Source organism: Oryza glaberrima, chromosome 1, assembly GCF_000147395.1.
Source record: "Oryza glaberrima chromosome 1, OglaRS2, whole genome shotgun sequence".
In the NCBI taxonomy this organism is placed as follows: domain Eukaryota; kingdom Viridiplantae; phylum Streptophyta; class Magnoliopsida; order Poales; family Poaceae; genus Oryza; species Oryza glaberrima.
In genome coordinates this window covers 22,770,743-22,841,661 of record NC_068326.1, presented here as the reverse complement: position 1 = coordinate 22,841,661, position 70,919 = coordinate 22,770,743, and the positions used below count along the sequence as shown (strand labels likewise).

General features: G+C 43.6%; 6 protein-coding genes, 1 long non-coding RNA gene and 1 pseudogene across 8 annotated transcripts; 4 read left to right on the top strand and 4 right to left on the bottom strand.

Moving 5' to 3' along the window:
• Positions 1 to 12,377: 12,377 nt before the first annotated feature.
• On the top strand, positions 12,378 to 15,198 carry LOC127760178 (uncharacterized). Its single transcript, XR_008015054.1, has 2 exons — positions 12,378 to 13,075; positions 14,904 to 15,198. It is a non-coding gene; the product is annotated as an uncharacterized LOC127760178 (long non-coding RNA).
• Positions 15,199 to 22,506: 7,308 nt separating this feature from the next.
• Positions 22,507 to 25,112, bottom strand: LOC127767734 (WRKY transcription factor 28-like). The gene is made up of 3 exons (XM_052293174.1): positions 24,415 to 25,112; positions 23,352 to 23,495; positions 22,507 to 23,188 (listed from the first exon to the last, which is right to left on the bottom strand). Exons 1-3 carry the CDS (start codon positions 24,939 to 24,941, stop codon positions 22,717 to 22,719), a joined length of 1,143 nt encoding a protein of 380 aa, XP_052149134.1. The 5' UTR covers positions 24,942 to 25,112; the 3' UTR covers positions 22,507 to 22,716.
• A 4,654-nt stretch (positions 25,113 to 29,766) lies between these two features.
• On the top strand, positions 29,767 to 30,368 carry LOC127760588 (mitochondrial import receptor subunit TOM7-1-like). Its single transcript, XM_052284871.1, has one exon. It carries the CDS (start codon positions 29,865 to 29,867, stop codon positions 30,105 to 30,107), a length of 243 nt encoding a protein of 80 aa, XP_052140831.1. The 5' UTR covers positions 29,767 to 29,864; the 3' UTR covers positions 30,108 to 30,368.
• Positions 30,369 to 31,175: 807 nt separating this feature from the next.
• On the bottom strand, positions 31,176 to 39,763 carry LOC127760586 (beta-adaptin-like protein A). 2 transcript variants are annotated; one of them, XM_052284869.1, is made up of 11 exons: positions 39,632 to 39,763; positions 39,010 to 39,526; positions 35,659 to 35,783; positions 34,989 to 35,187; positions 34,464 to 34,692; positions 34,176 to 34,342; positions 33,863 to 34,075; positions 33,246 to 33,356; positions 32,988 to 33,164; positions 32,314 to 32,772; positions 31,176 to 31,922 (listed from the first exon to the last, which is right to left on the bottom strand). In XM_052284869.1, exons 1-11 carry the CDS (start codon positions 39,685 to 39,687, stop codon positions 31,632 to 31,634), a joined length of 2,544 nt encoding a protein of 847 aa, XP_052140829.1. In that variant the 5' UTR covers positions 39,688 to 39,763; the 3' UTR covers positions 31,176 to 31,631. The 2 variants fall into 2 exon arrangements, with proteins under 2 accessions (XP_052140829.1, XP_052140830.1); XM_052284870.1 differs by having other exon boundaries at positions 31,179 to 31,922; positions 33,866 to 34,075.
• Positions 39,764 to 39,780: 17 nt separating this feature from the next.
• LOC127760587 (uncharacterized) lies at positions 39,781 to 45,022 on the top strand (annotated as a pseudogene).
• A 6,720-nt stretch (positions 45,023 to 51,742) lies between these two features.
• On the top strand, positions 51,743 to 53,310 carry LOC127767581 (transcription repressor OFP3-like). Its single transcript, XM_052292964.1, has one exon. It carries the CDS (start codon positions 51,743 to 51,745, stop codon positions 53,057 to 53,059), a length of 1,317 nt encoding a protein of 438 aa, XP_052148924.1. The 3' UTR covers positions 53,060 to 53,310.
• Positions 53,311 to 54,863: 1,553 nt separating this feature from the next.
• On the bottom strand, positions 54,864 to 55,970 carry LOC127760032 (uncharacterized). The gene is made up of 2 exons (XM_052284240.1): positions 55,639 to 55,970; positions 54,864 to 55,566 (listed from the first exon to the last, which is right to left on the bottom strand). The coding sequence occupies exons 1-2, from the start codon at positions 55,735 to 55,737 to the stop codon at positions 55,102 to 55,104; spliced, it is 564 nt and encodes a 187-aa protein (XP_052140200.1). The 5' UTR covers positions 55,738 to 55,970; the 3' UTR covers positions 54,864 to 55,101.
• Positions 55,971 to 65,598: 9,628 nt separating this feature from the next.
• On the bottom strand, positions 65,599 to 67,205 carry LOC127767963 (heat stress transcription factor C-1a). Its single transcript, XM_052293459.1, has 2 exons — positions 66,765 to 67,205; positions 65,599 to 66,685 (listed from the first exon to the last, which is right to left on the bottom strand). The coding sequence occupies exons 1-2, from the start codon at positions 67,017 to 67,019 to the stop codon at positions 65,927 to 65,929; spliced, it is 1,014 nt and encodes a 337-aa protein (XP_052149419.1). The 5' UTR covers positions 67,020 to 67,205; the 3' UTR covers positions 65,599 to 65,926.
• Positions 67,206 to 70,919: the final 3,714 nt, after the last annotated feature.

Genomic DNA, 70,919 nt, shown 5'->3' with positions numbered 1-70,919 from the left:
GAGCCCGAGGAGGAGTCGGTGCAGGATCCTGAGGAGGAGTCGGTGCTGGAGCCTGAGGTGGAGACGGTGCTGGCGGAGCATGAGGAGGAGACGGTGCAGGATCCTGAGGAGGAGATGGCGGAGCCGGAGGAGATGGTGCACGAGACGCCGCTTGTCACCCAGGGAGGATGATGTACCGCCTGCGCCATAGAATAATGGCATGGCTTGTGTCTCGTAGATGCGTCTCACCGTCTCCTTCAGGGTAATCCAGCTCGAGGTCCTCGTACGCGCCTTCGACCAACTCAACTTCGACCTTTGAGTACCCTGCTGGAATCGGCCTGCAGTGATAAGTACCTGAAGGGTCCGTTGGGATGGCCATGCCCGACGCCACCTTCATGTTGTGAGAGATTATTTATTAGTAATCAACATATATAAGCAGCAACTAGCGGAATGGCTAAATCTAAAATATATAAACTACGAGCTTACCTTTATTGATAAGTTCTTGTAAGGAATATGCAGCTCACATGGTGTCCGCTGAGTGATGTCATCAACGGGACAGGTCGATTCGTCCTGTGTTTGCATGGCGTCCATGCTCTGTGATCCTACCTGCCCCGTTGAGGCGCAGCTGCTACGGTTTCCTGACGGGCTCACCATTGCAGGAGGAATGGTCGGCTGGGGATCATGGGACCGATGTGCGGCCATGCGTTCATCAACCTTCCTTGCCACCCCCTCTTGCATGCTGAGTTCGTAGCTCGATACCCGGAACTCTAGATCTGCAATCTTCGCCTCGGTATCTCTCTTGCTCCTCATCCGACTCCTGTACGTGTGGATGTCCTCCTTGAAACCAATCTTCCAAGGAATCACCCCTTTCCCTCGTGTTCGTCCTGGATGCTCTAGAGTCTGCAGGGTGAGTGTCAGCTCGTCCCTATCTCTGTCCGGTCAGAACGTGCCCTGAGAGGAGGCTTCCACTGCATCTGTTAGTCGTCGCGCAGCCTCTCGTATCTGATCGCCGAAGACCAGTGAGCCATCAGCTGGGTTGAGCGTTCCACCGTGAGCATAGTACCAGAACTTCGATCGTTCCGGCTAATTGGCGGTTGCCGGTTCGATACCCCTCTCAATCAAGCTAGCCTCCATCTCCTCCCACTTCGGAATCGCGACGCTATAGCCTCCTGACCCCAAGTGGTGATGGTACTTCTTCTTGGCGGCATTTTCTTTATTTCTTTCCATCATCGACTGCCCTTGTTCACCTGTCTTATATGCAACAACTCGTCCCAGTGATCCCTTAGCTTTGGGAATGTGTCGAAGTTCGGTGTCTGCCCCTTCAGGATATACTTCTGTTACAGATCTCCCTTGAAGCTCTGAAACTGTTCTGCCATTTTCTTCAGAGTCCACCTTTTCACTTTGTCCTCTGTACCCGCAGGAAGGCTGAATGTCTCGAGCATTGTGGTCCACAGCATCTCTTTCTCCGAATCTGGGACAAAGCTCTCATGATCTCCGCGTGCCCTTGTTCTTCGCCAGTACACCGTACTGATAGGCACGTTATCCCGCACAACCCAACCGCTGTGACGTACATAGTTCTTGGCGGCTTCGGCCGGGGCACTAGGACGTCCATCTTCTTCCACTTCCGTTATGATGTGCCGACCCTCAAGCTTCTTCGCTGCACCTTGTTGCCCGCGTGCCCTCTTCTGTCCAACGGAGGGTTGACTACCACTAGCCTCCTCCTCCTGGTTCCCCTCCACATCCCTTTCCACGTGCCCCTGCTGGTTCCCCTCCGCATCCCTCTCCACGTTCCCTTCCTCGTTCAAGTACTGGTTTGGATCCTCGTTCCCCTCTTCTTCATTCCAGTACTGGCTGCTTCCCTCCGCGATTGTATCGTACAATATCTGTTCCTCATCGCGGTCAGCCATCTGTTGATACAAGAAACATCTGCTAAGTCACGAGACATTTATGTTTTAACAATCTAAGTCATGTATGCTAAGTGTAAATGTCGTACATTAGAACCCTACACAACCTTACATGCTAAGTCTAATTACAAATCGTGATATAAGCTAAGTCTAGGTGACGTATATTATACAACCCTAGCTAGTAAATAATTATATAGTAAGTCTAATTACAAATAAAATAATCTTATATTAAAACTCAAATAATATTACATGCTAAGACTAAAATAGTCATGTATATGCTAAGTGTTTCGTGCGTATATGCTAAGTCTAATTAAGACTACAATAGTCAATTGCTAGGAGTCGCACCAATTCCGTAGTCAATAATTACATACTAAATCTAATTACAAATAAAGTAATCTTATATTAAAACTCAAATAATATTACATGCTAAGACTGAAAGAGTCATGTATGCTAAGTGTAACTGTCGTATATGCTAAGTCTAATTAAGACTAAAATTGTCAATTGCTAGGAGTCGCACCAATTCCGTAGTCAATAATTATATAGTAAGTCTAATTACAAATAAAATAATCTTATATTAAAACTCAAATAATATTACATGCTAAGACTAAAATAGTCATGTATGCTAAGTGTTTCGTGCGTATATGCTAAGTCTAATTAAGACTACAATAGTCAATTGCTAGGAGTCGCACCAATTCCGTAGTCAATAATTACATACTAAGTCTAATTTGCAATAAAATAATCTTATATTAAAACTCAAATAATATTAGAACACTACACAATCTTATATGCTAAGTCTAATTACAAGTCTAATATTCTTAATTGCATTACAAATATAACAATCATTTATATTATTACATCACTTGCCTGCACGAATTCCTTCTAGGGCTAGCTCTTCCACTCCGGCTTGAGGGACGACTCCGACAACACGTCTTTTCTACAAGATACAAAAAATATGTATTAGGATAAATGCGAAGTAACATATATATATTGCATTTCACGTTCACGTTCGTTCGCTCGTTCACGTTCGTTCGATCGTTCTCGTTCTTGTTCACGTTCTCGCGGCAACGTACGTTGACGTGTTCGTTCTCGTTCACGTGTTCGTTAATGGCGGTGTGGCGGCATCGGGCAGGCGCTTGGCGCGGTGGCGTGGCGGCGGCGGCAGTGGCGGCGTGGCGTTGCATGCGGCGTTGCGCGTGCGGCGGCGAAGGCGGCGGCGTGGCGCGGCGTCGTCGTGGCGCGGCGTCTCGTGGCGGGCGGCGCGACGGAGAGATAGATCGAGATCGGAGATCGATGAAGGGAGAGGCGGCGGCGGCTCTCACCCCAGAGATGCGGCGGTAGCGGAGGAGGCGGAGGCGGCGGCAAGGACGACGAGCTCGAGACGACGGCGAGATACGGCGGCGTCGGCGCGGGGATTTGCCCTAGGCAGTGGCGGCGAAGGAGAGAGGCCGAGAGAGATCGATCGGCCGAAAACGTTAAGTGTTGGTGGAGAAGACGAGGGCGCACCGGGATAATATATACCCCCGGATCTTTACTCCCGGTTGATGAGTACAACCGGGAGTAAAGATATCGTTAGTCCCGGTTGTTGAGAGCAACCGGGAGTAAAGAAATCTTTACTCCCGGTTGCTCTCAACAACCGGGACTAACGATATCTTTAGTCCCGGTTGTTCTCATCAACCGGGAGTAAAGATCTTTTCCCGCTATTTCCAAATTCTTTTTAAACCCGGTTAGGGTTAAGAACCGGGACTAAAGATTATAGCACTGCATATTATTTTCGCTTACATATGTGTTTCTAAAATAGAAGTTAATGCATTAACATTATTTAAAGAACAAATATTAATGACAATTACTTTGAAAAATTATTTTTGTCTATAATAAATTAAGTGGATAAATCGTAATAAGCAAATATATGAGTTAAAATTAATAAAAATTCCAATAATCATATATACTTAGCATATGAATGATATTATTAAATTGGTAAAAACTCTAATTAAGATATGTATGTACATACTGCATGATTTAAAATTAATAAAAATTGTAATCATCATATATACTTAGCGTAGGAATTATATTAAATTAAATGTTAAAAACTCTAATTAACATATGTAAATGCCACATGCATGATTTAAACCTATTAAAAATTCGAATAGTCATATATAAGTAGCATATGAAAGATAGTAAATTAAATTGTGAAAAACTCTAATTAACATGTAAATGCCACATGAATGATTTAATACTTTTAAAAATTCTCTAGTCAATTATAATTAGCATATGAATGATAGTCAATTAAATGTAGCATATGAATGATAGTAAATTATGTCATACATCAATTGATTTATATGGATAATCAATACATCCAAAATAGTTTACATCGTGTATACAATAATTACGGCATTACATCGGCGGTGACGGTTGATCGCACGTACTTTCTCCTCACTATTGTTCCCTCCTTGTGATCGCTGCGTGAGTAAGGGGTGTCTTCATTTGATAGGAGGATGCTAGGGTCAATCGTCACCGTGAAAGGGGGTTGCCCATCCAACTGATCGTAATCCTCGTCAGTCTTGTCCTCAACTCCGACGATTTTTCTTTTGCCTGGGAGAACCACTTGACGCTTAGGCTCGTCAGGCCCTCTGCCCTTCTTTCCTTTGCTAGACATGTCCTTCACGAAAAAGACTTGCGTTACATCATTGGCAAGGACAAAAGGTTCGTCCGAGTATCCAACCTTGTTAAGGTCAACAGTTGTCATACCACTACCATCAATCATTACGCCTCCACCAGTCAACCTAACCCATTGGCACCGGAACAGAGGAACCTTGAGAGGACCATAGTCAAGTTCCCATATATCCTCGATGGCACCGTAATACGTGGCAGTTGTTCCATCATGTCCCATGGCATCGACACGAACAACGCTATTTTGGTTCGTGCTCTTCATGTCTTGGGCTCTCGTGTAGAATGTGTACCCATTGATCTCATATCCCTGGAATGTCGCGATCGACCTAGACGGTCCCCTCGCCAGGAAGGCAAGTTGTTGGTTGATCGACTCGTTACCCATGAGATGTTGTCGTAGCCACGTGGGGAAAGTATCAATGTGATACCGTGTAATCCATGCATCGGACTTACCGATGTTCCTGGCGCGAACTAGAGCCAAGTGCTCCTCGATGTAAGGAGCTACCAATGAAGAGTGTTGCAGAACAGTGAAATGGGCTTTACGGAATAAATTGTTGTCTACCGTCATTATTGCTTTCCTTCCGAGAGTTCCCTTTCCCCGTAGTCTCCCTTCATGGCGTGATTTAGGTACCCCGATTGGGCGAAGGTCTTCGATAAATTCTACACAAAATTCGATGACCTCCTATGTTCCATAACCCTTGGCGATGCTTGCCTCTGGACGAGCACGGTTACGAACATACTTCTTCAGAACGCCCATGTACCTCTCGAAAGGAAACATGTTGTGTAGGTACACAGGCCCGAGAATATGGATCTCTTTCACAAGGTGACAAAGCAGATGCGTCATTATATTGAAAAATGAAGGTGGAAATATCAACTCAAAACTGACAAGACATTGCACCACTTCATTCTGAAGGGCTTCTAATCTATCCGGATCGATGACCTTCTGCGAAATTGCGTTCATGAATGCACATAGCTTTGTTATTATTGCCCGGACATTGTCTGGAAGGATACCCCTTATTACAACTGGTAGCAGTTGTGTCATCAACACGTGACAGTCATGAGGCTTTAGGTTTGTGAACTTCTTCTCCTTCGTGCTTATTATTCGCTTGATATTCGTGGAGTATCTAGACGGTACCTTTATGCTCTCCAAGCATTCAAACATACTTTCCTTCTCTGCCTTGCTAAGAGTGTAGCTGGCTGGACTCAAGTAATGGCTTCCTTTCTCCTTTGGTTCCGGGTGAAGGTCGCTGCGTTGTTCCATATGCTTCAGATCATTACGTGCTTCTAGTGTATCTTTCGACTTTCCGTATACACCTAGGAAGCCAAGAAGGTTTACGCAAAGGTTCTTAGTGAGGTGCATCATGTTGATTGCGTGGCGTACGTCCAAGAATTCCCAATATGGTAACTCCCAAAATATAGAGTTCTTTTTCCACATCGCCGCGTGACCATCTTCGCTCTCTATAGGCTGGCTTCCAGGCCCCTTTCCGAACACTACTTTAAGATCTTTAACCATAGCAAACACTGTTTTCCCGCTACGATGTTTAGGCTTCGTACGGTGGTCGGCCTTATGTTCGAAGTGCTTGCCTTTCTTCCGTACCGGGTGGTTTGCTGCAAGGAATCGACGATGACCCATGTATACAACCTTCCTATAGTGCTTAAGATATGTACTTTCTGTTTCATCCATACAGTGAGTGCAAGCTTTGTACCCCTTATTGGACTGTCCGGATAGGTTGCTAAGTGCAGGTCAATCGTTGATGGTTACGAACAGCAGCGCTCGTAGGTTAAACTCCTCCTGTTTGTCCTTGTCCCACACGGGGACACCTTCCTTCTTCCACAACTGTTTAAGATCTTCGACCAGTGGTTTTAGGTACACATCGATGTCGTTACCAGGTTGCTTGGGGCCTTGAATAATAATCGGCATCATTATGTACTTCCTCTTCATGCATAGCCAGAGGGGAGGTTGTAGATACACATCGTAACGGGCCAAGTGCTATGGCCGCTGCTCATCTCTCCAAAAGGATTCATGCCATCCGTACTCAAATCAAACCGTATGTTTCGTGCGTCCTTTCCAAATTCTTTAAATTTTCTGTCGATGTTTCGCCACTGCGAACCATCGGTGGGGTGTCTCAGCATCCCGTCCTGTTGACGCTCTTCAGCGTGCCATCGCAACATTCTAGCATTCCCCTTGTTCCTGAACAAACGCCTTAGCCATGGTATTATAGGGAAATACCACATCACCTTAGCAGGAATTCTCTTCTTTGTTAGTTGCCCGTCAACTTCTCCTGGATCGTCTCGTCTAATCTTGTATCGTAGTGCTTTGCAAACAGGGCATGCTTCTAGGTTCTCATACTCCTCACCGCGATATAGGATACAATCGTTCGGACATGCGTGAATCTTATGAACTTCCAGTCCTAACGGGCAGACTATCTTCTTAGCCTCGTACGTTGTCTCGGGCAATTTGTTTCCCCCCGGAAGAATGTTCTTGACGAGTTTCAATAAATCGCCAAATGCCTTGTCACTAACCCCATTTTTTGCTTTCCATTGCAAGAACTCCAGAGTGGTATCCAACTTTTTGTGCCCCTGCTCGCAACCTGGGTACAACGAAGTTCTGTGGTCCTCCAACATCTTGTCCAATTTATGGGCCTCCTTTTCACTTTCACAGTCCTCCCTGGCGTCCTGCAACATCTGACCAAGATCATCCGCAACGTCGTTACCATCAGCAGCTATTTCCTCCTCGCCCGTTTGATTTTCTTCAAATCCAACATACTGAGCAAAGTCCGGAATATTGTCGTCTTCCACTTCATCTTCTTCCATTTCAACACCTTGCTCTCCGTGGGATGTCCAACAATTATAGCTTGGCATGAACCCCGACTCAAACAAGTGGAAATGAATAGTCCTAGATGCAGAATACTCCTTCTGATTCTTACAATTATTGCATGGACAACAAATAAAACCCCTTTGCCTGTTAGCTTCGGCCACTCTCAAAAAATAGTGCACGCCGTCAATAAACTCTTTGGACCGCCGGTCAGCGTACATCCATTGCCGATCCATCTACATGAGTCAAAAAAAACCGTACACAAATAATTATTCTTACAATAATAACAGTCATACAATAATTATAAGATATCTTTATCAATACAAAAATCATAAAATATTACACCAAATAATTCTTAAAAACTATTTGTAAAGTTTTAAACTAATTTTAATGTGTTTTACTTCTTTTAATTTTCATTTTAGTTTGTTTTCTATTATTTAAGATTAACTTTCACTAGAGTTTTCCTTCTCAACTATTTTATAAAACCTTATTTAGCAAATGAACTAAATTTCTATATATTCTTTCTTCCCCACACACATTTTCTCTCTCATCAACTTACAACTAAATTTTGGAGACAAAAAAAGTGTGCAAAACATAGGTGCAAATGTAGTATGACAAAAAAAACATTGGAGGATGAAGTTGCAAACCTTTTAGGCACCTCCGATTTGTATGTAATCACCAAAATAAATTCAATAGAAATTTTGGCATGACCTCCCCTCTTTTTTGAAGAAATTTTGAAGCTTGCTCGGGCAGCTGGAGGAAGAAGAAGACATATATATATATAGGGGTGGGACTTTAGTCCCGGTTGGTAGCACCAACCGGGGCTAAAGATCACCAGGATCTTTAGCCCAGGTTGGTAATACCAACCGGGACAAAAGTTACGATCTTTAGTCCCGGTTGGTAATACCAACCGGGACTAAAGATCCCAGGGGGGCCTGACATGCCCTGACAGCATTCGAACCGGGACTAAAGATGATCTTTAGTCCCGGTTGTTACCAACCGGGACTAAAGATCAAATATGCCCGTTACCCTTTTGAACTGGGACTAAAGATCATCTTTAGCCCCGGTTTTTATTGCATCCGGGACTATTGTGGAAATCGGCCGACCGACGAAAGATGGTTTCTCCACCAGTGACGTTAATTATATTATCATTTAGATTTGTGAATGCAAAATACACATTTAAATTCATTATCTTGATTTGATCAAAGCGTATCGACTTGCACCTCCACGTTGGCAAATGTTTTGGCCCCCTTCACAGCAAACCATGGCAGAAAAAATAAATTCACACCCTTCCTGCTACAGTTTAGCTTTTTTCCTTCTCTTTTTCGCTCATTGTTCCTTTCTTTTCTTTCTCTTTTTTTTTGTCTTCTTCCACTGTAACAACCGTCGTCGAGGTCGTAGTGTCCACTACCACGCACTCGAGAGGAAAGGGACGCTGAAGAATGGCTTAGGTCTTCGCCACCTCCTTCGCAAGAAGGGAATAATGCCTGGTGTTGCCAAAGCGTGGACAACAGAGGCATATGGACCTGGAGGCCACTGGAGCCACGCTCTAGGAATACATTCCTACTCCACCCGTTGACTGCTTTACCCAGTATCTCGACCCCATTCTAGCACCTCCAACACACCTGCTCTATTTATTTCGCCACCTCTTCTATTGCTCCCCGAAGTCCAGCTGGCAACGTGCTTGCATAGACCCATATGGAACGAGCCAACGGCAGGTATTGGTGGTGATGGGGATTTACTGCATCCGCGCTGCGGCTTGGCGAATGTTTCGTAACTAACTAGTGGAGGCTTAAAAGGTGAGAGAAGGGGTAGTGTACAAAGGGGAAGTGGCTGCCGGAGTTCCATGACAGTGGTGAGCTCGATCTAATTGCAATGTCAGTGTTTGCTACGCGTTGAGCTCTCCCGCACCTTTATGAAGGAATTAGAGAAAATAAAAGGAATATCAAATAGAAGAAAGAAGAAAAGGAATAGGGTGAAAAAAAAAGAACGCAAAATACATTTACTTCCCATTGCACTGTAGTGGGAAGGGGGCAAATGCATTTTTTTTCTAGCACGGTGTGTTGTGGAGAGGGTTGAACGTAAAATGCTTGCCAACATGGAGCGCCATGTCGCCAATCATATCCGGTCAACTGAGATTTAGACCTATTGTGATACATTAAACTAACATAATAGACCTAAATGTGCATTTTGTAGATTCATGAACCTAAGTGAAAGCACCGTAACTTGAATGACCTTAGAATATATACTTGCCTTGCTTGCCTTCCTATCAGTACCTCCGAGAGACTGACGATAGTATTGATTGAATAATTATAGACTACTTACTGTTGATCAACAACACATTGTCTAAGGTTGAATGAAACACTCGTGGCTTGCTAGCTCGTTTGACCTCTTGGGATTTGTTGACTAGCAAAGATAAAGTTTTAACCTGTTAAGTAGATACCAAAATGAACGAAAGAAAGCAGCCCAAGGAGAAGAAAAAGACATCTCTAACCCTAAAACTCCTCTCCCTATTCCATGGAAACGTCTCCCCACTCCCCAGCTCCCCTCTCCTCTCGTTGTCTCGCTCTCGCACGGCTAACGGGTATTGGCCAAGCCAAGGAGTCACGACACTGCCTTAGGCCACAGTTGGCTACCCCACTCCCAGCCTCTATCTCGCCACTTACTACTTTCCATCCCCTTCTCCACATATTTGCCATTAACAACACCAGATACTAGCAGTGTCACGGGCTCGCGACAAAAGCCCTAGCTGGACGCCTACTCCGCCTCAGCCTCACCAATCACCAGTCACTATCATCTTCGTTGGTCGCCACCCATAGAATTATAGCAGCACTAGTCACTTGCTAGATTTGTGGGCTCATGACACCACCCAGCCCACTGCTAGTTGTCAGACTCCACACTTTACCTTACTGTCTCTAGTCGCCATCCCCTACAACACTTCACTCAATGTTTTATTGCTCTTGCTCACAAGCTAATTGACCTAAAAAATGAGCCAAGCAAGCTTAGCTTGTTAGGATAAACAGTCAAACCGAGGCAGACCAAGCTAAGCTGGCTCGATATCTAACCTTATCATTGTCCGTCACTAAATAGTTATAAATCTGAGCATCCACATGAGTCAAAGACTTAAACTCGAGCAGATAGATTAGAAATCTAATCAACTTATAGCTACACCAAGTTTGCCTCTTTGCGATCTTCATCTTACCGAGATAAATAGTATCCTAGAGTTTTCACTCAGTATTGGAAGGTTCTATAAATACCCTTGAGTTCTATATATATTGCCTATCCAAATAAGAACAGAAACGCAACAGTTTGAATTATAATTGCTACAACAAAGTTAGTATAGTACATATGTGTGTACAGTACGTAGCAAAATCTTGCACACATCCTTCCGGTGAATTTTAACACTGCAGTACAGAGGCCAAGCAAGCAAATCCCCAGTTATTAATTACGGGAGAAATTTTTCTTGTTCGTACTAATTTCCATCGCTCGCTACTGCTACCGTCCAAAGTCCAAACACGATACATATGCACCGAATCTCTGAAAGGGAGGTGCCACCTATAAATGTGCAAAACCGTTGCTATCAAAAGGAGAAATTCGCAAAGCGGTAACTCTCAAGGAGTCGCATTCTCGAACCACAATATCCAGCAGGGTAAATGTTTGGTAATTGGTACTGGTCACTTCAAGGGATTCTAGTTAACCACATGTGCTTAAATATTGTTGCAGCTTCCAGGAAACATCACGTCCGACCACATTATCCTCAAAAGTTTGGTTCGCAAGATCTTGTCTTCCCCCTTTTTCCGTTCACTGATCCTGAAACAGAGCATGAAAGTCTACTTCAGGACCTGCAAAAACACGGTTATTCATTTTTCTCCCTTTAATAAGCACAAACAGAAAACCATCTTAACCAATTATATTTATATGTAAAAAACCATCTTAACCAATTATATTTATATGTCCCGAACTGCCCAAAACATCGAACAGAATTATCATGGAGATATGATTATTGAACCATATGTGATGAAGCTTTAGGCTGAGTTCTTTCTCGATTATTCGTCGGACGGACTATTTGCTACATTTTTTGAAAAATATATATATATATTTTCTAAAGATAATTTGCTTCCACTTAAATGCATAGGCAGCTTATTTTATGCTATTTGCTACTTTATTTCTTAAATAATTAACTTATCTATATAATATATTAGACAATCCGTAGCAACAATCCGCTCAATAATCTGTGATTATTCAGGAAACAGTAGCAGGTGTGTTGCCTTGATTTCTTCTTTTTTCTAATTTTCATATGGCTATTGGTTTTACTCCCTCCGGTTCCATATTAATTGATGTTTTGGACAAGGCTGAGATCAAACTTTTATAACTTTGACCATCAATAACTTTAAGAATATTTAGTTTAAAGGAACTAGAGCAAGATATATAGATTTGTCTTTTAAAACACTATAATAAAAATAAACATGTATTTATTTATTATATATATTATAATAAAAAAATATGATCAAAGATATATCTTGTAGACTGTGTCATTGTTCAGAACGTCAATTAAAATAAAACCAGAGAGAGTAGTTACTTTTGTAAGGTATGTCGGTTATATTAAAACCTAGTGGGAATTTGCGAGCTGAGTGCGCTTCGGAGCGGCGTGTTCGCACGTGGAGGCATCCACGTCGCCCGCGAGCGCTGGGAGGCGGGTGGATTCCGTGCCCCCTCGAGCGTCCGCGCGAGCGGCTCCCGCGCCGTCCGATCCATCACAGCAACGGCTGAGATCACACGTGGTTCCTAACGTAGGTGGACATTTTTCAAAAAGACCATCCTTAATAGATAATTTGTTTTATATCCCTCACCGTATGATCCTACGTTCCGATTTCTTACGTATATACTCTCCATAACTAGGAAAATCCTATGCGACGAAGAGAAAAACACGAAAATAGGATTGCGCTCTAAAAAACAAAAGTGAAGGGGCTTTTCTGAAACAACATAAATCCCTACCCCTTTCGGCCCTTCCTCCCCGAAACCCTAGCCGCCACCACTCCCGTGATGGTGCGTCGCCTCCCCCTCCTCGCGCCGCCTCTCCCCGCCACACCGACGCCCTGCGCAGTTGCGTCGCCGCTCCATCCTCCAGCACCTAACCTCGCCCCGACACCGCCACATGCTTCGCCGCATGTCCTCCACTTCCTCTCTCTTCTTGCTGCCGATGCCGCTGAGCTCGAGCTAGCGATTAGGTCGATCTGGCTTTCAATCGGGTTAGGTCTCCGTCCTTAACACCACCTCGTCGGCGATTTACCTTCGCCACAATCCAAGCCCCACGCTGCCTTCAGATCTGGTGGCATCTACCTTGCAGCGGCCAGATCTGGCGAAGAGAGGAGGAGCGCATGGCGGAGCGGGCCTGAAGTGTGTTGCTGGCGACGTCCCCGGTGTGGTGGTGGTTCACTGGTTCATGTGAACAATGCCTCGAGCTTGCTAGAAATGGCGTTGGCATGGAGTTCTCCAAGGTGAGGTGGCGAGGTATATGTCTGGTGGTGCATGGCTTGATTTTCGAGTGATGTGGGTGCTCCATAAGCAGTGGCAAAGCTCCTATTTTTTTCTGGCCACCAGATGGAGGAGGAGTTGTCTCCCATCGCCTAGCCGTTCTCTGGATGCAGCAAGCCATCTCCCATTAGTATCTGATTTTCGCCGTTCTCTGGATGCAGCAAGCCATCTTCCATTGGTATCTGATTTTCGTTTGTATTCCCCACCAAAATTTGAGGTGTTTGTTTTGTGTGGTGTCCTGCCTACAAGGTGTTCGTTGTTTTCCCTACAAGCATGGGAATGTGGCAATCTTACATGACCTGTTAGTGTGTAAGCCTGAATGGTTTGTTGGGCTTTAGATTTGGATCCTAGCTTCCACTTAATTTGCCCTAAACATTTGAACCTACCTTAATGTTAGCAGTTAAAATATCTAATGAAATGCATCATTGAAAATATTCATTTGTAGTTAGCTCTGTAGATGCATGCATTTCATATAGATAATGATTGCTGATAACTGCTTCTTGGCAACATATCCTATGCACATAGGCCCTCACATGTACACACGTGCACACCAACTAAAAAATATCACTAAAAAATCTAGAAAAAATCATACACATACTTTCAATTGTATTACACCTAGGGTTAAAATCTTAACGTCAAATTCATTATATTTTAGCTGTAACAAAAAAAACAAAAAATCTGACAGTTTTAAGGTTGCAATTTTGTCAGAATTTTATCTTTTTTATTATTCTCTATGTAGAATGAATTTGAATATGCGACTTTGCACGTAGATGTAATACTAATAAAAGTACATGTATAAATTTTCCTAGAATTTTTTGTGAAAATTTTTAGTTGGTGTACACGGTGTGTACACGCGAGGGCCTGTGTGCATAGGATACGCTCCCCTGCTTCTTTTGCTAGAATATTTATGTGACTACCTAAATAGCTAACAAACTTCTCCAATTATAATCAGTCATTGCTTGTCCCTGTGATTCATAAATCTGTATGGTTCTTGTGATTCCTGATTGAGTTTTCAAGGAAAATACTAACATTAGGTGGGGAATACTGTGCAAATGATTCTGTCACCGCTGAAAGACACTCTAAAAAACCTCTCATGTATTTCACATTTGAATGCACCATTCAGGTGGGAAGGAGATTACACATTGGTGATGGCACAAAGCCACAGGCAGAACAACTCTCTTGCGTGCTCGAGAAAAAAGCCAGCGGCAGAAATGCCATCTTTGTTCATTTTATTTTCCTTTTTTTTAGTTAGTTTGATTAGATTAAGGTGCTTAACGAGCTGGATTTGCTGTTAAATTTTAAATGATTTAAACAGCGGGCCATGGGTTCACTATTTGCTAGAGGTGTTCGCATCGTTTAATTCTTACATGCATTCCTTGGGGTCCTACATCTACAATCCTGGTTGCCTTTCTAATTTGAGATAATAAAAAGCATGTACAGCCTATATGGCTCTATCAGTTTTCTGATCACAAAATTTGTCTGTATACATCTATCAGTTTTCTGATCACAAAATTTTTGTTACAACATTGAAAATGCTGGTCTATCTATGATTAGAAACTTTGCTGGTTATTTCTGTGTATAACTGCAATATGATGTTATCTATATTTGCGATACAATTCTGCAAATTGCTGATTACAGAAGTTGTCTTGCAAGAGTTGAAAAGGACATGTTTATGTGCTTAGATGTTATTCTGGTTGCTTGATCTGGCATCCTGTCATAATTTGTTTCTAACACTATCAGAACAAAAGGATAGAATATATGTTGCATAAATGCTGTAATTTTCATGGAAAGAAGCTTGATGATATTGCCACCTCATCCCACAACTATCATGTAAGCTATATTGGTTGTATAGAAAACCAAGCATTTGAGAATTTTTTTTATTGTCAAAGATTCAAAAGCCTTGCCAACCCTTGGTATTGTTTGTATTTTCTGTATTTGGTCTATTTGGTAGTTAAGAAACTCCCTACAAGTCTGATTTGATACTTTACAAATTCATTCTCTTGCAGTCCTGGAGCATTGTTCTGCTTGACGGGTGGACAGGGATAAGTGTGGCCTTTTGTTCTGTAGCTGAAAAAGTGGAAGCTATTTAAGGAATGTTAGCTAGCATATGATCAGAGTGATCTAAGGTTTCAGTCTGTTGGATAGGATTGTGTTGGCTTAATGTTTAAGCTTTTGGGTATAGGTGGAGATCTCTTAGTAGCTTTCTTTTAAGCTGGTAACCCCCAAGCCTTTTGTCTTCTGAAAACATCTCTATGAAAATATTTACAGTTTGTAGTTCAGTAAAGCAATTGATCAACATGAGTATTATATTTTGATATGCGAATGTTGTTCTCACAAAAGAAAAGTGTTAATTTTGTCGTTCTAATTCTATAGTTAAAACAACAGCCATTCATGAATTAATTGGTTGTACCCAATTACTACACAAAATTGATCTTCGATAGGGCGCACAACGTGCGCCAAAATGTCTAGTACTATGTAACTATTCCATGGTTGTATGCAAAGACGAGGGACGGTAGCAGAAGCACCGATGATCAAGATGACAATGGGAAATCCCTCGCCAAACAATACATCCCCGTCGCCGCCAACTACAGTGATGGGGAACTTTTTTGTCATCCCCGCCTCCACACGGAAAATTAATCACCGCAGATCGCCCATCCCCATTTTTAAAATCATTTACGTATCAATAGCATATTCTTTTAACATGAAAAGTGTCCGTCCACTGATCATGTTACGATTAAACCTTTGGACATACAGAATTTGCATTGGATTTAGACCCTTATACCCGCTAATCAGGTCTTCACAGGGAACGGGGACGACGAGGGACAAAGGATCATCAACACCGTACCCCTCGCCACACCCAACAGGGACAACCCCTAGACCCGACGGGGACATATTTCCACCATTCCGTGTTCTCTAATAAGAGAATTCCCTACAGAAAAAAGGGAAGAGAGCCCCATTTCGATACCTATATACCGATGGTAGTGTGATGAAGTTATATGGGTATAACTATATTCACCGGGGCTTAAATTCTGATGCCTACCGATATTACATACACACATATATATACACACACGTAGGTATACTTTCAATAGGATCTTAGTGAGCTCGGCGATTTGCCGGCCATTTACATCTATCTATTTGAGCTCGTGTTAGGGAGACACGTTCGCAAATATGTAAGTATGGTATGTATGCTTGTCTTTTACGTAATAAAAAAAGTCCAATGAAGGATAAAAGAAAAGTAAATATATTACTAGTCGTAAAAAGTAATTATCATTCAAAGATCTGAAAAATTATATACATATGTGCGCATGTGACAAACTGCCTTTTTTTTTTTAATGTTTCATTACTCAGCCACTTCTTATAAGAGTGAGGATATGACAATTTTGGAATCAAAATTAGCTTAGTTAATAATTTAAAATACTGCCAAAGCAGTGTAAAACCTGGCCTCTTAACCAATTCATGTGAAGTGAATTAGAGGTCTATAAGTGTTACGTACTTGCTTTGCAGGAGAAATATACAAGTAAAACACAAAAACTTGCTATAGCCAACTGTCCTTTCAGTCTTTCACCATGAAAATGAGTGTTCACCCAATCACCCATATATTCTTTTTTTTTTTTGCGGGACACCCATATATTCTCTAGTACATGTCATTAGCTTTTTATATCTTCAGAGGGATCTTCACGGACACTTAATGATGCGGTGAGGCCACTAATCTTCAATTAGAAGATCCAGTCATCCAATGCATGCATGCTTAATGCATTCCAAGCTAGGTAAGTTCTAGCATTCATACCCCGTGTTAGTCAGAGCCGCACGCAAATGTAAGTAATATAAGACATCTCTAACCCAGAAACTATCAAATAGTTTCTATAGTTATCATATCGATCGTATAAACACTATATATAGAGACTATATATCTAATGAATTATGTCTTCAAAATTAAATTATCATCCTATCACAACTCTTCTCTCTCCTTTTATCTATCTATCCCCTTGTTTTCTTTTTTGCTTCTTGTGTAAAGATGGTTTTCTTACCTGAGAAATGTTTTTTTTATCTTTTTACCTTTTTCCTCATTATTTTTCTTGTCACATCAGATTTTTTTTACTTATGTGGCAATGTATTAAATGTTATGGACACTAGATGACATGGAGGGTTGATGATGGTCTAATATGTTGTCTTATGATAGAAAATTAATGTGTCATTTGGTATCAAAACAAAAGTTTCAATTAAAATATTTATAATTCTAGGACAATCTATCTATCTATTAACTTATTAAGGTAATAGAAAAAAGTGCTTCCAAATTCACTCTCATGGCCTAAAATTTCTCATAGTAATCAGAAAAAAAAGGAAAAAATAGAATCCATATAAAATATAATTTAAAAATAGATTAAATTTGGGATTTTAAAAGTAATACTCCATTTATTCCAAAATATAAGGCACAACCACCCTTAACCCAAAGACCACGAAATAATTATTATCATCTTGTAGTTTGGATTATCCTCATAAATATAATGCATGCATCCAATAGGATTAGAGATAACATAAGAGTGGAGGATTTTAAAATGTTATAATTTAATGAAGAAGATGTCATAGTTAATTGCATGCTTGCATCCATGCCTTATATTATGGAATATCTAAGAAAAGTGGTTATGCCTTATATTATAGAATGGAGGGAGTAAAATATTGGAAGAGGAGACTAGAGTCCATACATGTATACAATTATAGAGCTAATTGAAATTTGGAATTTTAAAAAATAGAAAATTAAAAGTAGATGTTAGAGTCCATACATAAGTACAAAATACCTAAAATTCGAAATTAAAAAATAAAGAATATTGGAAAAAAATTCTATAGTCCAGAATAAAATTTAGAAATAACTGAAATTTTGAATTAAAAATATGGATGATGGAAAGAATAGTGTTGAAATTCGGAATTAGAAAATAAGAAAATTAAAAGTAGATTTTAGAGTAGACAGGAGTTTTACGCGATAATAATAGAGATAACATATAAGATAGCTAGGTAACAAAACTCAGATTTGACAATTTCCGTCCTAGAGTCTGCAGTCAAAAGCTTAAGTTATAGAGGTGCATTTGACAATTTCCGTCCAACGACCAAGTATCACAATTCGATGGCTGACTAAAACCGCGCGCGCTTCCTCCACGAATCACGACCAGCAGTAATTTCTATTGCAGTAGCCACCGTACCATGCACAGCACATGTAGGAATTATAGCGTTTTACTTCCACATATGCATGAGACAGACTCTCCTCTCAGTTCTTGGAGAATCCTCCCACAGTGGCTGCACGATCAGAAGATCCAACTTTTCTAGAAAACGCCCAAAATTGCGTGCAAATGGCTACTTGCAACCTTTTGTTGGTCCTAGGAAGAACGTCCTTCTTGGTGCATACGTGACAAAATGATGGATTGATTTGTTCACGCCCACGTACTGGCCGTAGCTACTAGAGTAGCAGCTAGCTAGCCGCGGACCTCCCTTTTCACGAACTAATTTCCTTGTCCTTAGAGTCGGTAAAGTCGGCAAGAAATCGATCAGATCATCCACACTAGCTGGGCGGTAATGAGAATCTCATCGATCGCACGTTCAGCCAGCACCAAGGCCTTGTAGGTTGTAGCCACTCAAGTTAATTAGCTGAAACAGAGCAGAGTCAAAATTTGACTCTCTGGCTCGTGTAGCTTTTGATAAGGAGGTTTTACTTTCTAATTCCAAGCCTTGATCATCAGTTCATCACAACCATAAAATGAGTGAACGCTTATATGGTTGCTATTTATGGTATACTAATGAAAGATAAGCCCTTCTGCATGTGCCCGTGGTGTTATGTTGTGTAACCGAATTGCTTTCTTCTAATTGAATGATGTGCAATTGTTCTGTTTGTTCGAAAAAAATAATCAAAGGTAATGGCAGAAGGAAGACAGAACAATAACACCACATATGAACATCTAATAGTGTGCCGCCTAAAAAATATAATTTACACGGAAGGCCATCTAAGATGTGTCCCCATGTAAATATAGATATTTTTCTAGTCGGCACTTCAATGAAACCGTCTGCGTGCATCATGCTGATATGGGTGGCTGCTTAAGGTAGCCGCTCGGGTAAATTGAAACAATCTTCACGTGCGGCGGTTGTCAGTGGTCACCCGTGTTTTTATGTTCACACGAATGGCTCTCTGACCCTTTTACACAAGAGATATCATCATTCGTAACCATAAAACATGCATTTTGTATTTTCATCCACTTGGGAAATTAGTCGTGAGGGACCTGCAAAAACTTTTTTTTGAAGTAGTGGGAGCTAGCACACTGGTGTTGAGAGGTGTCCTAGGAGAAACTGGAGCTCGAGCTAGTAACAATCAACAAGCCTATGGTGTTGTCTTTGGCTTTACCAGTGGCAACTAGAACAATTGACATGGCCTTGTTAGATATGAATATAATCAAAACTGAATTACGGAATAATCAAAACCGAATTGAAAGTCGATTATATGGAGATTTGAGATAGATATATATTTGCAAACATCGAAAAAGGCAAGATACTAAAGCACTTTCAATATCTAAGAACCTGAAAGATGAAGCTATCCCTGAAGTGACCTGAAAGATGAACATGAAAGACGAATTACCCCCTTGACAAATAAAAAATAGAGGGGCCCACTTATTAGTTCTATCTCTTCTTTCGGTCACCATATGACAGTTCAATCAGCACTAAAAAAATACAAAAAGGTAGAGCCCACATGTGGTGATTGAGAGAAGAGGCAGAACTAACAAGTGGACCCCCACTATTTTTTATTTTGTTGACTACCACGTGTGTGCTACATAGAATCAAAACTGTTCTGGATTCGGTCAAGGGGTAATTCGTCCGGTATGAAAAGTTAAGAGTGAAGAATATCTATTTTTAAATTGAGGGGGATAATACGTACTGTTACAATAGTTTGAGAGGTAGAGAGAGGGGTAATTTAGATTTGTTTTTTTCCCTTAATTAATCTCTACATTTAATTTGTGACTTGTCATTCCTGGATCAAGTTCTAGAGTTACAATGTTCCATGAAGATATTATAGGCTTAAGGGAAAATTAACCTGTACTCCCTTCGTCCCAAAATATAGTAACCTAGGATAAGATAAAATCCATCCTAGGACAACGAATCTGGATATGTCTTATCCCATTCTAGGTTGCTATATTTTTGGGACGGAGAAAGTAACAAGGTATTTGTACTTCTATATCTTGTATTGCACTTTATTATGTATTAGTGTGCCACTATCGAGGAGTTTGAGGATAACAACTGGACTTGACCAGGGCTTGAGAAAATTCTAGGTCCGTTAACGCAGACATACACAAAGGCTGATAGCTACTTAGGCCATTTACAACCCAATGACTAGGATGGTGTCCATAGCATTAAATAAGCTGCCACCTAGGATGAAAAATGATGTGGCAAGTGAATAAATGAGGAAAGAGAAGGAAACTATATCTTGCATGAGACATGACTTCTACACAACATCCAAAACATCATGTGAGATAAGTAGCATTAAATTTAAATATAGGATAATTATGTTTACATTGGAAGAGTAGTGTCTAGTAGGAGTACTAGTTTCTTGATGATGTGGAGTTTATAAAAACTATGTCTAGTGTTTTGGGTTGGGAATGACCTTAGTGATCCTGTACTTGCTATATATTATAGGATTGGCAATAATGAACAGCCATTCCTTTTCTTCTCTTCTTCTTTTAGATATTTTCTTTTTTTATTTCAAGAACGTTAGTTGAGCTAGCATGCGTCCTTTTTTTAAAAAAAAATAATCAAGATCTTCTCTCTTGCATGCTGTCCTTAATTAAGAGAAGAAAATAATTGAGCATATGAATTGACTTGTTAGTTTTAATTTACTTGATTCTCCAAAGCTACCTACCAATTCTATTTCTACACCTGACCGTCAACAGTATTGATAGTCGTCAGCAACTAACTACTAATTTTCCCCATATATACATATTTATATATATGCTTGCACGAGGGATAACCGGAAAAGAAGAGTTTGGTCAAATATGACGGCAGAGGGAATAAAAATGATGGCACTAGACTGCCAAAACTAAGGAATTATTCAGCTATATCGAGAGGAAACCGAGACACGCTCGTATCTGCAATCCATTTAAAAGGTGCAACTTTTGCGTGGCAAAGATACAAAATACATGTGTGTGCTGAAGGAGATCGAGCCTTTTTATCATTCCATGCATGCATGCGTGAAAGGATTAGAAAATACAGCACCTGTGCACTCCCAAAGCATGTCGTGAGGGCAAGTATTTTGCACATCTCCTTCACATTTTGTGCAGATAAAATTTCGTAAATAAACTTATAATCAAAGTGGATTCACTCATAAAGAGAAAACGTATGCACGCTAGTAAAGACTAATCTTGAAGAAGTATTTATGCTTGCCCTCCGTCCTGTAACTGAAAACTTACTGGTACTGCGGCACTTGCAATATTAATTAATACTAGTATATATGCGGATTTATCGTGTACATCTAAAAACTTGCGGTCACAACCATATCCATCAGACCACCGTACGTACACATATATTATCTCAGTTTTATAATATATGATGTCGTTCATTTTTTTAACTAACATTTAATCATTAATCTTTTAATCAAAATTTTTGTGTAAATATAAAAAAAATTAAGTCATACATACGTAAAGAATATTTAACGATAAATCAAGTCAAAGTAAAATAAATAATAGTTATATATTTTTTAATAAGATAAATGATCAAGCATACGTTAAAAAAATTCAACGGCACCATATCTTAGAAAAACGAAGGGGGTACATCTTGGGGAATTAATATATCGATCATGATCATTCATAGAACATATAAGGCCAGATAAAACATCAGATTCAACCCATGTTTTGATTAGATACCATACAAGAATGTGAAAAAAGAAGAAATAATAAATGTGTTATGTTGAACTGAATAACAAATAGCTAGCGATAGACATAGATCTAACGCAAAACCGGCCTGCTGCAGGTACTAGCTAGCTAATCGAATATTAGAACAACAGTATTAATTATCATTTACTTATTCTTGTGTCAAAATCCCAATATTACGGCCATCTGCTACCAAACAAAACAAGCAAACCATGCATCATGATAAGGCTATCTTACTACCACAAGAAACCGGCCAGTTCAGTGTATCAATGTCCAAAGCAATCAGAACTCTCTCTTTTGCACCGTCATTGTGTATTAATTCCAGATTTATACATATATGTAGGCACAAAAGAAACTACACACCCGTCATTAATTTGTACAATCTAACAACCAAAAGCGGGTCGATCATGTATAATAAGTTGGCATCTTCTTTGATTGTCAAAAGCGAAAATGTGAGACGAAATATTAATTAATTTGCTCTCTCCGAAAATGAGTCAATGAGGTACACATGATATACACTAGTACATGCATGTACAATAAGTCTAGAGGTGCAGAACAGTAAAGGGCTATGCTGAAGAATCAAGTGGCATGCAGCCGTTCTAGTTATAAAGTTGTAGCTTCCATCTCTACTGATCCGTTCAATTTGCAACCAGGGAAATGTTGACAAATGGAAGAGAGAAAAAAGCATGAAGTGCACAACACACACAAGTTACGTTCAAGATGAAAAGCTTGCAGAAAATCAAATAATTAATAACAATTATACATTCTCACCAAGACCAAGCTGATCATCAAGCACTCCCTAGCCATCACATTTTTGGCGCAACGACTCCAATGTTTGAAAAGCATCTTGATAAATTCCGGGTGCTAGTTAAATATTGAGTAGTATATATTTGTGCAGAATCAGTTAGATCAGTCATCATCATGGGTTGCTGCTGGGCATTGTGGAAGGGAAAAGGTCTTGCAGCAGGGCGTAGTCAGTGAAGTGATGCTGCTGAAGAGGAGGATGATCGTTGGGCGGCATTGCACCGCCGCCAGCCACAGCAGGAGGCGGCGGAGCAGAAGCAGCTACGCCCGGGAAGTACATGCTAGGGTTTGCGGCGGCGGCGGCGGCGGCCATGGCCGGGTGGTGGTGCATGAGGCCCATCAGCTCAGGGTGGAACCCCGCCGGCATGAGGTGCGACGGCGGCAGGCCGTGCACGCCGGGCATGAAGAGGTGGTGGTGGTGGTGCCCTCCGACGATGCCGACGCCGCCGCCGCCGCCGCGGAGGCTCGCCGGGCTGTGGTGCGTGTGCTGCCCTTCGTACGTGGTGATCACCGTGGAGGGGTCCTGGTACGACCGCTCCACCCGCTTCTTCACACCGCACTTGGGCGTCGTGCACCGGTAGTAGCTCCTGCAATATTCGAATTCGAATTGAATTGCATTTTGAAATTGGAGTACTTGAACACCATCGTGCCATGCAATTGTATGGCACAGTAACATGGTATACTACGATATATGTATGTGCTACAACAACTGGGTGAAATTAAGGTTTGTACATGTATATAGATGTGTACCTCGGGTATGGGCTGTTCTTGACTGCCTTCTGGCCGTACTTGCGCCACCGGTAGCCGTCCTCGAGGTGATCAACCTCGCTCTTGGTGAGGAACGCCACGCGAGGCTGCCGCTGCCTCTTCTCAGCTTTCTTCTTGGGCTTGTTCCTGTGTAGATGCATGGTACAAAATATCAAAAATAAGGTCAGGTGGATTAGCTAGGAACAGAGAGATGATATGGATTCAGAAGATCAGTTGATATTTCTGCGGTGACAAGCTCAATCAGGCCTAATTATTAATTAGTTTGGGCTTTTTCAGAGCACCAACAATCAAACTAGCTAACTAGCTTGCTAGATAGGTAGGATCATGGTGGACTATGGGAATAGCTAGCTATTTCATGTTAGATTAGCACCAGGTTTTGCTAGAAATAGTTGTTATTTTGATATATAGTATTAATTAGGGTCTAATAAGTTAGCTAGCTAGCTAGATATCTGTTGGATTGCATGTTATGGGGCAAGATCAGCGTTAATTTTGCAAAAGTATTGAGGAACTATTGTAGATTTAGGTGGTTGGTGGTGATACGAAAATATATCTTAATTTGAATCATTTCTAAAAGGGAAATCATAATATAATCTTCAAAGACCTAGCAAGTCAAAAATTGAAGCTATAACTCGTAAAATTGATTCATTCTACGCAAGATCTATTATGGAGCATAGGTTGGTTGTCTATTAAATTAAATCGAATAGTAGTAGCCCCATCGTCTGAAAGATCATATTGGAAATTGGGTCAAAACGGAATCAGAAGAAAAGGGGAACAAGAGGATAGACGGATCTACTAAAAAGAACCCTAAGGAACCAAAATTCTAGCAAACCCTAATGTTCACACCATGCATGCATTAGAGAGAAAGCATAAACGAAAGAAAATTTCAGGTCAAATTTTGCAACTCCGCAACAGTATGACCAACCAGATCTAGCCCCAAGAAAGTATCCCCATCTCAAGACACGCATCAAAAAGGAATTAATCAAGCAAGAAATCAAGACAAGAATCAGAGAAAGTATAGAGTAGAATCAATGGAAATTTAACATACGGTTTCTTGGAGTTCTCTCCATCCTCCTCATCCTTGTCGTCCTCCTCCTCCGCCTTCGCCTGACCCTTCTTGCACCGGCGTGACGACTTGCCGCCCTCCGCCTCTCCGTCGCTGGACGAGAAGGACGCCGACGAGTTCGGCGTGGCCTGCGCGACGCCTTCTCCGGTGACGCCGCCGGTGCCCTGGCTGTCGTGGCTCGTCACATCCACCGACAGCTCCTGCTTGACCGCCGTGTCCTGAGACGACGGGCACGCCACGTCGAGGTGCCGAGCTAGCCCGGAGGGGTCCAATAACCCCTGCAGGTAGTCCGTGATGCTGGAGTACGGCATGATCTCGTCGGCACCGCCGGCGCCGACGACGCCACCACCACCCCCGCCGATGCCGACGCCCCCGGGTTGGCTGAAGAAGAAGCTCTCCATGTCGCTGCTGCTGTACACGTAATCAGCGCCTTCGCCGCGGCCGAGGTGCCCGTGCTGGTGGTAGGGGCCATGGCGATCTCCTCCTCCTCCTCCTCCTCCAGAAGACATGGGGTGTGAGAGTATGGGGAGCTAGCTTATGTGTGGAAAGGAAAGAGAGGCGTGGAAGTAAGGAGGGTTTCAGCTTTCAACCAGTCTCGCCTCCCTTTTGATTTGTTTTTTCTTTTCTTTTCCTTCGCTGCAAAAGGATAGGCGCTAGATACGACTTTTTGTGATGGAATATGTAAATCTGTCTCGGTGCGGCGTCTAGTGATCTTCGTTTATATATATATAATACTCCATAATTCCAGCAGTACTATTAATATATATACACACATATATACTAGCTAGCTAGTCGTCAATTCTTAATGGTAGAGACGTTTTATTAATGAAATCAGCGTGCTTAATTTAGATTCTTTTCGCATCTGTTGGTCAGGGAGGTATTAGGTATAAGACCGGCCAGTGTCAACGTAATTAAATTGTGTAGGGCCTGCTGTACTATGAATAGTTGAATCCATACAGTTCAGCTTACTGTATGCTGAATTAAGATACTATTTCCCGGTTGGAGTTGGTATATATTGGGCATAGCATGCATATACTATGTACATGTTCTGTGTCCATTAATTTGAGCAATGTAACTCACTTACATCCACCTCGTTTTAACGGACATCTACGGGGATCCAGCCAAGAGTTCGAAACTGTGCATGTGAATTTCGATTCAAATGTTTATGCATGATCAGGCATGCTTCAAGATTTTAAATGATTTGCACAGTACACTACAGCTCTTTCTTGACATACACGTGCCACACAAGTACCGTTTTGAAGGATGACATGTATCCATACGTATATACAGCTGTACATATTTATAGTTGGATATTGGACGTACGGCTGTCACAGTACCCTTGCACAGTGCACAGCTACCAAACTACTCTCATCTTATTAAGGACAAATATTTCATTCGGTTAAAAATTAGAGAAGAAAGACGTCAAAAAAAATTCGAGAAGAAAGACGTACGTCTAAAAAAAATCGAGAAGAATGTTCATTGCAATTGCCTTCTGATCTACACAATCTAGCATTGACCTCATGGTTCAATTGAATAACATGGCAAAAAATATAGTAGTATATGCGTGTGTATCTGTGAGATGTGTCTACATCGAACATGTACGTCTACAAGTTTTTAATTTCTGTTGATTTCCTGGAGGGTTGACTTAACTCATCACTGATATTTTTTGTCTTGCTTTTCATATAGTGAAATAATGATCACTTCTTTTGCCGAAGTTAATCGTCGGCATATATATTTAGAGAAAGTTTAGGGATGAATATCCTGAAAACTGTATTTTTCTAGAGGAAGATGGACACGGATGATTCTATGAGCTGTGGTTCGTCTATCTAATTAATTTTCTAGTCGATTGATTTTCACGTGGAAATACTGTTTTTTTATGGGTTGGTTATTTTCGAGTTAGGATGTTTTTTTTTAGTGGAAAAGGAGCGATGGTCTGGCAGGAGGATGGCACCGCTCTTACGGTACGTAGTAGAGATAATGGATTCGAGTATGTGCTGATCAAATGAAATTAATCTGTAGGTGATCCCTCCTTTTTTCGCCATTTTTATGATAATGAGGAAACACAGAGATAAATGATAACGTAATTAGTTCCTAGATTAATTATAGAAATACCCCACTATATCAATTAAGGTTTATATTATGGCTGCTTTTTTCCAAGACTGTTGATTGATGAGTTGTCTGAAGATCAAACAATATAAAGAAGTATAGCACCTTCATTATTCAAAATTATATACTCCCACCTTTCTAAAGTATAAAGTATAAGGTGATTTAGATTTTTACGTGGTGATCTCCTATGTTATAGCTTGACCATTAATTTTTTGCATGATATAACATCGGCAGCTACGAAATTAACATCATATAAAAATCTTATCAAATATGAATATAATAGTACTACATGTAACTAATAAACTCTCACGTATTGTAAATTTAATTATTAGTAGTACAATTTAAAATTTTTGATTTTTATAAAAGACGGGTGCATTATATTTTACGGATGGAGTAACATACTTGACGCTGGCATAGTGATCTATAGATACGGGAATTCATGCCAGCGAAACTTATTACATCACATATAGATCAACATTTTTTACAAGAAAAATGATGTTATGATTTTCAGCTGATCAACTCTTTACAGTACTGTGTTTGGTATATTTTCTGGTAAAAGTGAAAAAAAAACTATATCATTCAACATATATATTATACTTTTTATATACTGGAAGTATTACAAATTAAAGATATAGTTATTCCTTATTTGCCTCAACTCAGCGTCCCACGTTTTTTTACTGTTATATCAGTCGCATGCATATTTGGTCACGGCTAGCTGTGATTTGGGATGCGAAGTATGTATGCTATTTTAATCCCTTGAAAAAAATATCTAGCTCCTTTATTTAAAAACAATAAATAAAAACAATCCGAAGTTATAGAAAAATCTTACAAAATTTGACAACACTCACATGACATATATATATTAGTTAACAAAATTTTTGGTATAAATAAACTCAACTCACTTATCGAGATATAATAAAATAATAAACTTATATAAATAGTAGGGTACTGTTAACATTTGAATTTATTTATTTTTCAATATGTAGGTCAAGTTTAAACTTAATTTTAGGGGATTGATAGTTGTCACTATACTCTGTATTACCAAGTTATTTTTTAAAAATATTTCACAAATAATTACATTAAATTAAAAAGAAAAGGTTACACGATGAGTATTTCCCTCGAGGGATTGTGCTAACCCAGCGCGTGTTATTTGGTCTAGCTAATTTGGGAGTCATAAACGATACTGGAGATCGAGCTGGTACTTAGCTTAGAGAATTACTACCTTTCTTGAACATTGTTATATTTTAAAGGACCGTCGTTTGATTCCATTCAAATCAAAATCCAACTAAAACATTATAAGATAGGAAAATATCTCCCTATTAGTAAAAAAAAAATCTCCAGAATATAGCAACGAAATAAGCAGAGACCCGCTTATAAAAAAACGGCCGGCGCACGTTGCCCCACGGCTACTGGCTGGTCTCGGTTGTTAGAGAGATCACGACTCTCTCATGTTTTCCTCCCATGCCACGAGTCACGGCCGGCCGGCCAGCGCCGCGGGCGTCGCGTCACACCACGAGCGCGCGCACAGTACACGGAATACAAGATGCCCGTACGTACAGCCGCGCAGCTACAGTCCCCCGTCACGTTGGGCTCGCTCGCTCGCGCGCGGCCTGTGCACTAACGGCGTACGTCGACTCTGGTGTACGTACGTGGTGGAGAGGGCGGCCACCGGGCACGTCTCGCCGTAAGCTAGCGTATACCGGTATACGTCGATCGATCGGCGCGCTGCGCGGCGCAGCGCGCGTGGAGTCAAACTTCCCCGCGCCTGCACGTGCGCCATTAGCTATCTAAGCCGGTCAAGCGCGCTCGCCCAAATCGGCAAACAACCCGGCGGAACCCGATCGACGTCGACGCGCGCTTGTCACCGAGCCGTGTACCGCTCCGCCGGCCACACGTGGCGTGGCCCGTCGGCCATCGCACCGTACGTGGAGGCGAAGCATCGATCGCCGTCTACAGCGACTCCTCCGGCCGGGGCCGCGCGCGAGCGATGGGTCCCGGGTCCCGGGCATGCATCGATCGGGGCCGTAATTCATTCGCCGGCGTGCGTGCGTGCGGGCGTGCGTGCGCGCGCGACCGTGTGAACGGCCCGGCGCCGCGATAGTACGATGGCTGGTAGGCGGCATCAGTGGGCGCGGGACCGGGTGGGTTATTCCAGGCCCTCTCCCGATCGAGTTCCGTGATTCCGTCTGGTTTCCTCCGCTGATCTCCAGGGATTTCCGCGCGTGCGTGCGTGCGCGCGGATCGGACGAGATCGACCCGGGGCCGGGCCGGGGAGCGGCTGCGCGTGTCGGCAGGCAGGTCAATTGAGTTGAGGTGATATGCTGTTGGCGTGGTGGGTCGTGGACGCGCGGGGGGATCTCGGATCGATCTTGTGCGTGTTCGTGCAGCGCGCGGCGCGGGGTGGCCGGTGGACGCGAACGCGACGTATATAGGTGGTGTAGCGCGCGCGGGTGGGGTTGGGTTACGTGGTGGAGCTGAGCCCGGCGGCGCGCGGTTTGTTCCGCCGCGTGCGCGTTTCAGCTCCTTTTTCGGCTTCTTTTTTGGCGATTTGATTTTGATGCCTGCTCCCCGATGTGTCCATCGGGTGTCGTTCTACCAGAGACAGCGGGGCCGGGCCGTGACTCGGACAGGTTTGGAGTTTTTCGCGGGACCGGTAACGTACGTAGGTGCTGCTTCCTTCAAAAGGTGGGGGTGAGCCGGCCGGCGAATATGCACGCGCGTGTACCCGCTCGAATACTCGGTCAGCTAATGAGATGATTTGGGCGTCCGTGGCTCGGTGGCGGCTACGTTCAGATTCAGCTTCATATCCATACCGTACGACTGTCAATTGTCATGATACCGACGGTTACCTTTTTCGTCGGGTTGAAATATAAATGCTAATAAGATGCGGCAATGGTGTTAGCGTAGCAAGGCGAGGTATCTGTGTGAAAATGAGGAGGAATTCATGACAGAGATGCTGATTGCTGAGCGGTACATATGGGCTGGCATTGCCGACCAACCGGTGACTAGTCTACCATACTGGTACAGTGCTACTCATTTCTGAGCGACTGTTGTTTTGTCCCATGCAGGCTGCAGGCTGACCTGATCAATTGGGCTGTCAAAAATGTCCAGCCCAAACTCTATGGTAACGCAGCCCAATATAACTACGCTCTTTTGGGCCCATCAGGTCTCTCCTCAAGTTAGAGTCGAAGAGGCCCACGAACAAGCCAATATTACCCCCCAAATCACCGAACCGGAAGGGATCATCAAACCCCAGAACGACACTTCCGCACAGCCCTAGGGTTTCTGTTCAGCGACCCCCCGAATCGAATCAAGAGGGAGGTGCCATGGCGTCGCGGCCGTCGCTGAAGCCGAAGCCCAAGGTCAAGGGCGCGAGGAAGGGATCCCCGGCGGCCGACGAGGAGCAGTCCACGGCTGCGGCGGCGGTGCGGTTCGTCAAGGAGTGGACCACGTGGACCATGAAGAAGACCAAGGTGGCGGCGCACTACGGCTTCATCCCGCTCATCATCGTCGTCGGCATGAGATCCGAGCCGAGGCCCTCCCTCGCCCAGCTCCTCAGCCCGGTCTGATCTGACGATCGCCTTCAAGCCCTAGATGCGATCGATCTGCCCCCCTTTACTACCGCTTTAGTAGTGACTTTAGTAATAGTTCTTTCTTAGATCGGGCCTTCTGAGCAGTTGATGCTGCTGTGCGGATTTAGAGGTTTTTGCTATATGAATCTAATAATGTTATATGGGTGGATGCTTCTTTGGATTAAACTCTTGCTATTATTGTGCGGGTCATGGATCTGCTATTAATACTTCGGTATGGTATGGAGAAATTTTCTGTGTTATTTGTATATTCTACTCCCTCCGATTCCATTTTAATTGACGTTTTGGACAATGACACGGTCTACAAGATATTTTTAATCTTACTTTTCTATTATAATATATGTTATTCTAGTTCCTTTAAACTAAATATTTTTAAAGTTATTAATGGTGAAAGTTATAAAAGTTTGACCTCAACCTTGTCCAAAACGTAAAAGTTTGACCTCAACCTTGTCCAAAATGTACATGTTTATGCTTCTGTGTGACCTATTTAGCTTTCCGATCCGTTCTGATTGAAGTATTGAACTACTCAGAAAGTAAGCATTTGCTTTCCTTTGCAGCGTTTTGTGTGATGATCTGGTTTTCAGTATTTGCTGAAAAGTGACATCACACAACGCTGCAAAGGAAAGCAAATGCTTACTACTAATCACTTATAATTAGTGACATAAAATTGGGACAATTATTGTGTGTTTTTGTGGATGTGGATAACTTGATTTGCAAAACAGCAAGCTCGTGGTGGCGAGGAAAGATTCAGAACTCCCATTGCCTAATGAATTGTGGACTATGCTAGCAGCGAAGTGGATGCGACCAGGGTTTTCGTTTTGACGAAAGCCGATCGAATACCGTGAAAATTTGAGGTTTTGACATGGGATGCAAGTAGATTTTGGATGAAATTTCAAATGGTTCTTTAGAATTCAAATTTGAAACAATAATTCAACCAGAATTTGATCTTACTGTGTTTTTCTATTGATTTTTATTTATAGGAAAAAAAAACCTGCCAAACACGGGCAGATCCAATTTACAATAAACTTCTACGTGAGCATTGCAAGCTAAGCTTCACAAGTGCAAGTAAGAAATCAGTCGATTTACTTCACAATGTAAAGGGGCTTAATATGTGTCACTTCATATTGGTAGAATGAACAGCTTTATTGCTCTGTGCAAGTAAGAAATACGGAGTACTAACATACAGAAGCAGCGCTGTATCTATATTGTCTCTACATCGACAAAACAGGTGACATTCACCTTCAGAAACACAAGAAGCCACAACAACTCACTTCTCCAGATGAAATATACGACAATGCTAATTTTTCTCCACCGAGCCACCATAAATACATCCTTAAAAAACTCCAGCCTGTGCTCTCCCTGCTGTATATGCTGTTGAGGATGTTCAAACTCATGCTTCAACATTCCCATTAAAGATGTACCAAAAATCTTTAGGACGTTCAAGGATGTGGTAGGACAAGCAGAGAAACTGACAGGCTCATCACCAATATAAAATGCTCAGGATCAAGAAAGCCCAAATTTGGACAAAGCTGACTGAAACAACGTTGAAAATGCCTCTGCAGCGGTCCCATCATCAGCCTTCACTTTGATCTGTGCCTTCGCTGATGCTGTGTTGACGATACATTCTACAAGGAAGAAAGCGGTAGCACCATCTTTTTGAGCATAGAAAAAGAACTTGTAGTTTGGGGGCTGGCCACCTGAAGCAATACACTGAATGTAGTTGTTTTGCATATGTCGAATGAGTGATTGAGGATTCATCAATGATGCTGCTCCTTGTGGACTTAATGAACATTCCTGAAAACATAAAAAAGCGCACAACGAAAGAAAATTTAAATTGTATAAGGGTCATAAGGCGAAGCAATTAGAACATGTAACTATTAACTTAAGGCTTCCCGATTGACAATGAATTTATTGCATTAGAATTAAGGATTGCTATCATAAGAAAACAATAGCACTTTAACAAGGCCAATCATTACTCAGAACATATAACTGCTGATTTCAAACACCTCATCAGAGTGACTTTCATGGGAAGACACTTAGTATTTAGATTTAGACAATAGCAGCACCCCATAATTTCATGCTAAAATAGTTCAAATTTGAGTGAGCAACTACAAAAAGGCTACACAAGCATGTTGCTGTACAAATAATCACAAAATGCATGGGAAAGAACTCAGAAGCAACATACCTGAGACAAGGATAAGGCCAGCTGGCCCCATTTCTTCTGGAAAGTACCAGGATCCAGCACAGGTTTTGAGTTGAGGGTCAATGCTGGAGCTGGTGGAGGTGCAGAGGCTTGTGGAACACCAAGCCCAAGAAGGTCATCAAGACTGAAGTTGGACTGTGACGAATATGTAGGTGCACCAGGATTTATTAGTGAAGTTTCAGACGGTATTTGTGAACTAAGCAATGAAGGACCACTCAAGTCTGAAGGAGCATTGTAGGTAGAGGCAGAAGAACCATTGCTGGTAGCTGTTGCATTGTCCTCTTTATCCGAAGTACTTAGCAAAAGATCATTATCACTTTCTTGATATCTTTGGGCTGAGATGGTGTTTTCCGTCATTTCTGCCCCGACAGCCAAATTCGTAAGATCCTCCGAGTACTCAAATGGTCCACGATGCTCCTTGTCAGTAAACATGTAAGATGGCTGCCAAATGCAAAGATAATGTCATATTGATACTTTACATGTATTTGTTCAATAGTAGCATGAGTAATTATATTAGAGTAGCTAACACCAAGAGAAGTACATAATGGACTTATACAGAACTAGTAAAGTAATAATACTGATAAAAGTATCCAGTAAATGCGTTATCAATATTTAATTTTGTTAGCAAAATGGTTGAATATAAAAAATATATATACCTTCTGATATACCACTGATAGGCTGTTGAATTCATCAAATATCCGATCTTTGATTTCACTGCTCTGCGTATCTGCAAATACAGAGACAGCTTGCTTGGGAGGGTTTACAACACGTTCAGCAACAGCAGGATCATACTGCAAAAGCCTATAGTAGAAAAGTGCTCGGTCATGAACATCCTGCAATCAATTCTTGGCAGTTAAGCTAGAGCTCATAGAAATGTTACAGTAATCAAATTATTATCAGAAAAAGATCTTGACCTGGTGAGTGTCAGATAGACCAGCGGTTAATGTAGCTCCTAGTGCCATTTGTGTCTCTGGTGGTCTCTTAAAGAAACATTTCATCACCGCAGTCAGGAGATGCAAGCGAACCTGCAAAGTACAATATTACAGGAATAATGAAATAGAATTCAAAAACAAGTAGCTACAGGCATATGATGGTCTAAAGAAAGGGATAGAATTTTACAATAATGTCCAATGACTCACTAGGTATAAGATAGCAATTCAAAAGAAAAAAACAATAGAATCACCCTTAGTTTTTGGTGCCATAATATGTGAATTTCAGTCTGGAACTTTTATTTTGACACCCTTCATTCCACTGACCAGTGGACACTGTGCCATTCAGCTAATCTGTAACAGGCCAGGCTCTACTCTCCACACATGGGAGTCAGCAAATGTCAAACCCTGCAATAGTTAGTATTTATGCCAGTTCTGACTGATTCACTACTTTAGCCATTATCTCAGATACTCCATGAAAAAAAAATGAGAATATAAAGAAGCACCCACTTTTCTTATGACAAGGTAATTTCTTATGACAAGGTAATTTCAGTTGGATAACATGAAAGAAAACACAATGGTGGAGAGAACAACATTACTACTACCTCAGGAGAGTGCTCTTCCTCCCAATTTTCAACGAGACTCTCAAGAATGTATGGAGCATCATGCATGTCTTGTGAATATTCTCCTAACATCCATATAAGAGCTGCTTTGCCTTTTGGCTCCTGAATATTTTTGCTACTGATGTTTCCAACAACTGCTATACAATCATGGCTCCATTGAGGATATTTCCTCAAAAGATCTTTCACCAAGACCTACATTTAAGTTTTTACTCAGGAACAAAGACACCCAGAGTTGAATGTACTTCATCCTTAGTGAATGATGAACAGTTAAAATACTATCAAAAAAACTTACAAGAGTTTCAGCCGTCACATATTCCTTGTCCATTTCAAGGAATTGCAGAAGCCTGTCAACAATAGCATTCACATCATACTGCTGCAGCGCTATTTTCCCAACTGCTCGAATAGACTCACGTGCGATTGGTACATCAACATTTCCAGCATATTCACACAACTCAGTTACTGGAACGAAAGAAGGCCACAAAATTTTATAAACATAATGAAAATCATGGAGTTAAAAATATATCACATATGTCGTGAGATATGCCGATGTATAATCAATGGAAACAGATATCTGCTGTACCAATTTCATAGGTGTTGCTCTCGTTTGCTATAGCAGTCAGCATCTCAAGTTTAAGCTTCTTGACATATGAAGGATCACTGAACTGGCAGTAGAAACTTTTGTAGTCGGAGGAAAATAGCATTGGAGCACGCATCACCAAAAGATGCAAGTGGCATAGCACAGAATATGATTGTTCAGGACTCCCAGCTCCTACAAGAGTAAGCAGTGGTGCTTTTATACGCTCATAAACCTACAATGGAGTATGCAAACAATGATTACAAAGATCATCAGTCATGTCTCTTCTTTCATACTATAAAGTGCACAAAACCAATGTCACAAATGAAATCCATACAACAAAAAGGTATAAAAATCCAAACAGTCCAGGTGATCTCAGATCAGAGTGAAGAAATTATCAGACCATATAAACTTCCAAAGCATTTATGTGGGGCTTTAGTTATGCAAAATGGAATTTCAGTATATCTGTATGCATAACAGTGACAAACTTCCACTAGCGTAAGTATCAAAACTATGCTGCAAGAGTAAGACCTGCTGGTGAACATCAGTCATTGACATTGTCAAGTGGAGAAAAACTTTGATTGTTGCCAAAACAACAGCTCCATTTGCATGCTGAAGTCTGTCCTCAAGAAGGTTCATGATGTCAAAAATTTCGTTGTTATCAGATGGTAGGAAGTTTGACACTAATTCTAGAACAAGGCACTGTGCCCACTCACTGAACTCTTTGATCCTGCAATGACAAATAAAACAATAAGTATGCACGGAATATAGTTATTGAGTATTCCCTCCGTCCCTAAAAGATTGTAGTTTTAGCTAGTCAAAGACATATTAAGCACAAGGTTAAAACTTAAAAGACTACTATGCCCATTAATTCAAAGAGAAAACGAGGGGGAGAAAACAATGAGGGAGGAGGAGGGAATAATATTGGTTCAGTGGCTAAAAATGACAAGAAAAGGATATAGTAGTATTAAAGAAGTCCAGTGGACCACTCTTAAACTACACTCTTTTAGGGAAAAATCTTAGGCTAAAACTACACTCTTCTAGGGAAAAATCTTAGGCTAAAACTACACTCTTCTAGAGACTGAGAGAGTAGTTAACAGAAAAAAAAAAGTAGGTGGTAATCTACCTGTTAAGAAGGTAAAATACTACTTAAGAGACTGAGAGAGTAGTTAACAGAATAAAAAAGTAGGTGGTAATCTACCTGTTAAGAAGGTAAAATACTACTGGCTTGCTATATAGTGTCTCAATCTCCCTTGCAGCTTCCTCTGACTTAGCTGCTTCTAGGGTCCAGATCTCCTGTAATGCATGCATGCAATTCGCAACTACCTGCAAATTCACAAGTGTAATCACTAACCAGCCACCTAAAAGGATAATGTAACTCTCTCAAGTCAACAGATACTAGCAATTCAGTTAAGCTTTTCACAAAGTAACAAACAAGCATAGTACAAAAAGTCATGGGCAAACCGTGTCACTCTACTTGGTATAACCACAGTCTATACAGTGAACAGGCGGGTTGGATAATATTATATTACAATGTATTTTGGATTGGATCTGAGACTACACATATGAGTGAATGTGCAAGATCACTTACAAATCAGAGGTAAAACCCACTTGGTTAGAAGCCTCAGGCAGGAAGAGGCCAGATGTCCCTGGTTTGATCCCGCTCAGCTCCAAACTTTAACAAAAATATATTTTTACTTGGATTTTTGGACTGCCAGTCTAGTCCGGTTTTTGCTTACTATGTTAATGAGTACTCCCTCCGTCCCAAAAAAAAAAAAACAACTTCTGGCTATGTATCTAGACATAGGCTATGTCTAGATGCATAGCCAGAAGTTGGCTTTTTTTGGGATGGAGGGAGTAGTCGGTAAACTCAGTGAAGTCAAATCAAGTACTCTGTGGATAGCTTCCATTGTAAACATCAAGAAAAGTGGAACTGGTCAATTTCTCGGTTTTCTCATTAACATTCTTTTAAAGTTGGTCATAAATGCCCTGTGAAAATAAGTGATCGACACTAGATAAACATAAAAACATCTGGCCGTTCTATCCAGCAGGTCTTAGCAACAAATCCTTCAGATTTCAAGTCCACTGTGTGCGTCTTTACTAGTTATATAGGAAGCAAGGAATTGGTGGTGGAGTTGATGTTGATCTAATGTGAATTAGGCATGAGGTAAATTATTTTTATTTAGACATGAGGTAAATTATTTTTATTTGTGTAATGATTGAATTCATGTTTTTCTTTCTTTTTCTTTTTTGAGAATTGAGATAATGCATGGACAAATATGCTAGTATACCAAGAGGTCCGACCACCTAGGAGCTGTGGAAGTTGCCAACCATAGCTTATTGTCCTGGGCTCCTGGCTACTCTCCTATTAGTATTATATATAACATGAGTTTACCACTCACTTGACCACCAATGACCGATTTAAATAGTGAACCAGCTGTTGGCCAGCAAACTAGCAAGCCAAACACCTGGGCAGTTCAACACCTACTGTGGTTTCAATTACTTTGGGTAGAACACCAATATTACTCGTGGAACAAAAGGAATTACAATATGTTCTAGTGATAAATCATAAATGGCAAAATTGAGATGTCTTTAAACATTAAATATAACTAAAAAACTGCAATATAATTCTTGGTAAATACTATCTCTGAAGTACCCTATCTAGTTTGGCTAGTGAACACTATGTAAACCTATTATGTTGTATTATACTGTTGAAGGCATTGTGAGAAAACAAGAACCCAAGGGTACAAGCAAAATGCTGTTGAATCTAGAATAATTGCACAAACTGCAGTGTTTAGTGTGTGTGAATATGTATATTCAGGTCAGGATTTCCTTCTTGACCATGTGTACTTTGTTTTTTCCTCCTTAATGAAATAACATGCAGCTCTCCTGTGTTGTTCCAAAAACAAATTGCAGTGTTTAGTATTTCTCCTATATGTTCATGTGAGAAAATCCATAGCCAATTGTGCATTTGGAGTGGAAAGGCGGAGTATTTGTTAGATATAAAACAGCATACGGCTGAGACGACTGACACTACTCTCACAAGGTACAATCATTTGAGACTTAAAGTGTGTGACCAATTTCTTAAGTTGTACACATCTGAATAATATTAAGAGTTGTGTAACTTTATTCAAAAGGTGTATAGAAGAATAGCATCTTATACAGGCAGTCAGGAACAATACTGAATGTAGGGCTGCAATCTTGTAAAATGTGGCCATGTATGGGTTTTTCACATCCTATATAATGTTTCTTTCAGTTTGGGATATGGATTCGTATAATATCAAATACAAATTACATGCAGATAGATTTAATATGAATATGGTCATGAATACAGGTGGATATTATGCATGAACATTCCAGAAATGTTAAGCACATAATAGAAATATACATCAATAGTATTGTAGGAATTTATGTTGGCAAATACTGAAACAATTGTTCCAAAATTTATAAATCATACGCATGTAAAATGTAGCAGACAAACAGAATATCAAAAGTACACTTCAAAGGTGTGGCGGCATGGTGAGGCAGGGACTCTCAAGGTGGCAACAGCATGCAACAATGAAAAATGGACAAGAGTGGTAGAAAATGGGGATAGCGAGTTAGAAACAGAACCAATAAAGGCAGCCAAGGTATCTATCCTCTCAGTACCATTTTTACCTGTGTTCAGACTCTTATTCTTGCAAGGTTATATTTGAGTACCATGGTATCTATTTTCCCAGAACCACATTCATATGTTGAGCCCTGCTTGCTTCAGCTAATTCGCTGGCTTATAAACCAAAAATTCTAAGCCTTAAGTAACAGACAGCTTTACCACAGGGACTTTTAAAAGCCAAAAATCATGATAGAACTAATAACCAGAAGAAAATTATGACTCTACCCTTCAACTTGTGGCTGAAATCCTAAAAGCCTAAGCCAAAACAAGAATGTTTTGAGCAAAAATATATGAATTCACCTAATAGCCTCCAAATCCTTCCCAGAAATCAAACCCACATAGATGCATGATCAGATTGGTTCGGAGTTGATTTCTTCCATTATGTAACCTTAAAAGAATAGGGTGTATCTGGGTTCAGTAGTTTTGTCTTGACTAGCATTGTGGTTTCACTTCAAGGCTTCAAGCTACTTCAGCATGTTAAGTAACTATACTTTCCATCACAAAATATGTCGGTCCAAGTAATTACCAACAACCTATATGATCAATCAGATCAAAATCAAACTATTATCAATGAAGATTAATATCACTAGCATGCAGCTTCATTAGGCATTGCCCTCCACCTGTTCTATTAGACAAACTGCAAAGTAGAAAACGATTGGCCGGCTGCATGCTGAACCAAATTTCAAGTTACAGCTCACATTGGCATGCAAGAAGTATTAAATCCTTACTGATTGTCTACCAGTTCCAACTTTAAATCAGCACTACAGATGTCATAGACTTTTCTGTGGTAATTAAACGGTATTGTGAGCACTATAATCTACAGATAATGAATCATTGCAACAGATAGCAGCATCATAGTTGCATGATAATCACAACATTGTTTGTGGAATGGCAACTCACCTGTGCATCAGGATCAGAGAGCATAAGCGCTTTGAGCGCCGCAGGCAAGTCAGCATCAAGGCAGGCGGTGGCAGATATGTGATACAGCTTCGCAGCACCAACAGCAGCGATCATCCGGACGTAAGCACTGGGGTCCTTGAGCCCAGTGGCGAGCGGCGAGACAAGGTACTCGACGAGGTTGGGAACGCGGAGGGAGCAGAGGCTGCGGAGTGCCAGGCCGCGTATGGTGGGGTCCTGGTCGTGGCAGTCGCGCTGGAGGAAGTTGATGGTGAGGAGCGCGAGGTCCGGGTGGTTGCGCGCGTGGACGCCGACGTAGAGGTAGCACATCTTCTTCAGCACGACGTCGGAGGTGGCGGAGCAGAGCACCATCTCCCCGAACGCCGCCGACACGTCGATGCCGGCCGTCATGCAGGAGATCACCCGCTTGAAGACGTCCCTCCGCTGGTCGTCGGCGTCGGGCGCGCGGCTCCCCGCCAGCTGCCGCAGCTGCTGCTTCAGATCCGCCACCTCGCTCTTCCTGCACACCTCAACTCACAAGTCCCCCCAAAATTGGTCAGTTTAGGGTTCAGGTTGGGGATGATAGAGATGCCGTCAGGAGTGAAGGAGCAGGAGGGTGGCGCACCCGGATGGCTGGGACGGGGAGGCGGACTTCGCCGCCGTGGGCGCCGTCGGAGCCATGGCGGATGCGGCCGCGGCGATGGACGCTTGGATCTGTGTGCGCCGTGCGCGTGAAGAAGACGACTACGATGCAGTGGTGGAGCTTCTGTTTTTCTGTTTGGTGGGAACCTGGATCTGGTTCACGGGAGGCTGACAAGTGGGCCCATTATCCAGAATACGCCTTCCTGTGTCGTTGGCGGAAATCAACGTTGGTGTCGCTGTAATGAAGAAGAGACGGGGAAACGACTCTTCAGCTTTTCTCCTCCGCGCGGAACGCGAAAAAACCCACCTAGCCGCCGCCGCCGCCGCCTATGGCGATGGACGGGAAGGGCGGCGCGCCGCCAGTCCGCCGGAGGTGGATGCGGCGCAGCTTCTTGCCATGGATACGACGAAGAGACCTCTCCGGCTAACCGCGCATCCGTACGTTTTCTTTGTCGCTTTCTTCGTGCTCGGTAACTAACCCCTTCCTCAGGAACCAGTCTGATACAGTGAATGGTTCTAGTTTACTGCCGTATCTTCTCGCTGATTGGGGAGCGACCAATGGAACTGTGTTGGTGAACTCATTACTGTTATTATTGGACTGTTCTGCGATTGCAATGGTCGGTTGCTCTACATGATCTCTAATTCATGTCTTACAGTGAAAATTGAAAAATTGATATTGCATATCGTCATTACTGGTTCTATCTATTGCACGGCTTCTCGAGTGACATTTTTAGATGGTGCTATTTCCTCCGTCATCTTTTTACTGTTGAGTGATGCCAATTGCCAAATGGATGTGTCTTCATGGAGTATCAGTGCATCAAATCTTCCAATTCATGGTTTGGTCATGTATTATGTAGCGATGCATAAGCAAACAATCATCGGCAAAATTTGCCTTTAACTGGGCCCTGGGTGGAATACATGAACGTTGTGAGACATACCATCATTGGTTTTGAATTGCCTTAAATGTGAGCATCATAGTAATGTCTAGTGCAGTCTCATAGCAGTGCAAAACCGCCCATACACCTGGTTGAACAACAGTCTCATTTTTCCAAGACTAGCAAAATACCTACGCAAAACCAACAATTTTCCCTGATTTCTTGCTATGTTTGGCTTACAGGAACAAAATCTTGTTTATATTACCACAAGAAAATAAAATAAGGTGATTCTTCTATGCTTACAAAGCAGATGGTCATAGCCAGTAATTTACGACAGTGTCAAAATAAAGTACTAATCTAGAGTTCTAGACTATATGCAACAAGGGTACTGAATGGTGCTAATACAAATTAATTTGCTAGTGAGTTCATGGTTTTGGAAGATAGCAAAGTTTTAATGTGATACTTATCTGTATTCACTCCTATTCTCTTCTCTAATCCGCGTTGTATCGTTTCCATCTTAGCATGTGTCTATAGGACACGCATGACCTACTTTACAACCAAATTTGTTATTTCCAAGTTTGTCTTAGTGCCTAAATTCTACTATCTAGAGGACCGTTCTAATTTTTTTAAAGAAATGTCAATTCAGATGTTGGTTTTTTTTTGTATTGTTATCACCTCTGTACATTTGCGGTGTTGGTTAATTTCCAGCTAGTTTGTATGGAAAATAAAATTTAGAATGATGTGTTAGTATCTCACTTAAAATGCTATTGACTTCACTAGTGAAGATGCTATTGGCAGTACAGGAATGAGTGAAGAATTTGTATATGTGTTTATCAAGACCACTCAATAAGTGAATCTACAGCAGAATAAGTACTCATTAGTCATTTTCAATAAGCTAAGGAATTCTTAGAAGCTGCTGCAGTAGCAGCATATTATTTTTCTCAAAGCATTTCAATTCTCAAAAGTTTATAGGTCCTAAGTAGCTAGTACTCCCTCTGGTCTCAAAAACAAGTTATTTAAGAATGCGTGCAGTCACACAAGTTAATTTTGACCATAAAAATCATTCAAAGTATAGATTTTGGGTATATAAAAATGATATTCAAGTTTGTTATAACAAGAGCTTTCATAATATTACACTTGTGTAACCTTTTTTTTAATATGTGCTAAAGAACTAGGTAGTCAAAGTTGTATATATTTGACCATGGAAAGTCCAAAACGACTTGGTTTTGAGATCAGAGGGAGTAAAGTACTCCTGGCAATATAGATTCTGAATCTTTTATAAGCTTGCAGTATTAAGAATTCATGTATGTTTTCTTGACCTTCTCCTTGTTTTCCTGACTTCTATATGATGATAAGTCCAGTTAGCGGAATTTGAACATAATGAATAATACTTGTGATGAATGGATTGTAATGTAAATTCGTTCTCTCCAGGGTGGAGGCTGGATCAGGAAAGTTAATTACTAATTAGGCTCCAGCTTTTAAGCCTAATATTACATGCAAAGGCAACTTTTATAGTTTACAGTATCTGAGTCTGCAAATGTCTTTAAAACATTGGTCCGTCAAGCATTGTGGTTAGCTGAGCAGATACTGCAATTACCAATGGAAGACATACTTGTATTGACTGGTTAGCTTGTTGAGAATTTTAATATGGCTTCTAAGTTTGGTTTGATGAAACAATTAGGTAGCGGATATGGATCAGGAGTAGTATAATGGCCTGGCAGCTGACCCCTTTTTCTTAAAAAGATCATCCTGCTTAAACTTCAAGGTTAAAATTCTGCTGCCATCTTCTGGTAATAGAAAGAATGCAGACAATAGTTATATATCAAGAACATTGCATTTTCCATATGTATTGATGAAGACAAAATTTATTACCAGCATGAACTGCTAGAGTGAGATCATGCCTGAGAACGCTGTTTTGTTTCTTTTATTCTCACAACATACAGTTGTGCCGAATGGATTAATTTGCATGACAAGCACACTCTCTAATAAATGACAAATATTCTAATTTGCAGAACGATGGCATGTCCATTTAGTTGAAAAAGAACAGCTGGAAGGCCCTTCTGTAAACTGTAGTTGAAATAAATAGCATATGTACTGTAAAATTTATTATCAGTCTTCTGTTTGACCAATCACTGTTTATTTTCACTGGAGCTTGCTTCCTTCATTCGTGAATCGTGATAATGGAAAGTTCCCACTTTCCGCATAGATGCCCTGCAATAGCAAGAAATTTGATGTAGCTGACTGCCTCACTTTCTCGGTCGTCTTTCCTGCTTCCTTCCTGTTTTGCACAGTTCTTATCTTCTTCAAGTGTGTTGGGGCAGATCACAGTGAAACTGTGAAGGCTTATCTTACCCTACCTAAATCACCATACATAGTAGACTGAAAGAGAGTGCTTCCTGGTATAGTAAATCACAGTAGCTCCATAGGTCTTCTCTTTTCTATATGCCCATCTGGGGATGGAAGTGTGTTGGGTGATGCCAACTCATTGACATGTCCCACTCCCAACTTCTTGTGCTTACTATTACCATTGTACACAAGTGAACCACCAATTTTGTGGGGGACTGAACTAGTATCTGATAAGTGGAATGGGTCAGGATCTGATCTGCCCAGTTACATCGCACACACTACTGCAGTGTTAGTGCTTGATTGTGGACACGTGAAAGTTTTTCCAATGGGTGTCTGTCTTTTCTTCCTTTTCGTCCGAATCTTTCTGATATTGTATTGGCATAATCATGTCTGGTATTCTGTGTTACTCGTAAATTGTGCTTTATGTCTGGTTAGCCCACTTGCTTGCTACCAGTTTGCGTGATCTCCCTGTGTCATACTGCTGTAAGTTTTGGTTACGTCCATGCTGAATGGAACAAAGCCTTCTATTGTTCATCATGCTACAATTTGCAATTTTTTTCTTACTTATTTGGCAACATTTGGAGCAAGACTCATGGAACTCTTTTGTGGTGTTTCTCAGGACAAACTAGCAGACAGGACAGGGGACCAATATGGATCATTGTCATTAACCATGCCTCCCCTGTTTATTCAAGAGGTATTGATCATTCTTCTCCCAAGTATCCTAACTAGTAGCTTTTAGAATGTCTGGTAGTAACATCAGTACATGACTACATGTGATGGCTATTGCTGTGAGAAACCTTTTTAGCTACTGCCATGATTGATCATTTGTTAGTGCCATAAATTATATTCGCATCCATCCATAACCGAAACATCATGACGATTTCAGCTATATTGACACTTGATCACCAATCGACATAGATTGTCTCATATACGACTAGTATTGCAATTAGTACATGTTTGGATGTCGCTATTTATGGCTATTGTAGTATAGGAAGATGACAGGATGTTTCTGAGCCAACGACGCGATCTCTACAGCTGGGACCCGGATCCTACAAGTCGCGTGTATATGGCCGTGCACTCAGCGGCGGAGACGTTGATTTCAGAACCAGGGTTTTGTTAGCGTTCATTAATTGCGCCCGGTAAGCATGCAGGACCTTGCGAGATCACATGCGTCTATCAATCTGGCAAATCTCGTAGGCTCTCAAATGCATCCATCTATTCCTTTCCATCCATTGATTATACTCAATTATACTCAAACTAGTGGCAAGTGATACTCCAGTGGGATTTGGAAGCGAACGGTGAACTGTGCGTCTGTGTGCCTGACTGACTGGCTGCGTCTTTGCAGCGGCCGGACCGCGGGAGCCGCGCATCATGAGAAGTTCAGCAACCCACGTTGCCGGGCACCCATGGGACTTCAGGCAGGCGTACCGCCTTGCAGCGACTGTCAGTCATCCGCTGCTGTTGCTTGCTACAGTGCTACTGCTCGACGCAGATCCACGCCTACATATGCCAGAGCTGGCATATGCCGCAGCAGAAGAGAAGAAAAGGGTCGTAAACTGCGTCAGCATCCAAAGGCCCCCAATCGAGGACATTATTCACGGTAAAGCAAGTCACTGCTCAGGTCAGGACTCAGGAGTGGTCTCGGAAGGGGGAGAGCGTCTCGTACAGTCTATAACGTGGTTTTAGGTTGTGTTTGGTTCTCGCATTCTCGGCTATACTCTACAACTCTTTATCAACAAATATTGTTATACTTATCTAAGTTGAGATGATCAAATTCTTAGCTACATCTTAAAGATCAAATTCCAAGTTTAAGGAAATCTTTGCCAACACTTTTTGAGCCAATGATGTGTGAGACCCAATTTATTGAAAGAGAATTTTGCCACAACTGTTGTTGCAACCAAACAGTTACTAATGTGATCAAACTTGCTTAACCTTAGGTATGGTAAACTATGACAAAGTTTGGCTGGTAACCAAACAATCCCTTAGGCCCGTTCTTTTATGATTTCACCTCGTGTTAGATAACACGTTTTTTAAATTGCTAAACCAAAGTATTTTGCGTGAAAGTTTTATATATATAAGCTATTTTAAAATATTAGATAGATCCATTTTTAAAAGTTTGTAGTAATTCAAATTTAATTAATTACACGATAATGGTTTTTTATTTTGTATGTTCTAACTTTATATTATTTTTACGGGGAAAAGGGGATTTCATTAATCATGAATCTCATACTGATCCTGAATGATCATCTGTTTGGTGAGGGTACAATCATGATCCAGCTAGAAGTTTGACATCTTCTGGGTTCAAGCAATACTTGTTAATTCATGACTAACTCTATTTTGATCTCTATGAATCTTCTTAATTGTGAAATTCCTCATTCCGAACAGGAGCTCCTTCGTCTCTCTGATCACAAAAGCAAGAGATCTGTCCATTTTGCCATTTAGCAATATTTGAATTACGGAGAGGCAATCAGTGTATAGTAGTATCACCGATAGCTAGGATTGTCCATTGCAGTGCCATTAGTATAGAAATGAACATCATCTTACTCGATCATCAGCTCTCCACGGTGGAGGCACCGTGAAGGTGGATGACGGCAACCACAAAGCGGCAAGCACAAAGGTGGATGACTAGCCAAGGCCCGGCCAGAAGGCACGTACGACTGTTCGGATTGTTCGTTCGTTGAACCTTTCCAAGACTCACCCTCGGCCGTACAGACGTGCGCCGTATATGGATAACCTTCTTTTTGTCGCTCGGATTCGTTTGAGCAGTGACTCACCTATCATGCGCCTGCATGCTCATCTGGATCGGCACCAGAACAGTGGTAGCTAGGCCGGAATTGGTAGCCCCCCATCTGCACCGGATCCGTTACGCGACACAGTCTACTGGAGTAGCTCTCCCCTTGTGTTTGTGTGTGACCACAGCCAGCGCGTACATTGGCCCCGTTCAGTTGTGTTTCCACGTGCATGGTACACCTGCCGGAATCGCGGAGATATCTCTGCGTGACAATAATATCTCTGCGTGACACTACTCTAGCTCCGATTGATGATCAAGACGTCAAGGGGCACTTTGGCTCAGGTGAAGAAGGTAGTCAGCAGTACTGACCCCTGATTTGCTATGGTATGGTGGTAGAAGTATGTCACTGACCAATGACGTAGCTAGATATGCGTGTCAGATAACAGAGATTTTTAGAAGACAAGTTGTGAATTCCAACGTGGTATACATGGAGCAGAAGTACGGAAGAGGGCCTCTGGGCGTTTATACAATCAAAGCTCAAATTAAGAAGGTGCGTTTTACGACTGCTCGCAATCATGTCAGCCAGATCGCTCTTATCTTTGTTCACATGCCAATGTCAGAAGCTAAACACAACGTGATGGCAAGTTGGAATTTAGGAGATGCATGAGTTGGTTGATGCAGAGATGAGAGACTCCAGGAGGAGCATCTCTAGCATGCACCACTGCACCTAAGTTCAGCCTGTGACATAACAAGACAAGTGAGAAAGGAACAAAACCCTCTCCCTTCTCTTTCATAATATAATCGCTGTGTTAGAGCCTTTTCCAAGACTGATCACCACTCCAGCGTAGTACTACATAATAAGCCACTATCCCTTCATCCCCTTACCTACCATAGTACTCATAATAAGTTAATACCATTTCTCCTGTAACTGGCACAGCAAGCTTACGCTGCAAAACACAACGCTTGTTTTGCATCACCTGTCCCTTTGTTCTTGGCCATTACACACATCAAGTCCAAAGGCATTTGAAATCTACGAAGACCTTTTGGTTTCTTTTTCATTGTACTGCAGTCCACGGGGTCAAGATTCAAGGACCGTGCAGCCTTTAACTGTTCTTTCGTTACCTGATCTTTAATTTCTCCACCTTGGACTTAGCCTTGTACGTGTATGAGATTATATGCATATGGTTGCTTTAATTTGCAGTAGATCTGTACATGCCTAACCTTTCGTCGTGTTACGGTGAGAAGTCATTGAGGAGGACGCGTACACTGACGATGCTGTAATAGGCTGCCTCCTACTGCATTGGGAGGATGAAACATTCCGCTACATCCTAATCATGTGGTTACAAACTTTGTGGTGGAAGGATCACCTAGGTGAGAGCGAAATTAGGCCGTTGGTTTTGTACTGATTATTAGTTAAACCCGTACTTTGGTTTGAAATCGAAGTGAGGGAGTAGTACTGAATACATATAGCTGGCTAGAAGGCAGAATGTTTGTTTGTGTTTGGTGCCGTCTACTCTGTTGAAACATTGCACATTGAGGTCAGAATGTCTTCTCGGCCTCAGTGGAACATCAATCAGAGAGAATAAGCCGTGAAATGTGTATGCTTATCCTGCACCTTAAGATGCCTCGTGAGTCGTGATACCGAGCAAGTCCGGACATTAGCGACGAAGTAGGGGTATCACGTAAATTATATTAAACCCGATCAACGTACTCCTAATCCTATGTATTGTAAATTTGTAATGCCTTCACAATCGTTCTTCACGGCTTGAGAATTCAACTTTTTCGACGGCTATTGGGAACTGTACAGTATAAGACGCGGTTACCGCTAACTGTTTGTAAGAAAACAAAATGAAAGAAAAAAAATGAAAAGCAGTAAAAAATTAAGGGGAAATTCAGGATAATTACAAGAGTATGTAGGGGACATTTAGAACATGTAGAAATGCCATATATTAATGTAACATAGGAAAACTCGGTATGACTTTTGCTTTATTTTTAACATTCAAGCAATTAAAAATCTCGTTTGTTCTTTGTCATTTTTGAATTATCACTTTGGCTCAAAAATATGATGTTAACTTCCTTTTTTCACGAAATTTTTTCACTAGATAACACTACAATTTAAATACTACTTACATCAAATTTTCTAAATGTTTATCCTCTTTTCTTTTTTGGAAATTTTGAATTCTCAAATAAAATTTACCAAACCCTAGTGCTAGGTAAAACCCGTTGTAGAGTCAGTAGCAGCAATAGACTAGAAAAGAAGGATCATACAATATAGTGAAATTCAATCGGCACAATTATTACCCGCTGATTTCGGAGTTTCTGTTTTATAGATTGAGGAAAACAAAAACGACATATAACTTAAGCCACTATAGTTCCGCGTAGATGGAGGTTCGTTACGACTCTCTTTAGACTAGTGTTTCAAATTTTTTTCTTGTTTTAATTAAATTGTTTTTGTAGTTCGTCCGATTTCAACCTACAACTTTGTATAGTACTCCTATAGTTTCTATGAAACAAATGCCACAATGAATTCTCTATCATTTTAAGAGAGAGATAAGCGAAATGGCTGGGATATATATGATCCATCGCTGTACCAGGGCGGAACATGCGGCAAGTGGCCGTGGCGCGGCGCGAGGCGGGCCAGATCACGCTCTGCTTGCGCGTGGTGATGAACCGGTACGTACGACCACCATGCACGCGCCGGATCACGGGGACGATCGCGAGAGCCACCGACCGAACCACCGAACCCCGCGTGCCCGCGGCTGCCGCGCATGAGGACATCTTATTCTCCTCCACTTCCGCGACGCGCGGCTCCGACCGCTGGTCCGTCCGGCCGGCGCGCGCAGAGAGGTCAACGGGAGCGAGTCACGCACAGGCACAGCCACCCGACACCTACACGGGCGGCGGGCGCGCTCGGCGCTCGCTACCACCACCAGCGCGGCCGGCAGCCAGCATGTTCGACTGCCTCGACCAGCCGCCTGGCACGTACGGGGCGTCGTCGGGCCCGCCACATTCTTGCTGGTTTTTGTGATTGTGCTCTGAACGACGTGCGCGGCACTGCAGTGCTGCCTGTGACTGCGAGTGTGCATCCGTCATCCATCCGCATGACCGCATGGTCCGCACCGCATCCCATAATCCCATCCGGACGCCGGTGGCCAAGGCCAAAACGCGGCAGTCCGGCAGCTACCAATGGACAATAGAGATGGCAGGGCATATATACATGATACTTAATATATAAAGGATTGGGAAAGAAAATAAAAACTTGGAAGCCTTCTTTGAAATAGTCCTCAGTTCCTCACGTCCTAAAGGAAACTTTGAATAAGTTCATAATGTCACCTGCTCCCTCTGTTCCATATTTTAACAAGTTTTGGTGTTTTATTTTTTTTTTGAAAGTTTGACAAAGTTCATAAAAACATTATAGTAACATCCACAAACTCCACCAGTGACATTTCTTTGACAATTCTATTTCATTCAGTACTTCACTTAAGTAGCTTCTTTTGGGAAATTCACATTTTTACCACACCAAAGTGCTTAATTAGAGATATAACACTAAAAATAATGTTACTTGGTATTTTAGGCTGAGTTTAAATCGGTTGTATGGCTGTAGTTGTAGGCCGCTGGGATGGATCATTAACGTATACTATAATCTTGAAAATGAATTTATTTGATTTTTTAAGAGCTTCTATGTAGAAAACTTTTACATAATATACACCGTTCAGTGGTTGAGAAAACATGCTAATGGATAACGAGAAAGTTGATGAAGGAAACATTCCAAACAAACAGGTTCTTAGTCATTTGCCATCACTTGTAATAGAAGTGGAGCCCGCCAACATCTCTCCTTGCAGCACAGTTTTACTAATGACTTATTTGGTACAGCTTCAACTCCTAAATTTAGCTACAGGAGTTAGGTCTGGAGTAGAGTTGTGGGGTTGCTTAAACCCAGCTCCACAACTCTAGTTCATTTTGTGATAGAGCTCCACCCAACTCTACTCCCATATTTGGTGGAGCTGAAATTGTTTGGCTGAGCTCCAGCTCCAGGAGAGGTGGAGCTGGAGCTGTGCCAAACAGGCCCTAAGCTAGTTGGAGTTGGCCCGATGCTGCACTTGTTCTAGAACTTCCTCAATCTTATTAAAAATCAGTCAGAGCCCTTTTTTTTTCCACCGGCCAGATAAAAAAAGACAAAATTTGCTACATCACACTTAAAACTTGTGGCCTTTGCTGTGAAAAAAAGTATATCTTCTCGTGGGCACTGCAAAAATGTGGTAATTAGCTGCTGGACACCGAGGCATTATTTTATTATTTCCGGTGAAAATAGAGAGAGAAAGAGCGTTGAAAGTTCATGTCTCTTTTCTCTTCTCTTTTCTTTCTTTTCCTCTCTTTTCTTCTCTTTTCTTCTTCAGTGAGCGAGCGCGGCAGAGGGTGGCGATGGTCGCCGGCCTCCTCGGCGACGCCACCGGCCTGTGGGGCGACCTCACCGTCTGCGGGTCATAGCTCCTCCTCTGCAACTGGCCCCCAGGCCCTAGTGGCGGCCACTCTCCTCCCCCGCGCGCGGCAATGGCCACCAGCCTCCTCCTTAGCGACGCCACTAGCCAAATTCGCGCAGTCACTACTGGCGGCGTTCGCGCTGCTGCTGGCGCTGCTCCTCGCGCTGTCCAGGGGAGCGGCCGCAGGGGTGGTCGAGGATGTGCTGCTCACCTGGGAGCTCGGGGTCACTGGCGGCGATGACGACGGCTTCGGGTTTTCCTTCAACGAGAGCGGCAGCGGCTGCTCTGCGCCTCTTCTCCCCGCAACTGCTCTGCGACTCTGCCGCTATCGCGGCTAACCAGCTCCACCACCACCTGCTGCCGAGGGAGAAGAGGAACAGAGAAGGAGATATGAGATTGACGAGTGGGCCCGACTTATAAAATGTTAACCAAGAAGTTAATGACATCAATTATACAGATGGCCCGTGGGCAAACTTGTCTTTTATGAAAGTTTCTCTCTCTGTTTCCATCGGAAATAATAAAATAATGCGGTGGGTGTCCAGTAACTAATTACCACATTTTTACAATATCAACAAGAAGATACACGTTTTTTGGGTGTCCTATATCAAATTTTACAAAAAAAAAAAAGAGGAGTATATTTTTCATGCGAGAGACTGGAATGGAGGTTTTAGGATTGAAGGATTGAGGATAACACCAAGTCAAGGAAACAAAAGGACATTGTTGCCTTTCCTCGTATAAATTGTTTTGACAGCTAACATCATCCCGTCATGCAAAATGGTGGAGCAGCAAATATCTACAACTATAAAAGCACAATCGTCGTTGTCCTTAGGGGGCGGGTATTCGATCTAACCGAAAATTTTGGTTTCCGTCTTTGAAAAGAGTGAAGACCGAATTTCAGCGAAAAAAATGTCAGGACCGACAAATTCGGTCTCGGTCTCGACCGAAATTCAACAACATTTCCATATATGCAAAGAAATAATGGAAATTTTCAACAAAAAATCACAAAAAAAATTCGTAAGTACTTATGAGTGAAGACTCTTATTAGGTTGCATGCCTAGAAGAAGTAGGGATGTGAAAATTAGAGTTTAATCCTATTAAACATAGTGGATTGTAGGTTGCATTTAGACATTTTTTTATAATTCGGTCTTTTCTGTCTATTCGGTTAACCGAAGAGACTAACCGAATTGACCGAATAAAATTTGATCTTTCACTATCTAGGACCGAATTGATGACCGAATTTCTCGCTTTTGGTTCGGTCTTTTTCTACCACCCTAGCTGTCCTTCCCACTTCTCCCCCTGGCACGTAGCGCACGCTAAGAAAAAAAAAACCGAATGGTGCGCTCCGAAAAAAAAATCGTGAAAGAAAAGCAGAAAAAGAAATGTCTGGATAAAAAAAAATCCTCTTTTTATGTTAAATCCACGTATCACCCACCCTCCTTTTAATGGTATTAGCATTGACCCATTGACCATTGTAATGCAAGTACATACTCCTCATTATCTAAAAAAAGTACATACTCCTACTTAGTACTCTATGTCATATATTCATGAATATATGAAACCTGATTGCAAATGTGCAAATCAACCTTTTCTTATCACATCTCTTGCCTAACCCCACCACTCCACCGCATCACAACACGTGCGTACATAGCCGAGAAATTTCGATGTACACTTTGTACACTTCTACCCCCTCCCCTTCTACCGGCTTCCTACTGCATTCTCTGTCTCATGCAATCTCCATTAGACATTTCACACGATGCAAACCACACTCCCGAGAAGCTTATAAGGAGGCGCAAACCAAGCCGCGACGTGAGATAAACCAAAAAAAAACTCCACTCTCCCCTCCTCAACCCATTTCCAAACACCCAAAGAATACCGCGATGCACACGCCTTTCGTGGACAAGAGCCCCCACCGCCGCCTCGACGGCTTGGGCGCCGGTGGCTGGCTGAAGCAGAGGCTGGCTCAGATCCTAGTGCGCTCTACTTGCACCACCAACACCACCACCACGACAACGACCACCTCGTCCACGGCCTTCGTCAGCCTCGACAAGACCAATGCCGACACGCACCAAGAACCGCCGCCGCCGCCCTCGCCGTACTTCTGCACCCCCTGCACCTACCAGAGGCCCAAGCTTGATGCCCCCGGCCGTCCCCGCCGACGCCGACGCAGCGCGTCGCTGGTCCACATCTCCATCGACTGCACCGGCGGGGCCGGGGCCACCTCCGGCCGCCGCTCCGTCCACTCCGACGCGCCCCTCCTGCCGTACTCGTCGTCGTTGCCGACGAAGGATGGCAGGAAACAGAGCAGGGCAAGGAGAAAGGCGCGCTCTTCGCCGTCGACATCCAGGCGGCATTGCCCGTCGTCCTCCTGGGGCCGCGCGCGGCTCCCGAGGGGGGCACCGGGGCAGTACAGCTCCTCGTCGTCCACGGTGACCGACGACGAGCTCGCGCCGTTCAGCACCGACGAGGAGGGCGGCGAGGAGGCTGACACGAGGACGCTCTTCTCGTCCCTCAGCTTCTCCTCCGACTCCACCTCGGAGTTCTACCACACCAACAGCAGCAGCAGCCTCGCCAGGAAGGGCCACAAGAACGCGCCGGCGCGCCGCCCGCCGGCGCGGCGCGCGTCGGCGAGGATCACCAGCGACCCGGCCGACGCCTTCCGGCCGGTGGTATCCGTGGCGGCGACGAAGAAGCAGCACAACGACATGAAGAAGAAGGAGGAGACGGCGATCAAGAGGCAGCTGGGCACGGACGAAGACACCGCCGCCGGCGCGGATATGGCGGTGGTGAAGCGGTCGAGCAACCCGTACGCCGACTTCCGGAGCTCGATGGTGGAGATGGTCGTGGAGCGGCGCATCTGCAGCGTGCCGGAGATGGAGGAGCTCCTGGGGTCGTACCTCTCGCTCAACTCGCCGCAGCACCACCCGGCCATCCTCGCCGCCTTCGAGGACGTATGGGAGGCCGTCTTCGGCGAGGAGTGAGCGATCGATCACTGATCAGTGACAGTGGCCAACCAACCGATCGACCAAAGCCTTGTTTGATTAGCCAACCAAGCTATAACTCGTTCGTTGTGAGGCCAGTAGAGCAGAGGTGTACGTAGTTAGGAGATGCAGCGAGCGATCGGCATTAATGCGTGTTATCTTGGTTTGCAGTTAAGTCTACTTTGTATTTACATGAAGAATTGGCATATCGATCGTGCCATCAAATGCATATGTGCTCGTGTTATGAATAACTGTAGTGTCAGGAAGTCAGGAAGAAACCGTTGAACGATCGATCAATCCTAGGTTCTAAAAATTGTTCTTCCATTTCGATGCTCATGATCACAAACGGCCCGGCGGGCAACAAATTTCTGAAATCCAATCAGGGGGGCAAGGCGCTGGTTTTGCGCATGTTAAAATTGGGAGTTCATAATTGTGTTTGGAATATCTGATCCCAAAGGGGAACACGGTTGCTGCAATTGTATACACCATGCAACCTTTGCAAGCGAACCCGTGGTTTGGATCCATAGTGCCAAAGGACGCCTGCAGGTCTGCGTGCGCGAGACTGTAACATCACATCAATGTTTTAACGATAGCTTTCAGAGAAGTAGAAAGTTTGACCCAAACAATATCCAGGCCAAATTTGCATGCGCTAGATGCTGTTATTTGTATGGCCAACCACACCACAGCTTTATGCTGATTGATCGCTTAGGCATCTTGGTGAATTTGAACCACCCTGAATTGGATGTGGTCGCTCAGACGCTCACATCACATCCTAGTCTACTCATCAGATCAGAAGCACTGTAGTACCAAGTAGCAACAGGAGCGCCAACTTTTAGGATTACATAAAATGGTAGGAGTAGGAGTATTAGCTAGGAGGAGGCAGTGAAACCAGAGGAGCATATATGCTCTCCATCTTGACAACAAACAAACAAGCCAAGATGGTTTAGCTAGCAAGTGCGTCATCCAATAATTAATCATCCCAAATCCCCAGGAGAGAAGCAATACGCAGCGACTGGCACGTAGGGCCCACCAGAGGACCGCTTGGGAGTGGGCCCACGCGTCAGCCCTACAGTAGAACTTTCTTTGACCGCGGTCGGTAATTCGGTAATCGGTGACGTAGCTCGCCGCGCGTGCAGGAACAAGCATAAGCCGCCGCCGCGCTTGTCCGCACGCGGCGAGCGGGTCTTCAGATTCCCGCCCCCGCGCGAACGCCGCGAGAGCAACGGTGGGTGGTGCCGACTCCGCGCGCGCTAAGCTCTTCTATCGTCTACTTGTGGTGTTTTTTTGGGTGGGAATTTCCTATACGGCCTCGAGTTCGGTTGCCCGTGTTCGTGCGTGCGTGCGTGCGCGCATGTGCGGAGCTGGGCGCGCGGCGCGGCGCGCTGCCCCTGTTCCCGATGGCGTCGCGCGCGGCGCGGCCCGTTGCTGCTCACTGACGTCGACGCGCGCGTTCTTCACCGAGTATTTTTGTTTTCGTCGCTGGCGTGGAGTTCGGCGATTCCACCGGTGGTCTGGTGGTTCTCGGTGTGGTGGTTTCGGAGAACCTCCTTGGTCAGCTCGTACTTGGGCTCCGACGAACCGGTTTATCAGTTATCAACTCACATGCCTCGTGAGCCATGCGTGGGAACGTCCGGCCGTGTTCCCAAAAATGCGGACGAGGTTGCGAGGGAGAATCAGAGAAGGAAATCCGAGGGGCTTTTGCGGGCCAAAATATAGCGAAGCGTTACGGGAACAAGTTCATCCGAGGTCCCTTAACTTGTCAACGAATCCGATTTTCGTCCTTCAACCGCAAAACCAGATACAACGAGTCCCTCAACTATCAAAACCAGTGCATATGAGATCCCTCGGTGGTTTACATGGTGGTTTTGGCCAATGTGGCGTCTACGTGGCTAATTTGACTCGGTCTTCAACTGACGTGGCACCGACGTGGCGCGTACGTGTCAATTCGATCCGAAAAAATAATAAAACCCGTGAGACCCACATGTCAATTTCACACACAAAATAAAAAATGGTGGGACCTACGTGGGCCCCACATGTCATCCTCACTGCCCTCCTCTTCTTCCCATTATCCTCTCTCTTCTTCGGACACTGACTGCGGCCAGCGACCTCGGCGAGGCGGCGCCCTCGCCGCCGCCTTCACTCTCCGACGGGTCGTCGTCTTCGGCGGCCTCGTGGTGGTGACCGTGGCTGCTCACGCGACAGCTGGACCAGTAGCCGCAGGAGTCGGAGCGCTCGACCGCGGGCTCCGACGACGAGGATGACCACTCCGGCGCCATCGCCGTCACGCTCGAGAAGGATATGGAGTTCGACAGCGGCGGCAGCGGTACTGAGGGCGGGGATGCGGCCGGCGCAAGACCCCGCGGCGGCGCCGACCACCACGCCGCTGGTCGGGAAGGGGTCGCCAAGGCATATACTGGCATGGCGAGGCGGCCGGTCGTAGCAGGCCTTGTGGATTCGCAAAGAAAAGTACTTGTTGTGAATTGAACGTGTGCCTGATGATCTATGAACTGGCCGCATAGCAATGGTTTTGTCAACAAAAGAAAATTCAGATATGGAGAAAAAAATAGCTATAGCTTAACTGTGAGTGATATGTTATCTAGCTCAACTCTTCCAATAGCAGGGATCGACTCCTCAATTCTTCCAATAGCAAGCAATCCGGAAAGCAGAGTCTGCATCATGTTGGAGATGCAGCAGCAGCTTCTCTCCGCCGCCGCGCCAACCACCACCTAACCCGCCGCAGTGCCGACCACCCCGGCTCCGGCTACCGCGGCGCCTCCTCTCCCTTGGTCGAGGCTCCCGTCGCCGGCGCCGTTGCCCACCGCCGGAGCTCGGACAGCCCGCCTCGCTCGCCTGCTCCGCCGCCCACCCGCCCCGTCCGCTCCGGCACTCCCCGGGAAGAAGAAGAAGAAGAAGAAGAGAGAGAGGGGAGAGGGAAGAAGAGGGGAGTGAGGATGAGGAAGAACAGAGAGAGAAGAGAGAGGGATGGAGGAGTGAGACTGATATGTGGGCCCACGGTTTCTATTATTTTTCTGGGATAGAATTGCCACATAAGCGCCACGTCAATACCACGTGGGACGAAGACCTAGTCAAACCAGCTACGTAGGCGCCACGTCAGTCAAAACCGCCTTACAAACCGCCGAGGGACTTTGTTTGCACTGGTTTTGATAGTTAAGGGACCAGTTGTATCTGGTTTTGGGGTTTAAGGACGAAAATCAGATTTAGTGTAAAGTTAAGGAACCTTAGATGAACTTATTCCAAGTGCTACGTTATCCTCGTCACAAGTGAGCCCAAGTTGGACGGCCCAACGATCCAGTTGAACATACGTGACTTACTTCTTTGGGCATTCAATTCCATATGACTCGAGGGAATAAGTCTATTTTACATCTTTCTGTCTTGCCCTTGATCCAAAAATGCATCCGTCAACCATAAAATAGGGTATAGCGCATCTCTCAACTTTAAAAACCAGTGCAAATCAGCTCTTTCATTGGTTAGGAAGCGTTTTTTGCTGAGTCAGCAGTACAAGCTTTAAAAAAATAATAGTGGGATCCATATGTCACCCTCCCTCTCATTCCTTCTCTCTCCCCCTTTCACCACCTCCCCACCACTGACATTCTTCTTCGTCCCCATCCTCATCCACTTCCTCTCGCCCGCTCCTACTCTTACTCTTCCTCGCGCTCCTCATTGACCTCACCTTTCTCCTCTACCCCTTCGCATCTGTCGTCTGTGTGGCCGAGCTCCACCTCAACCGCTTGCGTGACAACCCGTCCCTGTTCCCGACCCAATAACCTCAAGGTTGTGTCGGAGGAAGCCGATGCTCCCGTGTCAACTTGTCCACATTCCTGGCTATTGACTTCAAGGTAGTGAGGGTGGCAGCCGGCGAGGAAGGCGGTCTATAGCAGTGGAGGAGGAGAGGAGGGAAGCGAGGGAGCCGGCGATGCGCCATTCCATACACCATCTTCCTCCCCTGACGTGGCATCACATTCGCTGTCCCGTTGCGTCTTCGTTGTCCATCGCCCAGATACACATCCCGTCCATCCTCTTCTTTCTCCGATGCATCATCCTCTAATGGCCAGTGGCAGCGACGACGGCGGTGCTACGCTTAGGGGATGAGGGAGGGTCTCGGGCACCGTGCATGGTGAAGGAAGTGGAGGAGAAGCTCGGTGGCATCTACGATGGAAAGTTTGAGCAGCGCCTGATACGTAACACCAACGGGCTCCGCGGGGAGCAGCTCATCCATGGATAGCTTCAGTGATCGAAACCTGTTGCCCCGGTGCAGCTTCCTCCCCTGGTCGGTGGCTCCGTTGTCGATGGGAGCATAGCGCCAGCATAGTGTAAGCTGGCAAATACGTAGTCGTGCCCAACCCCTTCGAATATGCATCTGCAGCCTTCTCCCAACCCTCCCGTGCCTCCACGCTGTCGGCTCCTCCCCTAGCCGACGGCTTCGTTGCCGACGGCAAAGCGCCCGCATGGTGTATGCTGATGTAGAGGTTATCGTGCCCAACATCCTCTAATACGTGTGCACCGCCTGCCTTCCGTACGGGAGGAGTTCGTGGTGCAGTTCTCCTAGGCGCCCCGTCGGTGGTCGGTGGGAGGAGCTCGCAGCGTGGGTCTCCGACAACCACCATGCCATCTGCAAAGGAGGAGGAGGAGGACGAGGCGGCAAGGGGCACGAGTGAGCAATATCAACGGAACTGGGTGTTGAAGTAGTGTTGTTGCGCACATCCATGGCTGCATTCTCGCACACACGGCCGCTACTGCCACTGTCAAGTAGGGCCCACCGCATATGTTTTGTCATGTCTCACTGACATGTGGGCCCCACATGAAGAAACTGCTTCCTAAACCAATGAATGAGCTGATTTGCACCTGTTTTTTAAGTTAAGGGAAGCATTATACCTGATTTTGTAGTCGAGGGATGTGATTCAATCAAGAGCAAAAGATGAGGGAGATGAAACGGACTTATTACTAACTCGATTGGGCCAAACAGAGAGGCCTTTCAACCGAGGTTCATTAATTCATTATTTCTCCTTCCGTGCTTGCATTAATAGTACTCCACATCTACGTATGTCATGGGGTCTCTCTCTCAACCTTATCCTTTCTCTCCCGTTGGCGGTAAAAAGTGAACAGCCAGACTCCTCCTTTCCACTTCGCTGAAACCCCTCTCCCTACGCCTGTGGTGGCAGCTAGTCGCCGTTGACGCGTGGGGGGGGTGGGGGTTCAGGGAGCTATTGTGTTCATCCCGTGGTCAGATTTATCCCGTTATGTATCGAGTTTATCTCGTTCTAGGTTTTCTTCTTCCTCTTTTGTGTACAGCTCGAAGGCGATGTCAACACCCATCTTCTTCATCCCAGATGCTCCCTTCCATGCTCAGCTTGAGTTCAATCCGGGATTTCTCAGCTTCATGCGGTTCAGAGGGTTGCTATGGAGGTTTCTGTTGGTGTTAGATCCACAAGTGCAACAGATATTCCCTGTGGTGGGAACACTTCTTCCTCCACAACGATGAGGTGGTGCTGGTCTTTCAAATCATCTCCAGTGAGGTTGTCGCTGCTGGTCTAGTGTCCTTCCTTGTCTTCGATAGGGTATCTCCAAGGTTTGACTGAAACTTCTCTTGTTCATCGCACTACTACAGGAAGCGTTTTTCCGTGCGGTCAAAAAATATTTTCGCATGCGGATGAATGGCCCGCACGCAACTACTCGTCTGCGAAAATCGTGATTTTTGAGTGCGGGAGGCGCCCCCGCACGCGAAAATTGGATTTTTCGGTGCGGGTGCTTATGTCGCCAGCACGAAAAATAAAAACCTGAAAAAAATAATAAAATTCACAAATTACCGAAACCCTAACCCTAGATCCGCCGCTCCCTGCCGCCGCCGCCAGATCTGGCCGGAGGGCAGCCGCCACCGCCGGATCCTGGCGTGGGGAGGGCGGTGCCGCTCCCAGCCGCCTCCTCATCATCATCGTCGGCGGCCACATGAGGTGGGGACGGTGGCGCCGCTCCCGGCCGCCTCCTCCTCGTCATCGTCGGCAGCGGCGCCGCTCCCGACCGCCGCCTCCTCCTCCTCGACCTCGACGGCAGCCACCGCGCCGCCGACACCAGGAGCCGCGACAGGCGCCTCCTCGTCGGTGGCCTGATCAAGCCGGCGGCGCCGCTCCCGACCGCCTCCTCCTCGTTGTCGTCGCTCGAGGCCGGAGAGTGAGGGAATTGCGCCACCCGCCGCTCGCTCGCTCGCTCGAGGCCACCGCCTCCTCGTCGTCGTCGGCTGCAGGGGCGGCGTTGATTCGGCCGGCTGCGCCGCTCCCGGCCGCCTCCTCGTCATCGTTGTAGCTCCCGGCCGAAGGGCGAGGGAGCCGGTCGCCTCCTCCTCGTCGTCGTAGCTCCCGGCTGGAGGGCAAGGGAGCCGCCGCCGGATAGCGAGGAAGCTGGCCGCCTCCTCGTTGTCATCGTCCCGATGCAGTTGATCAGTGCGCCAACCGAGGTGAGGATGTGAGGATGCAATCCCGAGGCGAGGAGATAAGGATGTGAAGGAGAGGTGAGAGTGAGAGAGGTGAGATATTTTGAAGATAAGGAAGAGTGGTGGATAAGGATGAAATTTTGAAGTATCGAGGAGGGATAAGGGGAGGAATGATAGACTTATAGACAGGCCTTTAAGAGGCCCACATGCGAAAATCGATTTTCCTGTGCAGGCCTCTTAAGGATCCGCATGGGAAAATAATTCTATTTTCGCGTGCGGTTGGCTTAAGCCGCCCACACGGGATAATTCGTTTTCCCGTGCGGGCGACGGCTTGGCGCCGGTCTTCCTATTTTCCCGTGTGGTTCCACTTACAGACCGCATAGAAATAAAAGGGGGCGGCGTCCATAAAAATCTATCCTGCAGTAGTGTCGAGTTCATTTCAACCTCTACTTTACGAGGCCCCTGTTGGGTTTGTGGCTGGATGTCATCTTTTGCAGTCAACCTTGTTTTCACCATAGCCGTTGTCGGCTTCATCGTCTAGGTCACCGGTGAGGGAGAAAAAGCGAAGCAAGGACTGGAATACTTTTCTATTTTCTTTTCATGTCCTTCTTTACATATTTCAAGGACCTTTGTATAACTTGTCCTTTTTCAAGGATCCTTTTGCATGTTGTGTTGTACTTCTACCAGCTGCTTGTTCTACTGAGAGCTAGCAACTCAATCTCTCTTTTTCTGAGAGATGTCCAAATGGCACATGTAATCTGTTTGCATGTGAGAACTCCTATATCGAATAAATACATGAGTTTTCAGAAGAAAAAAAAAACCATCTACATATGTCGTCTCTCTCTAGCAAAATATAATAACACCAGCGAAATAACGTTTTCCCATTTTCCTTTTGTTTTCTTAGAGCCTTAGCAGTTGAGCCAGAATATGCAATAGCAACGTAAAGGCATGCCCATGGAATATCCGCTGAATTGATATAACGCCTAGGGTTACAAGCAGCAAGATTTCTAGAAGGTATGGGATCCTTAATTAATTTAGACATATCAATTTCCATATCTTAATTACCGTTTCTCGTTGCAGAAAAATAGCTAAATAAGGGCAAGTACAATGGTAGAGACCGGTGTGGTCTCTACGTTAATTAAAGGCTATCACGTTACAATAGTTAAGCCAGTACAGTCTCTAACCATTAATGTACCAAAATACTTTCTTACTAGTTATCTTTTCTTTATTAGACTCAATGCAATAAAAAAATTTCCTAATAAATGCTAAAAGTCGACTCTACACCGTTGTCATGCGTAGCAACCATCTTTCTCTTTCTTTCTTCCTCTCTCTTCCACGTCACCAAATATGCTTGCATGACAATAAAGAGAGACCGCTAATAAAAACCATTGTATATGCCTAAGAGATGCCAGTCCACTGATAATAGAGCAAGGGCCTAACTTAACGGATATATACCAGGAAGGCAGGAACATAATAGTGCTGTATACCATAATGTTTATGAATAAGAACAATTCGATCATAGTGTAGATATCGTATATTTGAATCTATGATAGAATAATCGATCGATCGGTGCCCCATAAGCCATAATATGCGTCCAATATCCCGCACACAGTATGCCATGCGGCATTGCAAGGGAACACAAACCATTCGCGCACACGTGCAAGGGGGGACTACTCGACACCCTTCGCATGCATCCATGCGTGCACACATGCATATGCTGCTGTTGTTACCCCCCGTCCCGCATCACAAAAACTTCTTCCTCTGTCCACGGATATACGGAATCATAGTTTTTTTAATAAAAAATAAGAGTTTTTTTATTTGAGGGAAAAATTACTGTAGGAATTTTCAAGACGATTTTTTCCAACATCATTATTTTATTTTTCCAGATAGACTATAAAATTACCATTTACAAAAATAAGTAAAGGTAAAAAAAATTACCATTTTCAAAAATAAGTAAAGGTACAATAAAACTAGTCTTGCCTATAAAATCGATTTTTACAGGTATGGTCTTAAGAGGTAAGAATTATTTTTACGGACGGACCTCTTTAGATCACACATGTAAAAATCGATTTTCACACACGAGACGTAAAAATATCGGCTTATAAAAAGTTAGATACCTTATAAAATCTGCCTCCAATCATTCATCTCGGCTAAGTCCCTCACTTCCTACCCTCATCCTCCACCCCTCTCCTTCACTTTCCTGATTCCCTCCCCTCCCTCTCCCTCTCCCTCCCAGATCAGGCAGAGGGGTGATGGCGGCAGAGGAGTTTACCACGTAAATATTCCTTTTCCTCCATGTCTACTCTATATACTCCTTGTATCTCAAAATATAAAAGTTTTTAGGTGAATGCTGCGACACATTCTAGAACCACGAATCTGAATAAGAGTATGTTCATAACCGTAGTACTAGGATGTATTCATCCACCTAAAAACTCTTATATTTAAGACGAAGGAAATATCATTATAACTCCACGATATAATATTCCCATCCCAATATCCGTCGACAAACCCCAAAATCGGGCATATATACCACGTACTAAGTTTGTAACTCGTCACACACATGAAGTCATGAACTCGGTCTCATGCACATACGGAGTATGAAACAGCGAGATCGATGGATAACATTGAACGGCCATGCACGATGATGTACTTCCTCCGTTACATAAAAATAAACTATTACCAAATATAACATATCCTATAGTGCTACAAATCTGAACATAAATATATCCAGATTCATAGTATTAGGATGTGTCACATCCAATTCTAGATTCGTTTTTTATGGTACAGAGGGAGTATGTACTAAACTGGAAATATAATTAACTTAAGTCACCGACATATGGGTTTTACTCCATCTATCTCATTTTAAGCGTAGTTATGGGTTTGTGTCCAATATTTGACCTTTTTTATTTAAAGATATGGGCCGTGTTTAGTTCCTCAAATTTTTTATTTGACGTATACGGACGCACATTTGAAGTATTAAACGTAGACTAATAACAAAAACCTATAACTACGAGATTCCGCATGTAAGCTACGAAATGAATTTATTAAGCTTAATTAATCCGTCTTTAGTAAATATTTATTGTAGCAACACATTGTCAAATCATGGCGTAATTAGGCTCAAACGATTCATCTCGCAATTTACATGCAAACTGTGTAATTGATTTTTTTTGTCCATATTTAATGTTTTATTTATGTGTCTAAACATTTAATATGATGAAACTTTTAGAAGTTTAAAGTAACTAAACATAGCCATCGTGTGTTTTATCCATTCAAAATTTCTTATTTTTATTTTTAGGACGGAGCAAGGGAGCAAGAAATCCACTTCCGTACTACTCAGCCAGCTTGCTTGATTTCTGCTAGCAGCAGCCTAGCCTAGCAGCTAAGCAGGTGCATAGATAACATATTTTATGCCTGACATGGTGAGCCCCGCACCGGCTAACATGCGATTGAATGCGCAACAGTGCGATCAAGTTGGCTATAGCTAGCTAGAGAACCGCCTGCATGCATGACCTCCCAGGCAATCCTACAGTCACAGTCACACAGTGGCATGTCACGCCTGCACACACGCTGCCTTTGCCTCCTTTCTCACATGGTTTGAGATGAGAGGTCGATCGATAGATAGGTAGGCAGATACATGTCGCCTTTGCCTTTAGCTATCCTGCATTCTTTGCTTGCGCGCGTGCTGTAAATAGTAGAAGTATATACTCTACAGTTGCATGTATGTGGGTTTACACCGTGTATTGACCGCCAGAACGTTGTTAGTTAATTAGCCCGTCGATTGATAATGAGTATCGATTGTTTTTAACTTTGTTGTCACGCGGCTTAATTAAATAGTGTAGCAGCTGGTCGTATATCGCCTGTCGTCGCGCGACGGTTGGAGATGCGGCTCACAGTAACCGTAACTGTACGTGTATGGGCACCTTTAAGGCCGGCGTGATCAAGGTGGGCTCCTACGGTCGCCAACGTAACACAGTACACCCGCGAGACATAGTTCCATCGGTGCTTCACACAGTAAACACAGACAAAGGATATGTTTGGGGAGTTTTAAATTCTGAGAAGCAGTTGTTTGGTAGTCAGCTTATGAGAATCTGAAAAAACTCTGAAACCCAACTTCTCCGGTTTCTGACTTTTTATTTTATTTTTCAGAATCTATAACTATTTAGGGCAGCTTCTAACAGAAACATTTTTTTTGGAAAAAATGCAGCTAGGAGGAGAAGCTCCCCTAAACATGGCCAAAGTCATCTTTGTGCCCGATGGAGACCTGCCAACTGGGGGCCACCTGCTGCTGAATATATATCGCGGGGCCCACCCTGTTTTGGACACATCCGTTTACTTTGCCCATATGCCCTCTCGCTATAATCTCAACGCGCGACGGGTCAAAACAATTAAGAGAGTGATCATTGTTCATCCGATCTTGTACGCAGTCCTACAGCCACTTGCGTCGTCGTACAGTGACATGACATCGATCACTCCGATATATAGAAAACAATGATAAAAAAATCATTTTATATCCCGTTCCATAATGGCATTCCCTTAATTACCATCGATATCACGGTATTTATATATTTCAATTAATTCTTTTATGAATTACGAAATACAGTAATGTATGTAGAGCTAGCGCGTCAGTGTCTGGCTACCTGACCATGGAGACCAGCGTAATTATACGAGCCATCATATCATTTGCATATAAGCATATTCCGGCCGTGGGGGACATGGACCATATCATGTCACGTGGGTAGTGGATGGATATCGGCTAGTGGCCATGCATCGCTATACATTCTACTACATCCGCCCTAAAATAAGTGCAGTCGTGAATATCTGTGCCTAACGTTTGACCGTTCGTCTTATTTGAAAAATTTATAAAAAATTTAAAAATATTTAGTCGCACATAAAGTATTATTAATGTTTTATCATCTAATAGCAATAAAAATGCTAATTATAAAAAAATTTCAAATAAGACGAACGGTCAAACGTTGAACGTGAATAGTGTAAAACTACACTTATTTTAAGACGGAGTGAGTACTATACTAGTACTACTATATATACCACCTAGAGTACTTAATTAGCTCAGCCTTTAGTTAGTGATTTACCGTACGCCCATAAATATACATATATATCTCCTCACAGCTATAGCTCAGCCAGTAGCTAGCTAGCACGTAGTACCACGATCGATATATCGATCGACGATCAAGCTGGCGGACAGCCAAATCTTTGTAAATATCGATCGATCTACACCTGCCGGCAGGTTGGAATAATAATCCCGCAAAGCAAACTACTACTGGTAGATTACTAGTAGGATTATATATCATATATCAATCGGAGTGTCACACCTTGCGCGCCACCGAAGTTAACAGCTGGGGGCAGGACCAGCTTAGTGGTGTAATTAAACAAAGATTTCGCGATGCTTAGCCACGATTAAGCCACGCGATCGATCGATCTCAGTTCAAACTAAAGGAGTCAAGTACACTCCTATACCTGCAAACTCCTGCATATCCGCGGGGCGCGTAATTAAGAAGTGGACTCGATCGAAGGCGCGGCGCCCGCGAGAGCGACGGGGGAGAGAGGAAGAGAGGAGAAAATCACAGGGGAAAATCACGTCAAAAATCGCCAAATCGCTGGTCGCGCCGCGCGCCCTCTCGTGAGCTCTAAGAGCCTTTCATTTCTTCTTCTGCTTCCCTTAGCTAGCTAGCTAGCTAGCTAGCTTCCGGCATCGACGTCCAAATCCAAACTTTAATTAACATCATCACTACAGAAAATGCTAATGGAAGCAGACACCTGGACCATTAACACAGCACAGCGATCGGCAATTCGTCACCACCCCTAGCTTCTTATTGGCTGTGTGCAGTGGGCCCTGGAGAAATTAAAGAGTCTGAAAGCAAAAGCCACTTCTCACAAAAGTCACAAACCACTCAATAAACTAAGTGTATTGCTGAAGTTAACATCAGGGTAGATGGGCAATCACAGGAAGCCAAATGCATGTTTCCAGCAAAAGTTATGCAGCAGAGATTAATATAAGCACTTTGATGAAATCATGAACCCTACAAACTTGGAGGGCAAGAAGAAATGTCCATGCATCCACCTAATGAAAACACTACTTACTAATAATAGTAGTACTAATTAACTATCAGCTAGCAATCAAAAAAGTACTAGTAATCAACACCGTACCACTATTGTTTGATGCGTTGTACATAAGTACACAGTAGTAATTAAGGTTTTACACCATCGTCTGTAATCTAATCTGTACCCTGTAAGAATAATCAGATCAACACGTACTGATCGATGCTGGTGTTACTGCATGCATTGCACTAGAACTAACATCTGTTTTTTTTTTTTCTTGGCAGTGTGTACGTAGGATCGAGTGACTGAATCAGTAAGTGGAATGGAAGAATTACTACGTGCATGGGCATGATTCGGCAGGTTAATTAAAAGAAAGCTTGACCAAGTAGACAGAATGGGAATGGCGGCTCCACCTTGGCCTCACCGTCCGTCGTTAAGCCCATCACGCCGCCACCCCCGAGCTCCGGCACTTGGTGCACGCCGCAGCTAGCGGTGGGCGGCTCCAAGGATGGCAACACCGTCATGGGCTTCATCTGATGATGATGATGATGCTCCGTCGTCCACCAGTAGGTGCCGTCCATGGCCGCGGCGCCGGCGAGCGCCAGGAGCGGCTGCGGAGGTTGTGGCGGCGGCGCCGGCGGGAGGGGACAGACGGTGGGCTCGTGGGAAGGGAGGTGCTGGCGCCGGCGCTTCCTCTCGGCGGCCTGCTCGAGGAGGTGGCCCGTGACGGCGTTGGGGTCGTCGGCGAGCTTGGCGAGGAAGGACATGAGCTGGTCGGGCCGCCGCTCCGTCGCCTGCAGCCGCTGGCTCATCCGCGCCAGCTCCTCCCCGATGGCCGTCTGCTCGTGCCGCAGCCTCTGCACCTCCTCGAACAGCGCGGCCTCCTTGGCCAGCACGTCCTCCGCCGCATCCTCCTCCTCTCCCGACATTCCCACGCTGGCCGCAGCAGCAGCCACCTGGTGCTCGCCGGCGCCGCCACCGAAAGAGCAGGACGCGCCGCCACCGCCACCGCCGCCCTCGCCACGCTTCTTGCGGCGCACGATGCGCGGCAGCAGGTGCGTCTGGCCGCGCAGGAACGACTCGTGCGCGAACTCCCACCGGTCAGGGTGAACCTTCCGGAATCCCTGCACGTACCACAAGACGGAAAAAGCGTTAATCATCGGGAGTACGGCGGACCGGCGCCGGCGATTGAATGATACTGACGTAGGTGTTGAGTTGGCGGACGAAGCTGGAGAAGTTGCCGTGCTTGAAGAAGCAGGGGAGGAGGAGCTGCGAGAAGGCGGCGGGGTCGACGACGACGAAGCTGTTGTTGTCCCTCCCCCACCGGACGAGCGCGTCCGTCCGCGGGTCGCACACCATCTGGTACGTCTTCGCCACGAACGGCGCCGTCTGCTGCTGCCCGTCGCCGCCGCAGCACCCGATCAGCCCCAGCGCGAGCTCCGTGTGCAGCCCGTCCATCTCTCGATCGATCGACCGAGCAGCAAGCCAAGCCAAGCCAAGCCACTCCACTGCTCCGAGCTATAGCTTTTGCCTACACGTCAAATCCCTCAAAAGGCAAAGCCACGCACGGTGGCTAGCTCGCTCGCTCGTGGTTAACCCTTATACTGCGATGACAGGACATGATCTAAAGTAAACAAGTGATGATATGAGCGGCATATACTACTATTGGGGCGTTGGGGGGTTGTTCATATAGAAGTGTCCGGGAGGCCGGAGCGCGACAAGTGTCGGGCTCCTGACCCTTCCCGCTGTGGCGTACGTCGCCATCGCGTGAGATTTGAGGCCATGACACTAAACAGTGCCGCCTTTTGGACCAACAGCGTGATCCGGGGCACCCGGCAACGCCAAAGCGGGCGCGGGCGTGCATGCCTCTCGATCTAATCCCAACTAACCGCATGCCTAATCTACTTGCCAGATCCGTCATATCGCCCCTGGATATACCCGGCCGGCCCGGTATGGCTCGATCTCTTGACAGTACTTCAGTAGCTAGTACTAGGTGTTGGCCGCTTTGTGAGCGCCGAGATCAGCGGACACCTGTGCGAAGGCGAACAAACGATGGCCACCGACTTCGACCGCTAGCTACGCGAGATTTGATATGATCCGTGACACCGGTCGGCGAGCGCGCGCGATCGTCCCGGCACGGCCGGGAGTGAACGATCGAGATCGCGGGCGGCGCGCGCCACCAGAAAGGAGGCGGAGGCGGCCGGGGTTTGGTCGTGATCGACAAGACGGTGTACGTGCACGGCGGATTTCAGCGACCGGATGGATGGGGATGAGATGGGCGGTAGGGCAGAGTGGGACGGATGGAGGGGCCTCCTGGTGGCCTACACGAGGATTGGATTGGATTGATTGGAGAATCGGGGGAAAAGAAGTGCTCCTAATACTATACTGTAGCGCGCACTGTGCTAGCTAGGGCCTAGGTGTGCTCTCTTCGAAAATATCTTGTCTCCTTGAAGGCTTGGAATGGATGGGGATCGGTCGGTCATGCCTCCTTGCCTTTGGTCCCCAAACAGCTGAATGGCTCTGCTCCCCGTTTCCAAAATTGGGGTTGTTCTATTCCATGCCCTTTTTAGGAATGAAGGGATACTCCACTTTCTGTGTCCATATGGTCTTACTATCAGCTACCAGTAGTACCATTACTCCATTTTAGTAGTAGTGGGTTTGGTGTTGGTGGGTGGTTTGTGAGGTTATCCTGCCTAATTCGTTTGGGCCTCCTAGCTTAGATCCATCAGTGGAGTTAGTTAGTGACAAAGTCATTCTTACTACAAGAGGAAAGTCCCTTCTTATACCTTCTATAAATAAATTAATAATGTCCTCGCAGATGATATCTTTTGCGGCTAATTGAAATCATGGACTACGTACTGCTTTGCTAAAAAAGAAAATACGTGAAATGTTTTATGTTCAACACCTGTCTCCATTGGTCTAATGGATTAGGTTTTCTATATTATTTATTTAACTAGGAAGATAGCCCGCGCATTTGCGCGGGCTGCGCATTAGTTTGTTTCGAAAATAGTTCTAACAAAACAAATTAAAATTAAAGTAACGTATTTTCTATTTTGAATTGAGTGTTCTTTATATATCTCTTTCGTGAAGAAATATCAACAAACTTTCATTGGTTTTTTTTACCATCCTGCTAGCCCTCTCTTTAATTACTTCTCATATATGTGCAATTAGTTATGCATGTGAATCAATATAGATAGAAAAATTATTTTAAAAAATATTTATTGTAGTAGATATAATTTTTGGGTTCACCTATTTAAAGGAAAATCAATGGTTTATTTTTTATCATAATTTTTAGGAATCTTAATTTGTTTGAGTACCATATGGCATCTTAGGAGCGTTTGTAGCACACCACGCATGTGACAGGTTGAAAGCGTTTGTACGGAGTTTATTTGATTTGTACTATATAATAGATAGTTAATATAGCATTTCTTATTGTTATGTACTGAGCTGCTATCTAGAAAATTTGGATAAAGAAGTGAGCAGGTGAGATAATAGGAGATAAAATGATGGGTCCACCATATTAAGTGAAAATCAATGATATGATGTTTTCCCTTTTTTTTTCTCAAAATTTTTTAGATTTCTCTAATTTAATTATTAGAGCGCCACGTGATGGCTTAGTAGCGTTTGTAGGAGTCATGTGACACCTTAAAAGCGTTTGTAGAAAGTTTAGTGAACTTTTATATATAATTTGGTTTTTTCGCTTTATGCTTTTTAATTTCCGATCGTACGATCTTACATTACGTTCATATAAACGTATATCATGTAATTTTTTTTTTAGGTAGTACATACGTACATTCCTCTCCTTCCATATGCATCGCATAGGATTTTTTTTTCTGTTTACGAATAGTACATCGTACCTTCCTCTCCACGCATCGTATCTATATTAGAAGGAATGATTTTAATAGATTTAATTTAATGGCCTGAAATATTGGGTCATCAATTTAAGTGAAAATTAAGGGCTAGATGTTTTGCTTTTTTCTCAGAATTTGTAGGATTTTCTCTAATTTATTAGAGTGCCACGTAGCGGCTTGAGAACGTTTTTAGGAAGCCACGTGGCTCCTTGAGAGTGTTTGTAGGAAGATTAATGGACTTTTAGTATATAATAGATAGATAGATAGATTTATCTATCTATTTACTCCGTGCCAAAGTATACTTATTCGTACCTTTGTAGTATTATGTTATTTGAACCACCTCTGCCCTCAATTTTGAAATACTTCAAACAAAGGGAGTATCATGTTAAGGTCTTGTTTGGATCATTTAGTCCATAAACTAAAAACTTTAGTCTCCTACTATTTAGATCCAGAGACTAAAAGGGACTAAAGGTATGTGGATAGAGGGAGAGAGAAGAGAGAGGCTGCCACTTTCTTCCTTACAAATACCTCCATGAGGGACTAATGGATTTTAATCCTAACATACACTTTTAGTTAATTTTAGTCATCTTGTTTGAATTCTTTGAGACTAAAACAGATTAAAATGAAGGGACTAATGGATTAGACCCATGAATGAAACAGTACGTAAGACAGGAGATTGTTCGTTCTGTGGGCCTATCAGTAGTATGTGTTGATAGGAAAAATAAAGACGTATACCGTTGATCATAGTGAATGCAACCTATAATGAAGTAGATCGACGATTATTATAGTTGTATATAATTATATAAAGTATATATAACTATATCGAGTGTATTTGTGGTCTCGTGAAAGAGAAGAAATGATTTATTATCAAATTCAATTCTATTATCTCCAAAAAAAAACTTGCTAATGTAGTCAAATCTAAACAAATACAGTACATATATCTACCAGACTATCCGTGCAGGCGTGCAGGACTACATGTCTTGGAAGTAGGAAGTGCATATAGTGCAATCCCATTTCAACTCCGGTTAGAGAAAATCACTTATATATCTCTAAAATTTTAGCTAATCCTTTTTATACCTCTGAATTTTGCTTGCTTTCTTTGTATACTCCTAAAATTTTATTTTGGTCCCTTCCATATCCCTCCCGTCAGTCGACCATCTAATTTCTATAAAATTGACCATTTTACTCTTTGAATGAACATAGAAATTTTTATAAATTACATTATTGAAAATATAAAAGTTTATCGTATAAGACTATTAATAATTATCATTTTGTTGCACGATACATTATTTATGACAATTTATTTTTAGGTAATAAAATAAAAAATATGTTTTATTTTATTTCTAAAAATTCATAAAAATGAGGAGCATTCATACAAAGATATGACTACCAATGCTCATGATATTTTTTTAAGAACGCTCTTGATAATAAAAATATTTTATCCTATTAAATTTCAAATAAAAAATTTATTTTCGTACATTTGTTTTATTTTTAAAATTAATGTCAA

Coding starts and splice junctions, on each gene's coding strand:
- LOC127760586 (XM_052284869.1), bottom strand. CDS start 39,687: ATGGCTCCGACGGCGCCCACGGCGGCGAAGTCCGCCTCCCCGTCCCAG. Junction 35,784..39,009: donor TCTCTGATCCTGATGCACAG/GTGAGTTGCCAT, acceptor GTGAATTTGCAG/GTAGTTGCGAATTGCATGCA. Junction 34,693..34,988: donor TGACTGATGTTCACCAGCAG/GTCTTACTCTTG, acceptor ACTCCATTGTAG/GTTTATGAGCGTATAAAAGC.
- LOC127767581 (XM_052292964.1), top strand. CDS start 51,743: ATGTACACTTTGTACACTTCTACCCCCTCCCCTTCTACCGGCTTCCTA.
- LOC127767963 (XM_052293459.1), bottom strand. CDS start 67,019: ATGGACGGGCTGCACACGGAGCTCGCGCTGGGGCTGATCGGGTGCTGC. Junction 66,686..66,764: donor TCCGCCAACTCAACACCTAC/GTCAGTATCATT, acceptor TGGTACGTGCAG/GGATTCCGGAAGGTTCACCC.
- LOC127767734 (XM_052293174.1), bottom strand. CDS start 24,941: ATGTCTTCTGGAGGAGGAGGAGGAGGAGGAGATCGCCATGGCCCCTAC. Junction 23,496..24,414: donor GGAGAGAACTCCAAGAAACC/GTATGTTAAATT, acceptor GCATCTACACAG/GAACAAGCCCAAGAAGAAAG. Junction 23,189..23,351: donor AAGAACAGCCCATACCCGAG/GTACACATCTAT, acceptor CGAATATTGCAG/GAGCTACTACCGGTGCACGA.
- LOC127760032 (XM_052284240.1), bottom strand. CDS start 55,737: ATGATGCAGACTCTGCTTTCCGGATTGCTTGCTATTGGAAGAATTGAG. Junction 55,567..55,638: donor TAGATAACATATCACTCACA/GTTAAGCTATAG, acceptor CTATGCGGCCAG/TTCATAGATCATCAGGCACA.
- LOC127760588 (XM_052284871.1), top strand. CDS start 29,865: ATGGCGTCGCGGCCGTCGCTGAAGCCGAAGCCCAAGGTCAAGGGCGCG.